This window comes from Nicotiana tabacum, chromosome 16, assembly GCF_000715075.1.
Source record: "Nicotiana tabacum cultivar K326 chromosome 16, ASM71507v2, whole genome shotgun sequence".
NCBI classification, from domain to species: domain Eukaryota; kingdom Viridiplantae; phylum Streptophyta; class Magnoliopsida; order Solanales; family Solanaceae; genus Nicotiana; species Nicotiana tabacum.
Genome location: NC_134095.1, coordinates 154,716,333 through 154,788,421, shown reverse-complemented (window position 1 = coordinate 154,788,421; position 72,089 = coordinate 154,716,333). Strand labels below are relative to the sequence as shown.

The 72,089-nt window shown below is 37.4% G+C and overlaps 3 protein-coding genes across 3 annotated transcripts; 1 reads left to right on the top strand and 2 right to left on the bottom strand.

The window, feature by feature from the left end:
* Positions 1-23,396: 23,396 nt before the first annotated feature.
* LOC107784516 (NAC domain-containing protein 2-like) lies at positions 23,397-25,453 on the bottom strand. The gene is given in 3 exon segments (NM_001325379.1): positions 23,397-24,156; positions 24,254-24,531; positions 25,145-25,453. Coding segments are annotated over 3 exon segments (936 nt in total). The 5' UTR covers positions 25,326-25,453; the 3' UTR covers positions 23,397-23,679.
* A 14,086-nt stretch (positions 25,454-39,539) lies between these two features.
* Positions 39,540-40,969, top strand: LOC107798249 (uncharacterized). The gene is made up of 3 exons (XM_016621222.2): positions 39,540-40,018; positions 40,097-40,174; positions 40,285-40,969. The coding sequence occupies exons 1-3, from the start codon at positions 39,540-39,542 to the stop codon at positions 40,967-40,969; spliced, it is 1,242 nt and encodes a 413-aa protein (XP_016476708.2).
* A 13,003-nt stretch (positions 40,970-53,972) lies between these two features.
* On the bottom strand, positions 53,973-62,358 carry LOC107803331 (NAD-dependent protein deacylase SRT2). The gene is made up of 11 exons (XM_016627023.2): positions 62,068-62,358; positions 61,520-61,562; positions 61,193-61,427; positions 60,821-60,886; positions 59,927-59,972; positions 57,869-58,029; positions 57,665-57,794; positions 56,684-56,845; positions 55,004-55,131; positions 54,538-54,637; positions 53,973-54,284 (listed from the first exon to the last, which is right to left on the bottom strand). The coding sequence occupies exons 1-11, from the start codon at positions 62,113-62,115 to the stop codon at positions 54,234-54,236; spliced, it is 1,170 nt and encodes a 389-aa protein (XP_016482509.2). The 5' UTR covers positions 62,116-62,358; the 3' UTR covers positions 53,973-54,233.
* Positions 62,359-72,089: the final 9,731 nt, after the last annotated feature.

Sequence of the window (72,089 nt, the reverse complement as noted above, 5' to 3'; positions counted from 1 at the left end):
AGAGGTAGATAATACTAACTTCTCAACTGCTCGACGTGCCCCGGTTTCAATTTCAGGGTGAATGGGATTTTATTGTTGGTGTGACTGAACCTCAGGGAAAGGCTGCCTACGTATCCTTTCGGAATCAAGTCAAACGTAGTTCAGGCCTCAATCAATGTTTTTTTTTAAGTGGCTCAAAGGTTTGTAGAGAGAATTGGGTAGTGTTTGGGGAGTAGTGGGGAATAAAACCTTCATCATTTTAAATGCGTCAAGACTAACTGGAGTATAATTCAGACGTAGTATCTCTTGACTGCATCCGCATTTACTGCTGTGTCGGGGTCATTTCCTTCGATATCACCTAAATACAATGCTCATCTCGGCAATATCTTCCTTATGATGTATGGGCCTTTCCAATTTGGAGCAAACTTCCCTTTTGCTTCCTCATGATGCGGCAGAATACGCCTCAGTACCAGCTGACCTACTTCGAAATTCCTAGGTCGGACTTTTTTGTTGTAAGCACGGGCCATCCTTCGTTGGTACAACTGTCCGTGACAAACAGCGGCCATTCGCTTTTCATTAATCAAAGTCAATTGCTCTAACCGAGTCCTGACCCACTCGCTGTCTTCGATTTCCGCTTCGACAATGATTCGAAGTGAAGGAATTTCTACCTCTGCTGGTATTATAGCCTCGGTCCCATAAACCAAAAGATAAGGAGTCGCTCCTACTGATGTGCGTACCGTAGTGCGATACCCCAACAATGCAAAAGGTAACTGCTCATGCCACTGTCGGGAACTTTGGATCGTTTTCCTTAAAATCTTCTTGATGTTTTTGTTTGCCGCTTCCACAGCGCCATTGGCTTTCGGCCGATAAGGAGTAGAATTCCTATGCGTTATCTTGAACTGCTCGCATACATCTCCCATCAAGTGACTGTTCAAGTTTGCTGCATTATCTGTAATGATAGTCGCAGGAATACCGAAACGGCAGATAAGATTTGAGTGTACAAAATCCACTACAGCTTTTTTAGTGACCGACTTGAGAGTGACAGCTTCTACCCATTTTGTGAAGTAATCGATGGCAACCAGTATAAACCTGTGTCCATTTGAAGCCTTCGGTTCGATTGGTCCAATGACGTCCATGCCCCAGGCGACAAATGGCCAAGGTGCAGACATGGGATGCAGCTCCGTGGGAGGGGCATGAATCAAATCACCGTGCACCTGACACTGATGACACTTCCGAACGAAACTAAAGCAATCCTTTTCCATGGTCATCCAGTAATAACCTGCTCGAAGGATTTTCTTTACTAAGACATAACCGTTCATGTGAGGTCCGCACACACCTGCGTGTACTTCGTGCATGATCTTTCTTGCCTCCTCGATATCGACACATCTTAGAAGATTGAGGTCCGGGGTCCTCTTATACAACAATTCACCGCTCAGAAAGAAACCACTTGCGTGTCACCTAATGGTCCTCTTTTGATCTCCAGTAGCGTGCTCGGGGTATTCTTGTGTCTTCAGGAACCTCTTGATGTCATAGTACCAAGGCTGCGTATTTGATCCCGCCTCGATTACATTGCAGTAACCGTGTCTTTCCTTGATTTGGATTTCCAAAGGATCGACGTGGGCATTGCCCGGGTAGGGTAGCATTGAAGCCAAAGTAGCGAGTGCATCTGCCAGTTCATTGTGACACCTCGGGATATACCTGAACTCTATTGAGGTAAAGCGCTTGCTGAGGTCCTCCACATGCTGTCGGTAAGGGATAAGTTTGACATCCCGAGTTTCCCATTCGCCTTGAGCTTGCCGGATAATCAAGTCAGAATCTCCCATAATCAGTAAGTCTTCGACATCCTGATCGATTGCCATATGCATGCCCATGATGCAGGCTTCATACTCAGCTGTATTATTTGTGCAAAAGAAACGAAGTCTAGCTGTGGCGGGATAATGCTGACCAGAAGGTGAGATCAAAATTGCCCCAATCCCTACACCCTTGGCGTTCACGGCTCCATCAAAGAACATCTTCCAAACATGAGCTTCCTCCGAGACCACTTCTATGGTGTTTACTTCTTCATCTGGAAAGTAGGTATCCAATGGCTGGTATTCCTCATCGACCGGATTTTCGGCCAAATGATCTGCTAACGCCTGGGCTTTCATTGCCGTGCGAGTGACATAGACTATGTCGAATTCCGTAAGCAAGATTTGCCATTTAGCCAGTCTCCCAGTAGGCATTGGTTTCTGAAATATATACTTCAAAGGATCCAACCTGCTTATGAGGAGCGTAGTGTGGGCTTGGAGATAATGTCTCAACTTTTGAGCAACCCATGTGAGAGCGCAACATGTCCTTTCCAACAGTGTGTATTTGGCCTCGTAGCCGGTGAATTTCTTGCTCAAGTAGTAGATTGCTTGCTCCTTCTTTCCGATTACGTCGTGTTGCCCGAGGACGCAGCCGAAAGAGTTCTCCAAGACTGTTAGATACAAGAAAAGTGGCCTTCCCAGTTCTGGAGGGACTAAGACCGGGGGATTCGAAAGGTATTCTTTGACTTTATCAAAGGCTTCTTGACACTCAGTTGTCCATTTAATCGCTGCATCTTTCCTTAACAGCTTGAATATGGGCTCACACGTGCTTGTCAGCTGGGCAATAAACCGACTGATGTAGTTCAACCTGCCCAAAAGACTCATCACGTCTTTCTTTGTTCTTGGGGGAGGCAGATCTCTGATGGATTTTATCTTAGTTGGATCTAGCTCGATACTTCTCCTGCTTACGATGAAGCCCAAAAGTTTGCCCGACGGAACTCCGAAAGCACATTTGGCTGGGTTTAGCTTCAAGTCATACTTCCTTAGCCTCTCGAAGAATTTCCTCAAGTCTTGGATGTGATTATCCTGCATCCTGGACTTGACTATCACGTCATCCACGTACACCTCTATTTCCTGATGCATCATGTCATGAAAAATGGCAGTCATGGCCCTCATGTAAGTAGCCCCCGCATTCTTCAAACCGAATGGCATAACCCGATAACAGTAGGTGCCCCAAGGCGTGGTGAAGGCAGTTTTCTCGGCATCCTCTTCATCCATCAGTACTTGATGATACCCAGCGTAACAATCTACAAAAGACTATATCTCGTGTTTGGCGCAATTATCAACGAGGATGTGGATGTTGGGTAGTGGGAAGTTATCTTTAGGACTTGCTCTATTCAGATCTCGGTAATCTACACATACTCGAGTTTTACCGTCCTTTTTCGGTACTGGAACCACATTTGCCAACCAGGTTGTATACTGGACTACCCGAATCACTCCTGTTTTCAGTTGTTTGGTGATCTCTTCCTTGATCTTGTCACTGACCTCAGTTTTGAACTTTCGTTGCTTTTGTTGAACTGGAGGACAATCAGGATGAATCGGTAATTTATGAACCACTAGGTCAACACCTAGTCCCGGCATGTCATCATATGACCAAGCAAACGCGTCTTTAAATTCAAAAAGAAGTTGAATTATCGCCTCTCGCGTTTTCTTGTCCGTGTGAATGCTTATCTTGGTCTCCCGGATTTCTTCCGGGGTTCCTAGATTTACCGGATCAGTATCATTCAGATTCGACTTAGGTTTATTCTCGAAATATTCCAACTCTCGGTTTATCTCCCTAAAAGCTTCTTCTGCATCATATTCTGATTCTGGGTTCATTAATTCGCAGTTAAATAGCCCATTGTGACCTGGGCGTGAAGTCCGCAAGCATGTCATATTTAAAGCCGCATTATTATAACTGAAAAGAAAGGTAAAAGGAAAAATAACAAAAATCAGAACAAAAGGAAGAATGGGAAAGCAATGATGATTTTTTTTATTTTTCTTTGGAAAGTTGGAAGACGACAATGTTTACAACTTAGGAATTCAAAACAACAATTGAAAGGAAGAAAACGCTCAAGTTATGTCCTGGAGATAACTTGTGACACAAGAAAGGTGGCAGGACAGGTCTACCCGGACTTCCGTCTAGTCGGGAATGGCGTGGCCTCCCAGTTTTGAAGTTGGGCGTTCGGCCCCATGTACAGCATTGCAGCAGTGCTTGTGCCTTCACCTGGTTGAACCATATGGACCTCGTAGAGCATTTCCCTCATCGCCCCACATATCTCCTCGATTTCCTCAGCTGTGAAGACCTCATCATCTTCTTCTTCAACGTACCTTGGCCTGATGAAAGTTGCATATAAATCCGGCAGTGGTTGAGGTAACTTCCAAACCTCATTTTTCCTTTTCTTTGCCCACTCTTTGTCTGCTGGAGTAGGTTTGAAACCTAGTCCAAAAGGTTTCTTAGTGACTGGCAAAGTAATGGGTTCTATTATTCCCTGAAGGGTTCGTCCAAGCCCCTTCCCTGGCCTAAATCCATGCCGGATCATCTCTTTGGCCACCATAACCGAGGCGTTAGACAAGAAAGGCTGGGGGCAGGGTATTCCCTCTTCGTGATGCTCTGCCAGTACAATCTCAAAAGCTTGATAGACCGTATGTTTGCTCCCTTCTCTCGGTTCAAGATACGGGATGGATGGGTCCCAACAAATGGCATGCTCATCTTCTCCATGGACCACGATCTCTCGGTCTTCGTACTCGAACTTCACCATCTGGTGAAGAGTGGAAGGCACGGCTCCTGCCGCATGGATCCAAGGTCTGCCAAGGAGAAAATTGTAGGATGTATCCATGTCGAGCACTTGGAAGGTTACTTGAAATTCGACTGGTCCTATGACCAATAACAGGTCTATTTCTCCCATGGTATCCCTCTTGATGCCGTCGAAAGCCCTTACGCAGACATTGTTGGGTCGGATTCTTCCGGTCCCAATTTCCATTCTTTGTAGCGTGGAGAGCGGGCAAATGTCAACGCCTGAGCCCCCATCCAACATTACCCGCTTGACATAATAGTCTTCGCATTTAACTGTTAGATGCAAATCCTTGTTGTGTGCCGCTCCTTCCGGGGGTAGATCGTTCTTGCTGAAAGAGATTTGGTTGACGGCGAAGAATCTTTCTGTCATCCGCTCTAATTGCTCAACCGAGGTTTCAACTGGCACATATGCTTCATTCAAGGTCTTCAGTAAGATCTTTTGATGCTCGGCCGACCTCATCAATAATGATAGCATGGACACTTGCTCGGGGTACTTGCGCAGTTGATCTATTACTTCGTAATCCGGCATTTTCATTTGTTGGAAGAACACTTCTGCTTCTTTAACACTTACGGGCTTCTTTGGCGGGAAGCGCCTTTGTGTGGCGTTGTTCAGTTCTTGGGTGTTTGAATACCTTCCAATGAAAGTATTTTCTGGTAGTTCTCCCATGACCTCTTTACCTTTGTACATTACCAAAGTCTTTTGATAATTCCACGGCACTGTGGACGGGTTGGTCATTGGCTTTTGTGGCACGCGTCCGATAACCACTGGCTCATTCGGCCGAGGTGGTTGAATCGTCCCCGGACCACATAGGCCCCTTTTGGCACGTACATAGGTTTTGTCTTTTTGATTCCGAAGTTCTGCGTCTTCTCAGCTTGACCTCGTGGTATGTAAAGAACTCCATCCTTTGCCGGTACCACTTTCTTCTCCACCTTCTTTTCAGGCACTTTCTTTATAGCTTTGGCCTCTTCCCCCTTTTCTGGTTTTTGGTCCGTTTCGGGCCTCTTTCCCATGTCGACAATGGCAATTATGGCTTTCAGAGCAGGGTTGAACTCTTTGTTTTCACATATCATTCCGATCAGCGGCCCATTATTGTGAGCAGGTAACGGATTGTTAGTTACATTCGGGATCTCCTCGTCCCTTAACACTATTTTCCCTTGCTCTATCAAGTTTTCGACCACTCTTTTCAACGACCAGCAGTCATTTGTGTCATGTCCCTCGGCTCCTGAATGATAGGCGCATCTGACTCCAGCTTTGTAAGAAGGTGACGTCGGGTTTTGCCTTGTTTGAGGGATTGGTTGCAAGAAACCCAACTGGACCAGCTTTGGGAACAAAGTTGAGTATGGCTCACCGATGGGCGTGAAAGTCCGCCTTCTGGGTGGCTCCTGAGGGCGGAAGTTATTCTGCGGGGGTTGTGGGTTATAGTGGTTGCGGTAAGGAGGCTGATTTCTGGGAGGTGGAGCTGGGCCTCGGTTGGCTTGTTGTGGCGGATGGGTATAAGGTTGGGCATTCATGACCATATAAGGTTGATGAGCATATGCCAAATTTGAGTGGGGGTAGTAGTGTTGTGGGGCTCTTTCCGGAAAATGGGGCCTGGGATAACAATACTCCCTTGCTTCCGAGGCTGCCATAGTCGTTTCTTCCTTCTTCTTCCCCCTTGTCGTTCCTCCGGGCCCGCTTTGGATGGCCTGGGAGGTCGCCCTTATGGCTGCTTGACTCAGAATCCTACCTGTTTTCAGGCCATTTTCCACCATCTCTCCAATCTTGATCGCTTCCGCGAATGGCTTACCCATGGCTGACATCATGTTTTGGAAATAGTCAGACTCTTGAGCCTGGAGAAAGGTAGTGACCATTTCCACTTCATCCATGGGAGGCTTCACTCTCGACGCCTGTTCACGCCACTTAATAGCATATTCTCTGAAGCTTTCCGAAGGTTTCTTCTTCAAATTCGACAGAGAGTTTCGGTCTGGCGCAATGTCGATGTTATACTGGAATTGTTTTACAAAATCTCTGGCGAGATCATCCCATATATGCCATCGGGACATTTCCTGATCCATATACCATTCCGAAGCTATCCCTACTAGACTTTCCCCAAAATACGCCATCAGCAGTTCTTCTTTTCCGCCGGCTCCCCGTAATTGGTTGCAGTATTTCTTAAGATGTGCAATGGGGTCACCGTGCCCATCGTATTTCTCGAACTTTGGTGTCTTGAAACCCGTTGGCAGGTGCACGTGAGGGAACATGCACAGGTCGGCGTAAGAGACGCTCTTTTGTCCGCTCAATCCTTGCATATTCTTCAAACTTTGTTCAAGGCTTCTCATTCTCTTGGCAATCTCATTTTGTTCTGCAATTCTGGGGTTCTGATCCTGCCCAGGTGCAAGCTCACACTGAGGCGGTAGAGGATTAGTACTGGTAGCGAACCTAGTTGGTTCCATTGAGAACGATGGTGCTTGGAATGTAAAAGAGGATGAGTCAAAGTTTGGCTTGTACGTGGCTGGCTGTGCCGTGATCGGGCAAGGCGATGCAGTAAAGATGTTCATGCTTGCATCAGTGGATGACATTCGGGGATGAAGCTCAGAAGGCGATCCAGCAGAGAAGGCTGAGGTGGCTGGGTACCCGAATGGGGTAGCAGGATAACTTATGGGAACACTAGAAGTCCCACTTGACCTGGAGAATAATTCAGGGAATCCGGGGACGACACTTGGCGGCTCTTTCCCATTATTCCAGTCGTCCAGCATTTCCAGCATGCGGAGCCGTAAGATTCTATTTTCCTCCGCAGTTGCGGATTCAGGTGTGAGGACGGCTGAGATTGAGCTTTCTTCGGAAACAGGGATTGTTTGCGATGGAATTTCTGAAGACATTTCCACACTTCCTTTTGACCTGGTGAAGTAAGTGTGAGTACTGCTTCTGGTCCTAACAACAGGTAGTTGAACACTTCCCCTTGACCTCGTGAAGTATGAGTGCGAGGCCAGACTTTCACCAAACCAACCGTCTTTCCAAAAACCCTGGAAACTCATCGACAAACGCACGGTTAATTTGCAGCAAATAACAGATAGTTAATCTCACGTTGGGCATGATGCACCTATACAGTTAAGTGGATTACTATATGTTTGCTACGAGAGCATGCGTCATTCCGGCATTTTTCCTCTTATTAGTTTTTCCCCTTCTTTTCTTTTTTTCTTTTTTTCTTTTTTTTTTTGTTTTTCTTTTATGTTTTTTTTATTTTGCAGTAAAAGAAATGCGACCGGATCCGATGAGGATTGCCTACGTATCACGATGCCTACGTGAATCAGATCATTACGTAGTTCGAAAAACACAAATGAGCATAAAAGAAACAACCTCTTTATTGTCGAAATGGTCTATTACAAACTACATTTTGCAAAAGAAAAAGCAAACTTTGAAAATAAACCTAGACTCAAAATAGACTAAAAATCACCCTGATGGGAAAAACAGGCAGAAGATGCTAAGATACAGGCTTGACTTATGAGTGCATTATGGTTTTGAAAATTGGTGTCCGCGGGGCATCGTTCGGCCTCACCGCGGTCCTAGGCGTGAGATCCCTCTCAAGTTGCTCCAGCTCATGCATAGTCTGCTTGACATAACCCATTACTGCCGAGAGGACGGTAACGCTGGACATGTTCTCACATCGTAGACATCGTCTGGTGATGGCATGGGCAATGGCCTTGATCCTATCTCTGGTTTGCTTCTTCTCTATGAGTAGGCGTTTTATCTGATCGCTACATATCTTGAATACTTGAGCATCCTGTATATGCTGGTGCTTCAGTCGCCGTACTTCCAACTTCATCTGGGCTATTGAGTCGTACCAGTATCTGCTCTCAATTTGGAAACCCTTGGCCTGATTAGCTGCTTTGATCTCAAGTGTAGCCATCTCTCTCTTTATTTTAGCAACAGTTTTCTCGTGGTCGCCTTCCAATTGATTCAGGTATCGGCGATGCTTATCTGCTCTTGTATCCCACTGTGCCCTGAGCTCTGCTATGACGTTTTCAGATTTCTCCAAACCATCTTGCCATTCCCTGATTTCACCTTTTAGCCTTTTTATCAGCTGCTCGTCTGATCGATGCCTTGGCTGTTTATCCGCATCCACCCTTATCTGTTTGATCTGGGCTCTGAGTCTTTCGTTGTCCTGAATTAACCTGTTCCGCTCTCCCAGATTGGTAGCATCTTGCATGTTGTGCTCATATTTCAAACTTTCCACTTGTTGCTTTAACCTGCTGATTTCGGCGCAATAGCCTCTTTCCTTTGCTAACCAATCCCACTGCCTTTGCGATGATTCGGTGAAATTCCGGATGTGGGGTCTCTTAGCTGGCCTTTCATGCTCAAGTTCCCTTCTATACCATGCAAGGTAACCTGGCGCCGTCTCTCCTTTGGCTCGATCCCGCACGCAAGTATCTGATTTCAAATATTGACACTCACTCCAGATTTGGCGAATCTTTGCTTCTGGGAATTGTCCGTTAGGACTTATCTCAACTGCTTGAGTGCTAAGATCTTCCTCATGAGGTACTGTCTGGCATCTTTCGAACTGTCTCAAAACTTGGCAGGGTGCGTAAGGTTGAATGCTCTTAAGCCCCATCAGTAAGAAATGAGTTTTAGTTGCCGACGTATATAGGATCTCATCAACAGGCAACCATCCCAACGTCCATTGTATTTGGCTGGCAGTAAGAGCTTGAAAGAACGAGGTCCATGCCAGGACTCCTTTGGGCAAACTGATCTCTTTAGTTCTCATGTAAGATCCTTCTATGCAGGTCTTTTCCGGGGAACCATAGCTCAAAATCTCGGAATGATGGCAGAGGTGCTCGGTCATCCATATCTGTAGGAGCAAGTTACAACCTTCGAAGAAATTTCCCCCAGCTTTACAAGCTGTAAGAGCTCGAAAGATGTCAGATACCACCATTGGCGCGAGAGTACTGTCACTTTGCGTGAGTAAAGTGCTGACGACCCCGGATATCTTCAAATCAATGTTTCCGTCTTTCCTTGGAAATACCAGAAGGCCCAGGAACATCATCATGAACGCTACCCGTCTGTGCTTATCCCACTTCTGACGAATTCCTTTGCTGCACAGTTTGTTGATTGGATTATTGAATCCCCCTCATGACCGTACCTATCATATATGAAGCATGGAGTACAAAATCCGGCTGCCAGATCTGGGTTGTGGACTGTTCTAGGTATCTTCAATGAATCTAGGAACCGATGTACCGTGACGACTCTTGGGGCGACCAAGTATTTTTTCCTCAAGGGAAGTTCAGTATTCCCGATGTATCCGGCCATTTCTTCCAAAGTCGGGGTGAGTTCAAAATCAGAGAAATGGAAAACATTGTGCGTCGGGTCCCAATAGGTAACCAAAGCTCTTATGATATCTCTCCGAGGCTGGATTTCCAACAAACCCACAAGACCTTTCAGATATTTCTTAACCTCATTTTGTCCTTCAACACCTAGATCATTCCACCATAGTCGTAACTTGACAGAGATTTTGGTCATTATTGAAAAATGTTCATTTTGCATCGTGCTCATCCTGCACATTTATTAAGGTGATTTTAACAAAAAATGACTTGACTCAAAATATTTTACAGAGGGGATCAAGTTTTGAACACGGCCTTTAAACACTTCGGGGACGAAGATTTTAAGGCTGTGTGGGTCAACCGGACAAAAATGCTAAACAAGACCCAAAGGTGGCTGTTTATGCAAAGTCAGCCTTCCGGCGTCCCTTTTCGGAATCATTCGGCTATTTACGACAAAACAGCGTCACCTGACTTATTTATGACTCTTTAAAAATTCGACACATCTTTTTTTATTTATTTATTTATTTATTTATTTATTGATTTTGGCTATTTTAGCAAAATGGGGTTGAACCCGACGAGGGTTGCCTACGTATCTCACATCCGGTGAGAATCAAACCGGCGTAGTTCGGGAGATCGTGAATGGAGTAAGTAAACTAACTCTCTTTTTTTTTTTGGAATTTTCAAAAGAAATGCTTTAAAAGAAGAAAGAAGATATTTTTTTTATTTTGATTTTTGTTTTATTTTTTAAAGAAAAACTTCTAAAAACATTATTTGCTTCTAACAAATGTGTTTTGGTTGATTTTTTCATTTGTTTCACCTTTTTCTACGGAAGAAAGAATATATTTTTTTTGTCATGATGTTGCCTCTTAAATTTTGAAAGAGGGACTAAGAAAAATGATTTGGAATTTCTGAGTTTCATTTATTTACAAAAGCACTTCTAAAGAAAAGTCCTAATATTTTGGAATTCAATTTTTCAACTATTTTTTTTTGAACATTTTACAAAAGAGAGACTAAAAGCAAAGAGTATTTTTTGGATTTTTATTGCTGATTTTTAATTCTTATTTCATTATTTCACATGAAAGACTTCAGAAAGAAGGAGACTATTTTTATTTGAGTTTAAAGAAAACTTCTATATTATTTTTTATTTCTTTTTTTTTGTATTTTCTAAAGAAACATTTATAAAGAAAGAACTAAAGAAAAATATATTTTTTTTTATTTTTAAAAATTGGGGCCGGAACCGATGAGGTTTGCCTACGTATCTCACATCCGGTGAGAATCAAACCCGCGTAGTTCGGTAATATCGTGAATGGAGAAAATCAAATAAACCTAGAAAACAAGAATATATTTTTTTTTTTTTTGAAAAGAGATAAAGAAAATTTTTTTTTTTAGAAAATATTTGGACTATTAGTATGATTTTATAAAAGGGGTATTACGAAAGAAAACAACATTTTTTATTTGAATTATGAATTTTCCGTTTTTTTTTTTGATTTTGGGAAGCGATAAAAAAAGAAAAAAATTTTATATTATTATTTTTTTATAACCCAAACTAAGAAGACAAATTTTGTTTTTATTCTCTTTTTTTTAAAAAAAAAAATCCGGCGAGGTTTTGACACTACTTGGACATTGGTTTTATTTTTCCAAAATAAGTAATTATCTCCCTACGCTGCTATTTTCCTTTTTTTTTTTTAGAAACCGGTCAGCATGCGGAACCGAAGCAAATACATGCGCAAAACAAATAGGATGCAGCAGGGTGGTCTTTTCATTTCAGGTTGTCTGTCCTAGACGGACCCAACCCCTGTGTTGAGCCCCCTAAGTCAAATGCAACATGATGCAAATAAACGTTCCTACTAGGGATCCGGCATGAAGTTTTGTTATACTAGGTTTATAGCCTGGGTATTTGTTCTAGACTGTGTACCCGAGCGGACAACTCGAGTCGAGGAGGGGGCTACGTACCGGGGACCCGCGAGATCGTCCGGCTTTGTAACTTGTCCGACCTCTTTCTTATTTCAGGTATCGACACTAACAGAATAGAGAGTCTCGACCAGCGAGCTTCTCCCCGGAGGTAAGAAGAGAAGGGTTTCAGCACAGTTTATATACAGTTCAGATAATATCAAAGCGGTAAAAGACAACATTTAGCACGTTATGCAAAAACATGTAATAAAGATCAGATAATAAAGCCAAATATACCAATTATTCTAAGCTCGAATTCTTGAACCTTGAACCAGAGATTCTGGGTTCGTTCCCCAGCAGAGTCGCCAGAGCTGTCACACCTCCTTTTTGCGCGCCCCGCCCCGAAGGGTTAAATGCGCGAGGGGAGTTTTTTTCAATTTAAGTGACAATACTCGAAATGGGATTATTTATTTAATTCAGAGTCGCCACTTGGGAAAGGTTTGGTTTTTGGTGTCCCAAGTCACCGGTTTATCTTGAATCCCAAATCGAGGAAATTTTCGACTTTTCCAAATGAAGTCTGCGAACCAGAAATTCTAAGTAAGGAATTCTGTTGACCCGAGGGAAGGTGTTAGGCACCCTCGAATCCCGTGGTTCTAGCACGGTCGCTTAAATTGTTATAATGGCTAAATATCTTATTTAAATACATGTTATGACTTACGTGCTTTTATTAAGTTTAAACCGCTTTTATTATTATCATTTATTTTTTATAGAATTGCAACGTCGTGAAAATGCATCTCAAACCACGTCACAATCAATGCACCCGTAATTGTTAACATATTTCGACTCCGTTGAGATTTGAATTTGGGTCACATCAATGTGCACCCGTGTTTAAGAAGGTTAAATCATTAAAGGCGCGCCTAAAGCAACTAGCGTATTGTTATTTTGGGAAGGCCGTAAAATTCGCTAAACGGCCTGTCCCGAATTCTAAGTATTTTAATATATACATTTAGAGGGCCCCGCAGCTTGTGCATTTTTGTTTGTGGAGGCTCGTCTCATTTTATTTAAAAGGATAAACGTGCAGTGACTACATCTTTACTATGTTCAGTCTAAAATAGAAGAAGGAAGATACATGTCAATTCAAGTATATGCTTTGGGCCTAATTCTTATCAATTTCTGATTAATTATTTATAAAGTAAAAAACGTCATACTTTATGAGAAATGTTCTAATTTGACAAAGAAATTACATGACAAAATGCTATGCTTATATCCAAAACATCTCTTGAATTGAATTCAAACTAGACTCATTTAGGCTATATTAAGGGAATTAACCCACTAGGCATTATTACCACTGGGGGTTCGAACGTGCTCCTATATACTGCCTAGCGGGTCCTGATGAAAGAAACTAAAATAAAACAGAACATCATTGTGTAAGGTGGAAGTATTCTATCCTATGCATATCATTATAGCTAAACAGGAATCCGGTCAGTCACTATGTCAAATATTTGTACATTCTACGTACTGTACCATTACTTAACTCATATCAACAAACAACTATAAACTAAGATACAAGAGGCTAAAACTCAGTTAAGTATTTAACTAACTAGATTTTTTTGCTATTGAATTGCACACTAATCAATTTATACAAAGAAATCAATAGACCATGAGCATTACGAACAGACATTTAAACTTCTTCGAACTCCTTTCATTTCATGCTTTCGAACTGTTACAGTTTACACCAACATGGGACTTGAAATGTGTACCTGGAATGCTGAAATGCAAAGAGGAAGAAGAGAATAACAGGGAAGATCAGCAGCAGCAGGAATCAGAGTAACAGCAGCAATCAAAACAACACAACAGAGCAGATTCTATTGCAAGAGGTGGAACTGTAGTTGAAGAGAAAGCAGCCAAATGAAGCAGCACACAGTGTGATGGAAACAAAACTCCAGACAATCCAATTCCGAGATATACCAAATGCAACAAAACACTAACAGTAATCTCGATTGAAACTTAGAAGAAGTAACACTGCCTAACACATTGACAACAGATGAACTTCAGACAAACAAAAACCAAGTTTCTGATTTCCTAATCTGTTTTATCTCTTTCTTGCTCTCTTTCTATTTCTGTATCTATGTGTATCTATGTATGTCTCCAAACCTCTCCTCTCAGATTTCTCTTGATCTCCTCTATCTTTTCCTTAACAATTTTCCTCTGTCTCTCTCTATTATCAGATGTCCTCCCTCCTCTCTATGATCAAAATGTCTATCTGTGTGTGTGTCTATCTGTGTATATGTATGTATTTTTGCTCTCCCCTTTTTAGATCTCCCCCATCTCTCTCGGAAGTCCCCCCTTTTATAAGCCTAAACCTCAGCCCTTTAACAGCCTGTTAGACCAAAAGAATACCCTCCCATGTGCTGCCCTCTTTTCAGTTCCACTTAGCCATTTAAGTATTAAACCCCATGACATTCCCTTGGCAGGCTTAACTTTCCCATTTTATTAACTAAAAGCAGACATGGGCAGCAGGATGTAGTCTGACAGCACATGCTGTCAAACTATTTAATTCAAAAGCACTTAGGCAGGGCACAGGCTGTGCACCAAATGCACATATTGTGCATAAGTGCACATGCTCTCCAATTTCAGAACTGTGACTAAACAGAACATTGATTTTTTTACATTCCTGATTCAAATTACTAATTATAAGCACTAAACTCAGTTCCTAAGTGATTCAAACCATGCTTATCAAAAGTAAATTGATTTGTTATTGTTCAGGCAGCTGAAACTAATTGACGACACATGTCGACTCGACTATATTAATCATAACATGCACAATCGTAGCCAAAAATCAGACATTTAAAAGTATCGACACATGTTTTGAATTATACTGACTAAACAAAGTGGTATTCGAGGAATCAATCAGTTAGTTCAAATTTGAAAATCAGCTAATTGCACAACACTTACATACACATTATCAGAACAAATAGAAAGACTCAATCAAACAACAGAGGTTCAGGCAGAGTGGACAGGGCACAGTCGATAAAATTCAGGGACACAAACAAAACATGAACAGACCTTTAAAACAATCAGATGAACCAAAACAAATAAAGAAAAGAAAGCAAACTTACCTTAAAACCCGAAAAATCAAAAAATCTTAACTTGGATTCGAACAGACCTTTCTTAAGGCTGAACGGACTTTAATCGAAGTGTTTCTCAGATGAGAAACACTTCGATTAAGGTCCATTAGACCTTAATCTTTTGGTTTGAACAAGACACGGACCATCGACGAGGACCTTTAAAGTTTTCAAAAGTTAGATCCGGGATTCGTGCTTCCCTGGTCAGATTCGGACCAAACCAAACATGGTTTGGTCACGAGGGTGGTCCGGGGACTGCCTGGTATGAATTTAGGGCAGATCGGGGTAGATCGTGTTTGAAGATTCGAGAAGGTGGGATGGGATTCGAGGTGTGTGGTTGGTGGATTTGGATTCAGGACGGTGAGGAGCATCTATAGTGTTAAAGGTAGGGTCACCGGCGTCCATGCCGCCGGGTTTCTGGTGAAGGGAGATGGGGGCGGCTAGGGTTTGAAGGGGAAAGGTTTGGTGAGGACGAAGGCTGGGGTATCGGATAGGGGGGGCAGGGTATGGTAAGGGGCTTATATATGGAATGGGTGGGTTGATCTCAGCCGTCGGATCAATCGAAATCAATGGCTTGGATCTGAAGGCTTAGGGGAAACGGTGTCGTTTCATCCAAAGGGGTTTTGGGTTGGTCCGGGTGGAAATGGGTCGGGTTTATCATGGGTTATGAGGAGGTGATCTTGGCCGTTGATCAATCTGAGATCAACGGCCCAGATCAGATTGGATTAAAACGGCGTTGTTTGGATGTTCTGGGTGTCAGCTGGTCACGGACCGGGCAAGCCTGGTTTTGGGCTGAGTTTGTTTGGGCCAATTTGTTTAAAATTGGCCCAAGTCCGAAAAAGAAAGGTTTTTATCATTATTTTATTTTCTTCTTTATTTTTTTTTAAAAAACAAAACCTAAGTAAATCAAATTAAAATTAAATAAACACTTAATACAATTAATTGCACACACATTAGAATATTTTAAAACAGGTAAAATCAAACAAAAACAAAATCACGGACAAAGATGCCTATTTATGATTTTCTATTTTACAACCGTGTTACGGTTCAAATTACGCATGACATATACATTTTTTGTATTTTGTTTTAATAAAATAAAAATGGGCAAAAATCATAAATAATTAACAAAGTGCCATGTAAAAATCCAAAAATTGTACAGCAGGGCCAATTATTATTATTTTTTTATTTCTTTTGGAGCGATTGTCGCGCGAAACAAAAATCACGTGCTCACAGTCACAGGCTAAAATTGTACTATGGAAGACATTTTGAACAACATCCATTGGTTACTTTGATAGACTGATGAATTCTGCAATTAATAAGTCGAGCTTACGACGTTAAACTCAGAACTAAGATACAAAACCCATAGCCATTGAGGGAGAAGCAGTGGAGCCTCATAAGCCTGAAATAGATTTGGGTAATTAAATGCTTAATCAATTGATCTGGTCAATATCCATGTTATTGTACAACCACAACATCTCATGAAGGCCTCTGTAACAACAGAGTCACATGTGCAGGAGTAACTCCATGGTGATCGATATGCCTAAGTAACTGGTTGATTAATCATTTAATGAATCAATTCAAAATGTTGGCACAGGTAAATTTGTTGGTTTATATTTAAACCAGAACCAAATGACTGATAAGGTCTTAAATTAGTCAGTCTATTACATATAAAAACATGTGTTGTCACACACTCTTTCAAGTTTTTTCTTCTCTCTCCCTATATATATATATATATCTCTCTATATATATATATATATATATCCATCTTTTATTTTATTCTTAATTGTTGTTCTTGTACAATATTAAAGTTTCAAAGTAAAGTTTTCATATTTTTCAAACATAATTTTTTTCATTTATGCCATATAACTTCCAAGTTTGTGATTTTATTTTTGTGAAGGCAAGAACGAGTATCTCCAAATTTGAAAAAGTGTTGGAATTGAGAAACATTATGATCTCAACAGGTAGAATCAATAAAATTCTGCTAGAACTTGCCCCAAATGTCTATCAAGGCGAAATTCTAGACAACACTATTTTTAGAATGAAATTAGGCTTTCTTTGACACCTTTTTTAGCCTATCTATTTTTAACCACAAATATTTATATTTTACCTTTTAGCACCCAACTTTGAGCCCCCCCAAAAACCCCAACCCCCAAAAAAAAAAGAAAAGAAAGAAAAAAAAAAGAGGGATAAACTAACTTTTATTGATACACCATATTGGTTTACCTTACAAAAAGATTGATACTACTCTTTCCGGCTATAATTGAGCAAAAATGATTATTAAAGCAAGCGATGAAGGAATACAAGAAGTAAATGTTCTATTTTACTCTTAAAAAAAGAGAAGAAAATAAGGTGTATATACCTGTAAAATAAATTATTGGCTCAAGAAACTTGAATTTAAGAAATCTATTGAGAGAAATGATGAATTAAGTGATGTTAATTATGAAATTGGAGACCGGCACCTTTAGCCCAATCTCTAGAGTTATTTTCTTGTGTTGAGTTGTACATAGTTACTTTGATAAAATAATTGGCTCTCATAATAAAGCTGGATAGAACAAAGTCACTACAAATATATCCTTTTATCTTACCATCATTAAGCCTATCATTACAAGCCTGAAAAAGTCCTAAAATAATTTTAGAAATTAGTGTTGATTCTACATTAGAGGAAACTGACATGAAGGGCAAGCCTATGGACAAAATTTGAGAAACTCGAAATTGTAATCATAATGTTATCAATCTCAAAAGGTTCATCAAAAGAGGAGTTGAAAGTTTTTGGCAAACAAAAGCAGAAGCAGAAACAAGATATAGATTTGGCGACTTGAAAAACTTATAGGTTTTGAATTTTATGTGAAACTTTATTTTTTTACTTTTCTACTCTACAAGAAACAACAATTATTAATAAACTTACTGCCTCGAGGACGAGCAAGGATTCAAGTGCGGGGGAGTTTGATGACTATAAAATATTCATATATTATATACTTAAAAATAAATTATTTTAAATAATATATATATATATATATATATATATATATATATATGTCAATTATCTGTATTTTCTAATAGTATTTTGCAGGAAATAAAAATATCATGATAAAGCAAATAAAGGAATAAAAAGAGAAGCACGAGGCATCATGGCAATAGAAGCACGACGCACCACGGCAATAGAAGCACGACGCATCATGGCAAAAGAACCACGAGGCATCGTGGCACCTTATGAGATTTGATTTCTATAAATAGGATGTTTGTGTTGAAAGGGGAGGGAGATCATACGTGCCTAATTAGCAACTTTTCTCTAGCTTTTGTCTTTACTTCTCTCTTTATCTCTTGCACTTTCCTCTTGTAGTTTTTGAATTTTCTAAAGAGTGTTGATAGTATTTTAAGAATATCTTTCTTTGTGAGATTTAAAGACTCTATAATGGAGTAATCTCTTTTGTTGGGATAGTTGATGAAGCTCAAGATCGTTATAATATTAATCTCAATTTTACTACATGCTTGACCTGAAACGTTCTAATTATATTTCAATATTGTGCTGGAATATTAGTTTTAATTAATTATTATCACTTCTATCTATTTATTCTCCAAAGTTACTTGTATGTCAATTTTGTAATTCTTACGAAGCAAAATTAATATACGATAACTATTGGGTAAAATAATAGAGTGAGAGTAATTCTTTTTAAGCTATCATTCCAAGTCTGTAATCTTGCTTACTTCCATTCTAATTCTCACGGAGGAGTTGTAGTTGGCAAGATTATTGATTTTTAGTAAAAATTAATCGCAAGAGGTTTTTGCTATCTTTTAGCACAATTCAGGCAAGAAAATTCTTTTAGTTTAATCGTCACGAGTCATATATCAATTGATTTACATAACCTCGCGGAGTGTTATTAATTGATTATTTCTTAGTGAGCAAAATATAATTGTATTAGCAATAAATAGTTATTCCTAAGAGAAATACATGTAGAAGATAAGATTTTATTATTATCACGCTATCGAGTGAATTCAATGATTCCCAACTCTTTTTAAATATAAATCTTCCGAAAGTTATTTTGTTTCAACTTAAGCAATTTAAATTTTCAACAAACAAACTTCATCAATCTGATTCTCTTAAATAGTAGTAAGAATATTATAAGTTTGTAGCTAGATTCTCCAATCTATGTGGGACAATATCATAAACTATACTAGAATTTGACAAAGTACGAGTAGCAAAATCTTATACGCATTGGCCTCGTCACCTCACCGAGGGCCTTTTCAAACTGAATGTAATGGTTGTTGAAAATAATAATAAAATTTCAGCTTCGTCTTACTTACTTGAGTCAAATGAATTATGGAATATACGTTTGAGTCATGTCAATTATAAAACCTTGCGAAAAATGATTAATTTGGAAGTATTGCCTAAGTTTGAATGTGACAAATCGAAATGTCAAGTATGTGTGGAATCTAAGTATGTTAAAATATCCTTATAAGTAAGTTGAAAGGAATTCAAATCCTTTAGACTTAATTCACACAGATATTTGTGACATGAAGTCAATACCATCTCGTGGTGGAAAGAAGTATTTCATACCTTTTATTGATGATAGTACTCGATATTGCTATGTTTACTTACTTAATAGTAAAGATGAAGCAATAGACGCATTCAAGCAATACAAAAATGAAGTTGAAACATAATTTAACAAGAAAATCAAAATTATAAGAAGTGATAGGGGTGGTGAATATGAATCTCCTTTTGAACAAATATGTTTAGAATATGGAATTATCCATCAAACAATGGCCCCTTACACGCCCAATCCAATGGGATTGTAGAAAGAAAGAATCGTTCATTAAAGGAGATGATGAGCGCATTATTGATAAGTTCTGATTTGCCACATAACTTGTGGGGAGAAGCCGTTCTTACGGCTAGCCGAATACTAAATCGAGTACCCCATAGCAAAACACAATCCATTCCTTATGAAAAATGAAAAGGAAGGAAGCCCAACTTGAATTATTTTAAAGTGTGTGGGTATTTGGCAAAAGTGCAAGTTCTTAAGCACAAAAGAGTAAAAATATGACCGAAACTGTTGATTGTGTTTTCATAGGATATGCGACTAATAGTAAAACATATCGATTTCTGGTTCATAAATCAGAAAATTCCGACGTTCATAATAATACGGGTTATAGAATCAGATAATGCTGAGTTATTTGAAAATATATATCCGTATAAAAAGGAATGTGAGTCGATTGATGAAGGATCTAAACGACATCGGGAAGAAATAAAAGAAAGTACACTTAATCAAGAGGATCCAAGACGTAGTAAACGTCAAAGAACATCTACTTCATTTGGACCAGATTTTGTGACTTTTAATTGGAAAATGAGCCTCGAACATTTAAAGAAGCTATGTCTTCTTCGGAATCATTATTTTGGAAAGAGGCAATCAATAGTGAAATAGAATCCATACTGAACAACGATACATGAGAATTGGTTGATCTTCCTCCTAGAAATAAGCAGTTGAGTTCTAAATGGATATTTAAGAGGAAAATGAAAGATGATGACACTATTGACAAATTTAAGGCAAGACTTGTGGTCAAAAGGTATAGACAACGAGAAGGTCTTGACTATTTTGATACATACTCTTCAGTTACAAGAATTACGTCCATACGAACGTTAGTAGCGTTAGCCGCAGTTTATAGTCTTGAAATTTATCAAATGGATGTTAAGACAACCTTATTAAATGGAGAGCTGGAGGAAGAAATTTACATGGAACAACCTGAAGGGTTTGTGGTTCCAGGTAAAGAAAAGAAGGTATGTAGACTTGTTAAGTCCCTTTACGGACTAAAACAGGCACCCAAACAATGGCATGCGAAATTTGACCAAACAATGTTGTCAAATAGTTTTAAAATAAATGAATGTGATAAATGTGTGTACATTAAAAAATATTCCAAATCACATAGTCATTATTTGCTTATATGTGGATGATATGCTGATAATGAGCTATGACATTGCCAATATAAATGCGACTAAGCGCATGCCAACTGACAACTTTTATATGAAAGACTTGGGATTTGTTGATTTAATTCCTGGGAATTAAGATCCATAAGACTTCTCAAGCTCTAGCGTTCTCACAATCTCATTATATTAAGACAGTACTTGAAAAATTCAAGCACTTGGGTTTTAAAGTTGCAAAGACTTCAATTGACGTGAATCTTTCATTAGCAAAGAACAAAGGCCAAAGCATATCACAATTGGATTATGCTCGTGTGTTGGGTTGCTTAATGTACATCATGAATTGTACATGACCAGATATAGCTTGTGCTATAAGTAAATTGAGTCGATATACGAGCAATCCAGGTCAATCTCATTGGATGTCCATGAAACGAGTTTTGGGGTATTTAGTACATACCTAGGACTTTGCTTTGCACTACAGTAAATATCATGCGGTCATTGAGGGATACTGTGATGCAAATTGGATCAACGGATCAACTGATTCCAAGTCCACAAGTGGATATGTATTCACTATTGGTGGATGAGCGGTATCTTAGAAGTCGTCCAAACAAACTTGTATTGCCCGCTCTACAATGGAGGCTGAATTCATAGCCATAGATAAAGCCAGTGAAGAAGCTGAATGACTCGAAATTTCTTAGAAGACATTTCATTTTGGCTCAAACCGTTGGCACCAATATGCATACATTGTGATAGTCAAGCGGCAATTGGAAGGGCTGGGAGCATTATATATAATGGTAAATCTCGTCATATATGACGAAGACATAAAACCGTTAGGCAATTACTCTCTAGAGGAATTATCACGATTGATTATGTAAAGTCAAGTGATAATGTGTTGGATCCATTTACAAAAGGCCTAACTAGAGAGGTAGTTGAGAAATCATCAAGGAGAATGAGACTATGGCCGAGAACAAGTCATAGTGGCGGTAACTCTACCTAGAAGACTGGAGATCCCAAGATCTAGGTTCAAGGAGATCAAACAAAGTCATTAATAACGGTTCAATATTGTCAACTAAAATTTTGGTCCATTCTCGTGATGAGACAATGTTCAGTACCAAGGATAAAACATTAAGGCTTTTTAATGATTTCTAAATTTGATATGGGGTATATCAAATAGTGTATCTACGGGATGACACATTTAAGAATCACCTATGTAAGTGTGAAGTGTCAGGCGCTTCAAGGAGAATTTTGCAAGGCCAGTTCTCTATGCACTTATGAAACCAGGCGGTGTTCATGGCTGAAACGAACACAACAATGAGAACTAAAGACGGTTAAGGGTTGGTTGTGTGACTTGTGGTTGTCTAGGTATACACCAAAGTTCGACGGTTTAAAGATATCAAATTTACCGATTGATCAAGTATATCCGACATAAGTTCATTACGAAAAGTTCAAAGGGAAACCTACTTATCCAGATGCAATTAATCCTTGCTTGCAAATTACATAATTTTTCATGCATATTTCCGTGATATAGCCATTCCCCATTCATGTGGGGGATTGTTGGGTTTTTAAGCATTAATGAGGCTTAAAAGAGGGTGAATGAGAAATGGAGGGAAATGAAAATTTTTAAGTGAAATTTTAAGTTTCCTCTTCCTTGGCAAATGGACATTGTCCCATATTAGAAGAGGAATAGGTTTTTATGGGTATATAAGCAATTTCTCTTCTTTTAGATCTTAAAGAGTTGAGAAGAAGGCAAGCCTCGCGTCGTCGTCGCTCGCTCGCTCACTCGCTCGGCTCAGCTTTGGCTTCGGTTTCAGATTTGAATTTGGTCAAATGATCGATCGATTGATTAATTTTTTGGACCAAATTTATTTGTTAATAGTAAAATATTAATATTAAATCCAAGAATATTAATATTAAAATCCAGCCGTTTCCGTTTTTCCGTTTTCTATTTTGGTAACAGAAAATTAACTACCCTCTTCAATTTTCCCTCTTTATTGTTGAGTAAATAGTCATTTATGTTATGACATTTATGTTGTGGCCGTTTTGCATAAACAGTCATTCTGAAGAATTGCACCTTTTCAGATTTCAGCCCAATATTGGTGATAAATACAAGGTTATTCTGCTCAGAATTTCCATACGATTTTCTGAGTTTCTCCTCCTTCTTCTGCATAGTTTAAACATCAAACAAAGCAACAGTAAGTATGATTTGCTACCGAACTTTGTGTTCGCTGAAATACTGGGGTTTGAAGTACCACTACACCAGTGTGTAATTCGTTCTATCCTGGGAGAAAATAATCCATAGCATTGGGTACTAGGAGGGGATTAAATTCCTTAAGGAAACACTATGAATTCAGTGGACTCAAATTGGTTTTTTGTTATTTCGTTTATGTTTCTGTTTATGTTCATTTATATTTTCCAGAATTATTTTACAAATACAGTTTACTAACCATATGTTCACTTTATTACAATACATGTGTTATATTCCTATATAATTAATTTTTTAATCATACAGCCCTTAATAATCTGAGATAAACTTGTGCAGAAATCGTAATCACTGGATTTGAAGAATGATAACTTTGATATTAACAAATTTTCATTTGTTTTACATGTACCTACCATAAGCCTTCAACATAGTCCTCTGGCTATGCTTGTCAAGGCTCACTTGAGCTATAGCCCATCAAATTTGACTTGCATTTTCTATAATTCACCCCACCTCCCCTCAGCCCCCACCCCCCAAAAAAACAAATTGACCTACACCAAAGAATAAAGTTGAAAGAACTAAGAGGAGGCCTTGGATCACAATCAGTTAAATCCAATTGCCATGATTATACAATTAGTAGGGGAGATATTCGCGCCGGATTAGTAAGGTTTCTGCATGTATACGAACATGTCTTGGAAAGAATTGAACTGATCAATGTTGCAATTTTGCTGCTGCATTTGGGGCTCAAAAGGGTCATATTGGAAGCTGTCCAAATAATTTAGCTGGAAATCAAGGGCATTGTCGAGGTCGTCCCATTTGGGAGCACTTTGGACCTCCTTATTACACGACGACAAAACATGCTCTGACCCAGAGCTCGAGTTTGTTGTATGCATCCTAGTCATCGACTCGGACGTTTCAAAGTGAAAGTAGCCCGGCATCGATTGTGGCCGCGGTGGCATCGGCGCTGGTGCTAATTGTGCTATCAACTCATTACTTTGTGAAAATGGTAAAATTTTTGGTTTTTCCTCTTCTTCCTCAACTTCATCGAAGCCCAAATGTTCCTTGTTATCCACATTGTAATACTTCTCAAGTGTGCCCTTCTTGTTGTATATTCGACACAATACCCAATCGTCAAGCTGCAAAAAGTTCACTAAATAAGTACAAATAACAAAATTTCGATTATAATAATAAAATTTGGATTCAGGTTTAAATCCAGAATCTGAGAGCGCTTACCCTCAAGTTATTATTGCTCTTGCCAGCAGACCGGTCCACATTAGCGAGTCGATATTCGTGCATTATCCAATTGGTTTTGATTCCTCTGGGTGCTTTTCCAGCGTAAAACACTAACGCCTTCTTTATCCCTAAAGTCTTGGGCTTTCCCACTGGCTTATCAGCTCCGGTGGCCTTCCAGTAACCGGCTCCGGCCGCTCTGTTTGGCCGTGAGCCGTTCGGATATTTTCTATCTCTTGGTGAGAAAAAATACCATTCCTTTTCACCGTGCAAAGCCTTCTCTGCATTTATCAAACACAAATTATTTAGGATAGAAAAATTAATCTAAATAGCCGGACAGCTGCTAAAATTTAAAATAGCTAACAGATATAATAAAAACATTGTTTAGCTTTTATAATAAATGAATGTTATATAAAGATAGTTGTTATAGAGAGATTTAATTGTATAAAATATTATATAATCTATATAATATGTATATAATCATGAAAAATTAATATAAATTTATGCATACCCGCTCGAAAAAGTAAATAGAGAATTTACCAGCTATTTGTGTAAAGAACTCCATTGGCAGTCAAAAAAATTATTATTACTAATATAATTCGGTAAAAGAAATGAATTTTCCTTTAAAATAATTAAAATACCAGAACAAATTTTGAAAGAAAACGATTTTATTCACAAATAACAACCACTAGAAATTCTTACAGAAGGTCACTCAACTTACTAGTATATAATCATCCTACTAACCCAAAACCCAAATCGGAAGATTGAAAAACTCAACCCTGTTAAAAGCTCTAAAAATTATAGTTAAAACCTAAAATAAGTCAATTAATCTGTTCTATTTTTTTTAACCTAGAATTTGAAAGCATGAAAAAAAAAATGAGAGGACAAAATTACCAGGTAATTGCCAAGGATCAAACTTGTAAAGATCAATTTCAGCTATAATTGAAACAGATATAGGCTGCCCAGCGCATTTACGGCAGAGATAATGTTGAACTAATTCCTCATCCGTTGGATGGAATCTAAATCCCGCTGGTAATTCCAATTGCTGCTGATTTCTGTGTACGCCTTTGATCATTTCCTTCAAAATTTCACTCTTCTAATTTCCTTTTTCTTTATCCTTTCCCTTCGATCTCCTTTTCTCTTAATTTTCTGCTTCTCTGCTGTATATGGCTTTGTTTGTTTTAGTTGTTTTGATTTGACCGCAGAGTATTTGGGGGTGAGAGTGTATATATATATAGATAAAAAAGAGGGGACCAAATTGCACGTGGTGGATTGAAACTGGTCGTATGTGTAATAATAATAATAATAATAAAACTAAAACGTGCTGTAGAGCGGGACATATTCATGTCGACAGATATTTTTTATTTGTTTCTTATTTTATAAGTAAAAAAAAATATTTGAAAATATCTTAGCCTTTTCATAAGTTATTTTTGTTACTTATTTGAGAATGTTCGTTAAAATTAAAGAAATAAGTCTGTGTGTAAGTTATATTTTATTCTGCAGTAATTCTTATAATGTACTAATAAGGTATTTAGACCCTTATTTAGATGTAATCTTTTTTCTTTTACCTAGTGAACTCAAATTTTATTCAGTCAGTAAATTTTGAACATAAGATGGTAAAAAAGAACTATTTTAAGTTTGAACATGAAAATACTTTGACGTTTTATATTCAAATTTCTTGGTTAATTATGTGACAAAAAATCGAATACTAACCTTTCACTGTATCCAAGGGCGAATGCAGAATAATAGGAACATGTTCAATTGAACTTATAATTTTCGACGTGAATTATAAATTTGTATGTAAAAATTTATTGAAATGCAAAAATTGGTATATATGAACGTGGGTTGAATATTATAAAACTTAAAGGCTGAATTCATTGAATTTAAATCCCGAATCCGCCTCAGTTGTTACTTATCTACATAAATTATTACTCCCTCCGGTCCACAATAATCGACCAATTTACTTTGGGCACACTCATTAAGGAAATACTAAATTCTAGACAAAAATAGTTAGTGTGACTAGATTACTCTTAATTAAATGTTGCAGTATTGTTATAGTAGCACTTACTTCTCTTCTCAAATGTGTTGAGTAAATGACTTTTTAGGGATACGTACATAAAGGTAATTTTAAAAAAATAAAATAAATTTTTTATTGATTATAAAAATGGACATTTATTTTAGACTAAAATAAAAAATAAATTAATCACTTATTACGGAGCGGAAGAATTAAGTCATAAGGATTGTTTGGGTGCGGGGTTCAGAAAGTTGCTTGGTGAGCAAGAGTCGTCTAGTGGGGTGTGAGGTTATAGGCTGACCGCAGCCATAGACCAGAAGAAAGAATACTGTCCAATGAGAAGATTTAACGTGGAGTGTTGTCCCCCACGTGACACTATGTTTTTGTCACTGCTCTCGTCACCCTCTATGAACGGATTCTCCTCTTTTTCAAGTATTTATTTATGGCGTCTTCGTATATTTGTATTAAATCAATAAATAAATATCATATGTTTGAACATGCAGTTTTATTACTTAATCATCATTAATTAGTACGCATTATTTCATTTTATTAAATCACTTAATTTATAGTAAGTTAATACGATTTACTTTAAATATCTAGTATGAATAAGTATTTATCATGTTCGGATGTGTTTTGGATCCAGTTAAAAGGAGTATTTTTTCAAAATATTTTATAGGCTCGAACTTGAATTCTTTAATTAAAGAATGAAGGGATTCTACCCACAAGCAGCGGAGAACCACATTTAACAAAGTGGTGTAAGTTATTGATAGTCCTTCGCCGAAAAATTATATTATATTGCTAGATAAATTCTTATGTTTTGCGTATATTTACTATATGTTGACTCCCCTTAACTTTTTGATGTTTGTAACTTTTTATATTTTGACACTCTTTGATATTTTGACACTCTTTGATAAGTGATAAGAAAGTGTCATCGTTACTAAAAGGTAAGTTTTATAGAGCAGTGGTTAGGCCTGCCATGTTGTATGGGACTGAGTGTTGGCCGGTTAAGAACTCACACATCCAGAAGATGAAAGTAGCAGAGATGAGGATGTTGAGGTGGATGTGCGAGCATACAAAGATGGATAAGATTAGGAATGAAGAAATTCGAGAGAAGGTGGGCGTGGCCCCCATGGAGGACAAAATGCGGGAAGCAACACTCCGATGGTTCGAGCACATTCACAGGAGGAGCACTGATGCACAGGTGAGGAGGTGTGAGCAACTGGCTGTGGTGGGTACGAGGAGAGGTAGAGGGCGACCTAAGAAGAATTGGGAAGAGGTGATCAGGCAGGACATGGCGCGACTTAGAATTGCTGAGGACATGGCCCTTGACAGGGAATTGTGGAGGCCAAGCATTAAGGTTATAGGCTAGGGGGAAGTTGTGAATATTTCTACAGCGCACTAGAGTGAGATTAGCCAGTTAGGAGTTAGTTTTAGGATTCTAGTGGTCATCTACTGATGCAGGGCTTTAGCTGCTGGTTATTATTATACCTTCCATCTAATTCGTATTTCTTATATTGCTGTTATTTTATTATGATTCTATTGATGGTACTAATATATCGTCTCTTGTTGTTTTCTTGAGCCGAAGGTCTCCTGGAAACAACTTCTCTGCCCCTCGGAGTAGGGGTAAGGTCTGTGTATATATTACCCTCCCCAGACCCCACTTGTGAGATTATACTGGGCCGTTATTGTTGTTGTTGACACTCTTTGATAAAAAATTTGGCTCGGCTACTGTCCATAAGGATTGATGGAGCTTTGCAGTATCAATTCATCTGAACCAAATACTTTTGATGTAAAAATACAAAGTTATATATAAAAATTTAACAAAAACTACAACAAATCATAAATATAAAAATCTACAGTAAATTATAAATATAAATCTATAAATTTAAAACTATAATACGTTTAAGACTTATAACCTTAAAAATTGAACGGTAAATTTTGAATTCTAAATCCAATCACTTTTCATCATCTCATGGGATTCAATAGTCGGCTGTTAAAAGGTGTTAAAGAGAAAGAAAAAGGTCGGCTGTTACAACAAAAGTAATACAATAATAGTGCAATAAAGAAAAAAGAAGGATTCAACGGCAGCTGGAGTAACGACAAACAAGACCCACTCGTGTGCTGCGCCCACCACCAATACAGTCAAAAGGATATTCTTAGGATAATAATTAATTAACTTGCTTGTTCATGGCTCAAAATCTTAACTATGTTCTTTTTACTCAAAACTTTTACTTATTTCTACTAATAATTCATGTCAGACGCACATTTAGGATTTAAATTATAATATTCAATCTTGAACATTTTTAGTATTGAACTATTATACTTTAAAATTTATGGGCTCATATCTACTATTTATTATAATTTTAATTTAATTTCCTTCGAAGTTATGAGTTTAATTAAACCGGTACCATTGTATTGGATCCGTCCTTGTTCCGTGCGTCCGAGTTCTTCTTATTTTCTTACTCTAATGCATGTACTATCTCTTTAATATGCCATGACTTCTTACGATTCGAGTCACATATAATCATCTATTATAATCTTTACCTCCAATTTATGTGTTTAGTCAGTAAATACAGAGTTTAAAAAAGAATTTTTTTTTGAAATATATAGTCGAACCTATGCTGATATTTTTGTATATATAAATTATATCATTAAGAATAAATTATAAAAATAAACAGATTAATTGAAGAGAAAATGTGCCACATGAAATGAAGCAAAAATTATAATGGCAATTGTTATATACTAGCTCTTAGCCACTTACCAAATGTGAATACAAGTCAATACCTCCAAAGCACAAATATTGACATCTCTAGATAAAACTAAAGTCAGTCACCAAATATACCCTACCCATAAAAAAGCAAATTCAACAACCAGTAAAATAAAATGAATTTGGTCATTATATTTGAAAAAGGACAAACAAGACCACTCGTGCGCTGCCAACCTCAATACAGTCAAAGGATATTAGAAGAATAATGCTCCCTCCCTTTCAATTTATGTGAACCTATTTGATTGGGCATAGAGTTTAAAAAAAAGTTTTTTGAAATTTGTGGTCCTAAATAAGTCAAAAAAAAGCCCGAAATATTTGTGTGGTTATAAAAGCTTCTTACTAAAGTAGAATTATAAATTTGAACTAAATTATTACCAAATTTAGAAATGGGTCATTCTTTTTGGAACTGACCAAAAAGGATATTAGGAGTATTATTTTTTATTAAGAGGTCGTTTGGTTTAAAGATAAGTTATACAAAAATTAATTATGTTAGAATTAATTATATTGGAATTAATTATGTTGAGATTAGTAAATATTAGGAGTACTATTTTTTATTGATTATTCGGTATGTTGTATTAATTTTGAAACCGTCAATTTTACCGCTTTATCGTAGGATAACTTATCTTGGGATTACTATTACACCATCTGACAAGTATAGTTATCCTGATAATATTTTTTAATCCTAAGATAGTTTATCCCGGAATTAGTAATAACCAAATCAAGAGATAAGGCGACACTAAATTTTTAATCCAGAATTATTTTTTACCTATCCATCATATTTAAAGACCCTTAAGTGTGATCTGTTTTTATTTTTGTTCATTTTTTACTTTCTCCGTATTCTTTTTTTTGGTAATTACAAAATATTATTTACCAATTGCAAAATATGTACAAGTTATAGCCAACTAAACTTGGATATAGTCCCAAGTAGTAGAAGATATTCAAACTACAACTCCTTATCAACTATACACCCAAGACATTATGGATAAAAAATTGAAATTCTTAGCCCAAGAATAGTTAATTTTGGCTTCAAACTTCCTCTAAAAACTGCTTCTTGTTATGAAACAAAGACTATAAAGTAAAGACAAGTATAGAGAGAAACTGATATATTATTCGAATTCAAACTGATGTACATAATGAACTGAAATCTCTTCTATTTATAGAAGAAAGAAAGCTGCTCTGTAAGTTGCTACTACAAGCTGCTGTGTAAGCTGCTACTACAAGCTGCAGTGTAAGCTACTATAAGCTGCTGTGTAAGCTGCTACTACAAGCTGTTGTGTAAGCTGTTGTTGTACCAGATATGGATAATCTTCTACTGAGAGCAATATTTATCCATAACGGAGTACTGAATGGATAATCTTATTATACCCGGTATGGATAATCTTCTACCGGGGGTAATGTTTATCCATAACTGGGTACTGAAAAGATAAGCTTATTATACCAAATATGGATAAACTTCTACTGGGGGTAATGTTTATCTATAACCGGGTACCGAAGTGATAAGCCTCTTCAGGAAGCTTATTTCCAATATAGTACTAAATAGATAAACATATTTACGGTGGAGTCCCATATGGATAAGCTTCTTCAGGAAGCTTATTTACAATGGAGTACTAAATGAACATCCATAATATAATATATTTATGACACTCCCCCTTGGATGTTCATTAAAAGATAATGTGCCTCATTAAAACCTTACTAGGAAAAACCACGTGGGAAAAAAATCCCAGTGAAGGAAAAAGAGTACACATATTTAGTAAGACGCATTGCTAGGTGCCTCATTAAAAACTTTATAAGGAAAACCCTATGGGAAAAACCTTAGTAAGGGAAAAAGAGTGCATCGCGTATTTTACTCCCCCTAATGAAAACCTTGTTTTAAATATTTGAGTCTCCGCATTCCAATCTTGTATACCATCTTCTCAAAAGTTATTTGGCAAAGATTTAGTGAATAAATCTGCTGGATTATTACTTGAACGGATTTGTTGCACATAAATGTCACCACTTTTCTGAAGATCGTATGTGTCGAACAATTTTGGTGAAATGTGCTTCGTTCTATCTCCTTTTATAAATCCTCCCTTTAATAGTGCTATGCATGAAACATTGTCTTCGTATAATATTGTGGGTCTTTTATCATATTCCAACCCACATGTTTCTCGAATGAATCACTGATATCAATCATATGCATTCCCTGCTTGCCGGTTTGAAATCGAACTTTATGGGTATCGGATAAATAACCTGCATTACCAATATGATCTGCACCACTTTTGTTAGCATTAGCAAGATAAATAAGTGCACCATCTACACCGAGATAGAGTATTTCAGGACCAAGGAGTTCCTCGTCCTCTTCTGGAGGTCGGAACAAATCCTTATTTACTTCAAGTGATCGAACAACCATTGGTGTACTCAATGGGTGCGCTTTGTCCATGTAAAAGCGTTTTAAGACCCTTTCTGTATAGGCAGATTGATGGATAAAGATCTCATATGCTAAATATTCAATTTGCAGACCAAGACAAAGTTTTGTCTTTCCAAGATCTTTCATCTCAAATTCTTTCTTAAGATATTCAATTGCCTTTTGAAGCTCTTCTGGAGTTCCAACAAGATTTATGTCATCAACATAAACAACAAATATAACAAATTCTGATGTCATTTTCTTTATAAAAATACATGGACAAATAACATCATTTATGTAACCTTCTTTCAGCAAATATTCACTAAGGCGATTATACCACATGCGCCCAGATTGCTTTAAACTGTACAAAGATCTTTATAATTTGATCGAGTACATTTCTCAAGACTTTGAATTATATGCTTCGGGCATTTTCAATCCTTCAAGGATCTTCATATAGATTTAGCCAAATAAATCATATAAGTTAAGACTTGTATCTAAATGGTACGACATCTTCAAGTGTCTGGACTGCTAGTCCGATCCTCACAATCGTTTACAATATTGTGCACTATATTGTATTAAATGTATCGTCGACGATCATTTTGTGTCAGTTCCGAAGCGACATAACTTGTGGAGATCTCATCACTTTCTTTATTTTCAGGTACCTGAACTTTTTCGGGAGTTTCATGAAATGTTATGTCGTGGGCTCTTCTAGAGCATATTTCCTCCTCATTATGATCATTTTGATCATTAGCTCCTACTATTTTTCAAGGATTGTTACCTTTGGAACCGATTGGTCTACCACACTTCATGCGTACAGTAAACTCTATCCTTCAGGGACTTTAATTTTAATAGGAGCATTTGTAGCTGAAATATGATATTTAATTTTAGATCAGCAAATGCTTCTGACATTCGACTTGAATTATCTTCTAAGTGAGGATCATGATAATTCGATTCATATAGCATATTTTTTAACTGCTTATTCCATCCCCCAAATGTTAGAAAAACTAACATATATCCCCAATCATCTTTGGGAAACATATCTTTGTGTATTATGGTAGAGAAATTAATCATATACCACGCAACAAAAGATAGTAAAAATATTTGGTTTCTGATCCTAAACCAATTGTGAAGGGAGGACTTATCATATATTGTTGATCTGATGCATACAAGTGCTGCTATATGCAATTTAGAAAATCTTAGACCAACACATGAAGCTTTGTTCTCATAAGCAATGGTTTAGACATTAATAGGAGGTATTCAATGCTAAACCAGCTTGGATATAAACCAGCATTATCAAGATGAACTGTCTTGATTTCATAATCTGAAAATTATGCTCTTAATCGAGAAAAGCAATTCCAAATGCCAAACTGCAGGTTGACAATAATTACACATGTAACCATCTCATATATGCACCTATAAGTGGTTCACATGATAGGTGAACGGTCCCATATTCACCTTTTATATATTTCAGAATCAGGGGTCTTAGTCCCAACTTTAGCTGGTATAATCAATTCATTATGAGAACAAGCAACACATGAGAATTCCTGAAGAATCTTCTAGTTCTTTAGTATATGCTTATCTGAATTCTCAAATAGCTCATTTAAAAATGGCAAATGAAAACTTCAAGTTTATCATGTCATGTGCTATCTCTTAGTAAACTTCTGGTTTACTATGGCATAAACTTTTGCTTTAGTAAACTTCTGGTTTACTGTGATACATGATATAGTACAAATTAAAGAATAAGGCAAGTAACTTCTCACATACATATTATTTTACCCCCTATGATTGTGGAAACATGAAGATAATCAATCTTCCAATCATTTGTAGTCTCAAAATGATAGCAATTTGTATTAGTAAACTTCAGGTTTACTACAACATATGTTTTGACCATAATCATATAATATGAATGACATATTTGTATATAAGCTCTTCGAGAGCCTTAATTTATTATCCACAATCTAATATTTATCTGGCACTACTGGTGTCATGTATTCTTTAGGCAAACATTTAGCTCTTCAGGAGTTATTGATACATTTTGTACTATCAAATATTGCTCAGACACTGCTGGTGTCATGAGAGAAAATCACAATCAAATAAACAATGTAAAACAATTGTTTAAGCACACGAAAACTCTTCTTCATAATATTTTTCCACTTCAGGAGGCAATTTCAACTGTGTTACTTCTTCAGGAGCAAATTTAAAATACGAAATATTGAGTATATATTCTCTCAATTATATTAACTCTTCTGGAGGTGAATTGTAATGTATTCACATCAAGAGCGCGTTCATATTTATCCAACTTATTAGTATTGTCACATTCACTTCAGGGAATGGATTAATATTATCAAAAGTTCTCATCCTTCAGGAAATCAAACATAATTATCTGAATGCGCATTAATCACATCAAATTGTGATGCCTCAACCTCTTTTAAAATATTTACTACTTCAGGAGCAAATCGAGACGTGCATTTAATATAGAGAATATTTATGTAGCTTATCTTCAATTGTAACTATAGAAAGCCTAAATTATCACTTCTGGTGATCATAGACATATACCACTTCTGGTGGTTAACAAAATATAATTACAATGAGATATATGAAATATAACTACTTCTGGTGGTTGTATATTTCTTGCAAACTCTGCTAGAGTTTAAGTTGATCTAATAATATTATCCATATTCTTTAAAATGACATAAATAAGATATATTATAGTAAACATCATTATCAAATCATAATTTTTCTTTATGTACAACAATTACATAACCATACTATCTATTACAAATAACAAAAATTAAAATATTTACATTTCTACAGATTTACCACCGATTACATGACTTGTTTCTCCTTCTGGGAGTGCAAAGTAATCAGCTAATTCCAAATGCATGAAGTCTAAATTATCTTCAGAAATAAAATTTGCTTCAGCATTTTTCTCTGTCTTCTTCAGGGAGGCTTGATAAAGCTCAACCAGGTGCTTTGGCGTACGACAAGTACGTGACCAGTGCCCTTTTCCTCCACATCTATAGCATGCATTCTCTACATTTGGCACTTGCACCGCTTCATGCTTTTGTTCTTTCCTTTTCCACTGCTGGTGGTGAGGAGACTTCTTTGGTGCATTATTATTACCATGATTGGGGTTTCTTCCCCGACCACGGCCATGGCCACGACTGGGGCCACGACCTCTTCCACGTTTAGCTTGGTGGAAGTTCCTCTCATTCACTTCAGGGAATGGACAAGAACCAATAGGTCGGCTTTCATGATTTTTCATTAATAGCCCATTATGTTGCTCTGCTATAAGAAGATGTGAGATAAGTTCAGAATACTTTTTAAATCCCATCTCTCGATATTGCTGCTGCAGGAGCATATTCGAGGCATGAAAAGTGGTGAAAGTTTTCTCCAACATATCATGATCAGCAATATTATCACCACATAACTTCAATTGGAAAATAATTCTGAACATAGCAGAATTATACTCACTGATGGATTTAAAATCTTGTAGCCTTAGATGAGTCCAATCATATCGTGCTTGTGGAAGAACGACCATCTTCAAGTGGTCATATCTATATTTCAAATTATTCCACAGTATGACTGGATATTTAACAGTAAGATATTCCATTTTCAGGCCCTCATCAAGGTGATGGCGTAGGAATATCATTTCTTTGGCACGGTCTTGGTTTGATGCCTGATTTTTGTCTTTGATGGTATCTGCCAGACCCATCGCATCAAGATGAATTTCAGCATCAAGCACCCAAGACATGTAGCTTTTGCCCGATATATCCAGGGCTACAAATTCAAGTTTAGAAAAATTTGACATTATTTAGGAAAAGAAAGTTCTTACCTCAGATACTTTCAAAATATTTGCTCGAGATGGTAGAGCTTCGTGCTGATAACGTGTTATGAAACAAAGACTATAAAGTAAAGACAAGTATAGAGAGAAACTGATATATTATTCGAATTCAAACTGATGTACATAATGAACTGAAATCTCTTCTATTTATAGAAGAAAGGAAGCTGCTCTGTAAGCTGCTACTACAAGCTGTTGTGTAAGCTGCTACAAGCTGCTGTGTAAGCTGCTACAAGCTGCTGTGTAAGCTGCTGCTGTACCAGATATGGATAATCTTCTACTGAGAGCAATATTTATCCATAACGGAGTACTGAATGGATAAGCTTATTATACCCGGTATGGATAATCTTCTACCGGGGGTAATGTTTATCCATAACTGGGTACTGAAAAGATAAGCTTATTATACTCAATATGGATAAACTTCTACTGGGGGTAATATTTATCTATAACCGGGTACCGAAGTGATAAGCTTCTTCAGGAAGCTTATTTCCAATACAGTACTAAATAGATAAACATATTTACGGTGGAGTCCCATATGGATAAGCTTCTTCAGAAAGCTTATTTACAACGGAGTACTAAATGAACATCCATAATATAATATATTTATAACACTTCTTGAATTATCAAACGTACGAGTATTTCAGGACGTCTCTGTTTAGCTTGGAAAACTCTCAAATTTCGTTCTTGCCAGGTAATATATATAGCTTGAAAAACTCTCAATATAGAAGTGTCGGACCACAAGGATCTATTGCGGTGGCGGAGCCACATACACCCACGGGATGTCAACCTACCCCCTTCATTGGAGAATTGCACTGTTTAGCTCGATAATGTTTTTAAAAATACACACACACACACACACACACACACACACACACATATATACTATACAATGACACCCCTTGACTTCTTACAGAGTTTATATCTTTATATTTTGACTCCCCTTAATGAAAATCTTGACTCCGCCACTGGTTTGTTGTACACAACTTTACTTTGCATTTCTACAAGAGGCTATTTCCATGGCTCGAAGCCGTAACCTCCAGGTCGCACGACAACAACTTTACCACTTTGAGAGAACACACACAAAAAAAAAATAATCAACAGTTTTATCACAGACTCCACAAATCTACGTATTTATGTGAAGTTATTTGATTAAATATAAAGTTATAAAAAAAAAAAACTTTGATACCAGTGATTTTAGAAACGCTATGACATTTCGTTGGCTATACATTCATGTCACTAATGAAAAGTTTAAACTTGGAATTATTTTGGATTATAAAAATATAATATATTTTTAAAACTATATTAAAAATAAAATAATATTGCTACTAAAATGGAACAGATGGAGTAGTAACAAGAGTTATACAACTCTTGCCAACTGTGAATACAAGTCAATACTTCCGAAGCATGAGAATTGATTTTCTCTAAATAAAGCCAGTCACCAGATAAAACAAACCCAGAAAAAGCAAAATTAATAGCCAATAAAATTAAATGAAATTGGTCAAAATCTTAAAAAAGGACAAGCAGGTGCTAAAACCTGGCAAAGGACAATGAATTCAAAAGGCTAATAACCCTTTGACTAGAAATTAAAGCACTTTAGGCCACCAAGCAAGAAATTTAAAATAAAATAAAAAAACTAAAAACTGCTGAATTTTTCCATTTTCATAAGACAGCTCAGATGATGTGAAGTGTTGACCACATTATTACGTGCTCCATGAGATTATGTTTGTGGACCCCACCCCTCGAAGCTTCTTATTGCTAAAATGGTTTGGGTAATATGTTTATAAACTCCTAAACTTGCAAACAACCAACTCTTAGCTCGTTTGGATATAAGAATTTTTTCCTTCAAAATCGGTGTTTGGCCATAAAATTTTTAATTTTCACTTGAACATGAATTTTGAAAATTTTCAAAAACTTGAAAAACTCCAAAAAACTGTTTTCAAAATTTTCACTCAGATCACTCACAAAAAAAAAAGAACAATCCAAAATTATATTCATGTCAAAACACAACTTTAATTTTCAAATATCATTTCCACTTGAAAAAAAATTCACTTTTTTTTTTTTAAATTTTACAATTCTTATGTCCAAACACCCACTAAATATATGTTTTTTATAAAAGAAATCCAGATATCTCGAATTCTAACTCTAAATAAAGAAATCTCCGGTATCTTTTCCTTTTAATAAGTCATACGTGGCCATCTGAAATAATCGACTTAGTAGTTTTTATTGGAATATTGTTTTAATTATATGTGTAAACACTATTAAGTATGTTAGTGAGCTTAGTTAGCTTCTAGGGGGATTTAAATTTATAGGACTTTTGAACACTTAAAGCAATTTATAAGACAAAAGTATTAAGATTGGTGTAAAAAGGACACTTTTATAATTAGTGTTTAATTTTTATAACTAGGTTTACAAAAAACCCCAAACTTTTACAATTATCACAACTGCCCCAAATGGGGCCCACCCTCTCTAAAAAACGGAAACCCTCCCCAGCTCCCATTCCCACTCCCAGCCCCATTCCTCATTCTTAATTCACAAAAACCTACATTTTTTCTCTTGTTCTTCTTCTGCTTCTTCTTTCTTCTGCTGTGTTCAATCTATTCTTCTTCTTTCTTTAATCCCGACATTATTTTTCACAGGTCTTCTTCTTTGAGGTTCTTGTTCTTTGTTGAGAAAGATTAGTGAAAAAAGAACAAGAACAATTGAAGATTGACCCTTGCACCATTGATAAACACTTGATCCTGATTTGCTACATTGACTGGTGCATTATTTCAAGGGAGATATTCAGTCTATTCGTCACTATTGGTAAGTAAAGATTGATGTTTAATCTTATTTTTTTCGTCTACAGATATCAGGTTTTTGTGATTCTTTAAACATCCTGTGAGATGTTTAAAATATTTTGTGAGATGTTTAAAACATTCTGTGAGATGTTTAAAACATCCTTATATAATTGTAGGTAATTGTTTCAAACATCCTGAAGGTCCATTCAGGATGTTTCAAACATCCTGAAAGTCCATTCAGGATGTTTTAAACATCCTAAGTATATTCTCAAGATGTTTTAAACATATTCTTAGAAAGTTTGAAACATTATTCAGATGTTTGCAAAAAAAATGATTCTTTATACCAATTCTTTATATACTTGTGATATTTGCAGGTATTCCATTACAAAATGGTTGATTATATTGTATTGGGAGTTGATTGTTATGGTGAATGGGTGGAGTCTTTTACACGTTTTACTTGGCGTTCGAAGAGTAAAGAGACGGTTCTAATAAAGGTGCATAGAGATGTTACGTATGATGAGTTTGTTGACAAGATTATTGCTGGTTGTGAATTAACTTGTTATCCGAGTGATATGTCCATAACTTACATGCATAGCATTGGTGAAAAGCACACTAAAGTAGCTCCCTTTAAAATAAAGAATTATGATTGTTTGAGCTATTATTTGGAAGATGAAAATAAGCCCATTCTAAGGGTATCTGTGGTTGAAAGATTGGTAGAATTTCCAAATTCACCTCTAATGGAACAACATGATAGCCATGGATTGGATGATATTGAAGAAGATCTTTTGAATAGCGATATTCCAAAAATGGATCCTTTGGATATGGATATACCAGAAACCGAAGAAGAAGAATATGCAAACTTTCCTGGAGTTGAAAGCAACTCACAAGAGGTAGAACCGACAACACAAAGCAGCCACAATTATGAAGATGGCACGAAGTTTTATAAGGGTTTAAGTTTCTAAAACAAGCGCGAGCTAGTTGTGTCATTGAAGCTTGCTTCCTTAAAGGCTCCTTTCAGTTTCAAATCAGTGAAGAGTACTAAATTTGTGTACTGCGTCAAATGTGTAGACAATAATTGCAAGTGGTGGTTGCGAGCCGTCAAATATATAAGTACTGACAGGTTTTATATTACGAGGTACAAGAATGAGCACACATGCGGGTCACAACATCTTACAGAAAAGCATCCACACGCCTCAGCGGATGTCATTGGTGAATATATCTATTCTAAGTTTGAAGAGGGCAAGGGTCCATCTAACAAAGAAATTATGGAAACAGTTCGTTTGGATTTGGATTGTAATGTTAGTTATTGGAAGTGTATGAAGGGAGGTCATATTGCAAAGGCTATGGTAAGGGGGACTCCAGAGCACGAGTATGAAATTTTAGATGCGTACCGCTACGTGCTTAAGAAGGCAAATGAAGGAAGCAAGATGTCACTGAAGCTTGATAACAAATGGAAGTTTCAGTATTTTTTTATAGCTTATGAAACTTAGATTCAGGGATTTTGTTTATGAGGAAAGTCATAGCTGTTGATGGGACATTTTTAACGGGAAAGTATCGTGGAGTGTTGTTGTCTTCCGTGGCACAAGATTCAGAGAACCATATTTTTCCTGTGGCATTTTGTGTAGTAGACAAGGAGTGTAATGCCGCATATGAATATTTTTTTGAACAATTGTCTAGCATACACCCCGACAGTGTTGAGTTGTGTATAATTTCTGATAGGCACATAAGCATAGAAAATGGGATCTCAAAATTTTACCCTCAGGCTCATCACGGATTTTGCATGAGGCACCTTGCTGAAAATCTTCGCAAAAATTTTCATTGCGGATATTTGCTTCACCATTATTATTCTGCATCTAAAGCATATAGGATTGATGAGTTCAACGATCATTTTCAACAAATCAAAGATAACGATGTAAGAGTTGCCAAATATCTTGAGGAGGATGTTGGGTTTCACAAATGGAGCAGAGCGCACTTCCCTGGTAACAAGTACGTTAATGTGAACTCCCCTGGTAAAACATCTTTGAAACATCTCTTAAGATGTTTGACATATCTCTTATGAAACAGGTTACTGGACTTTCCAGTTCAAACATCTAAGAAGGTGTTTCACACATCTGTTAAGATGTTTCAAACATCTCTTAAGATGTTTCATACTTGACATGAAACATGTTACTGCATTCCCATTTCTGCAAGATGTTTGACCCTTATTGCTTATATTCCAAATTCTCAAAAAGTCTTATATGTCCTTATTTCAGGTATGATGTATTGACCACAAATATTGTTGAGTCTGTTAACTCAATGTTTCTACTCGAAAGAGAATTCCCCATCACTGCCCTATTCGATGCTATTAATAGGAGGTTTGCTCAAAAATTCCATGAGAGGCGTATGCAGTTCCTCGACACTCCAACCATTTGTGTCCCTTCAGTTGAAAAGAAGATTAATAAAAATGCAATATTTGGCAACAAGCTATTGGTCCATCCAATAAGGCAACAAGTGTTCAGCATCACCGGTCATGATGCGGTTGCAAAGGTTGATCTACACAACAGAACATGTTCTTGCAGAGAGTTCGACCTAGACAAAATACCTTGCCCACATGCTATGGCAGCCTTTAGAGTTGAGTTTGGTGATCAATACGTAACAAGCATTTATGATTATGCTTCTGACTTTTATTATATAGACACATACGTGAATGCATATGTCATAGAAATTAATCCAATGCCTTCTGAAGAATGTTGGGATGTTCCTCCGGAGCTTGTTGAGAGAAAAATACCTCCACCTTCATGTGAAATTCAACTGGGAAGAAGGAAGACAAATCATATTCCAGCAAGCGGGGAAGTAAAAAAGAAGCAAAACAGATGCTCCATATGCAAAAGGACTGGCCACAAAAGAACTACTTGCAAGAAGAGAACTGAAGGAATAAGCAACTCCGTTGTGGCTTAATGACATTGTTGTTGTACTTGTTTTGATAATTTGATGTTGATTTTATTGGAGAACTAAATGATATCTAGATCTGTATAATTAACGTTTAATTAATCACAAGATCATTAGGTTGACGATCAACTATTTGAAGTATTAAGTAGGTTGATATTTAATGGTAGTTTGATGTTGATGTTACTACCGTCTAATTTCTTCAAATATCCTGAGAGATGTTTGAAACATCTGCATTAGATGTTTCAAACATCCTAAGGATGTTTCAAACATCTAACGCAGATGTTTCAAACATCTATTAGGATGTTTGATATTGATTGTCGTTAAATCTACGAGATCAATAGGTTGACGATCAATCATTTGAAGTATTCAATAGGTTGATATTTACTTTTTCATAATATCAATAGGTTGATTATCAATTATCAAACCTATTTACTAATCAATTTAATAGGTCGATGTATAATTATCCAAAAGATCAATAAGTGGATGATCAATTATTCGAAGTATTAAATAGGTTGATATTCGCAAGGTCAATAGGTTCACAATCAACTATTTGATGTATTCAATTATTCTATATTTAATTATCCATAATATCAATAAGTGGACGATCAGTTATTCAAAGTATTAAATAGGTTGATGTTCACAAGGTTAATAGGTTCACGGTCAATTATTTGAAGTATTCAATTATTCTATGTTTAATTATTCATAAAGTCAATAGGTTGATGATAAATTATTTGAAGTATTCAATAGGTTGACATATAATTATCCACAAGATCAATAGACCGACGATCGATCCTTTGAGTATTTAATTATTCCATGTTTAATTAATCACAAGATCATTAGGTTGACGATCAACTATTTGAAGTATTAAGTAGGTTGATATTTAATGGTAGTTTGATGTTGATGTTATTATGTCCTTGTATTTTTTTTTCACCTTCAACTATCGTCTAATTTCTTCAAACATCCTGATAGATGTTTGATATCGATTGTCGTTAAATCTATAAGACCAATAGGTTGAATATCAATCATTTGAAGTATTCAATAGGTTGATATTTACTTTTTCATAATGTCAATAGGTTGATTATCAATTATCAAACCTATTTACTAATCAATTTAATAGGTCGATGTATAATTATCCAAAAGATCAATAAGTGGATGATCAATTATTCGAAGTATTAAATAGGTTGATGTTCGCAAGGTCAATAGGTTCACGGTCAACTATTTGATGTATTCAATTATTCTATGTTTAATTATCCACAATATCAATAAGTGGACGATCAGTTATTCAAAGTATTAAATAGGTTGATGTTCGCAAGGTCAATAGGTTCACGGTCAATTATTTGAAGTATTCAATTATTCTATGTTTAATTATTCATAAAGTCAATAGGTTGATGATAAATTATTTGAAGTATTCAATAGGTTGACATATAATTATCCACAAGATCAATAGACCGACGATCGATCCTTTGAGTATTTAATTATTCCATGTTTAATTAATCACAAGATCATTAGGTTGACGATCAACTATTTGAAGTATTAAGTAGGTTGATATTTAATGGTAGTTTGATGTTGATGTTATTATGTCCTTGTATTTTTTTTCACCTTCAACCACCGTCTAATTTCTTCAAACATCCTGATAGATGTTTGAAACATCTGCGTTAGATGTTTCAAACATCTATGGATGTTTCAAACATCTAACGCCAGATGTTTCAAACATCTATTAGGATGTTTGATATCGATTGTCGTTAAATCTACGAGATGACTCGATTAAACATAACTTATTAATTTAACAATAATCGGGAGAAAACATCGTGATAGATGTTTAAAACATCTATTGAGATATGTTCAATGTTAATGCCAAACATCCATAAAGATATGTTGCAAATATCCATTAAAACCATTCAAAAAATCAGATAATATCTGTAAATCATATCATGGTTCCATATTCTTGTGAAAGATATCCACGACCATTTTCTCCCTGAACTCGCTAACAATGTTGTCATTCATCTTGTCCATCGGAGTGTTGGTGATGAGGTGCTTAATAAACATTAAGGACCATGCTCCACAACTACTAGATGTGTCATCTCGTGGAAGATCAAAGACCCTTTCAGGTATCCAATCATCGTTCAAGGATTCTTTAGGCAAGTGCATGAAAAGGCCACATGATCGAAGGTATCTTGGAAACATTGTGCCAATGTGATACATAAATTCACCCAACTTTTCATCAGTGTACCCATAGGTATTGTAGTCATAAATAAGCATCTTTGAATCTTCAACAAGAAATACAACTGTAACATAATGGTTCTTCTCAATGTTCTATACACAGAAGATCCTCTTCGCACCATTCCAAGGTCGGCCACCACAGAAAGGCAACTCTCCTAGAGCATACTTTAGATCATCTTTATGAAATTGGTACTCATTCAAGATCATGGGAAGAGATAAAGCAGCATTCACCTTATCCACCCCATCACACAATCTACTGTAGCGTTCCTTTAAGATACAAAGAGAATTACAATCCAGGATGATATCTGCTTGATGATAGTGCTTGGGATACCTTCTATGTCTAATACGCATAAGGGCCAAGAAATCCTCCATGTGCTGTAGAATCAAAATAACTAAATTAATAATCCACATACTAGTATTAAATATCAAACATCCATAAAAATCAGTCACGGATCCATTAGGATATTTCAAACATCTCACAGGATGTTTCTAACATCTTACAGGATGTTTCAAACTTCTCACAGAACATCTTACACTGGAGCAAGTAGAGATACAGGAAATTTTGAACATTGAACTTACAAAGACTAATCTTATTGTGGATCAAACAATTCAGCAAACTATACACAATTAATCCTAGAGGATGTTTCAAACTGGGAAGTAAAAATCAAATCAAGATGAAAGGGTTACGATTATGTACCTTATCCTCCAACCAAAATTGAGAATCTTGAATATTCTTAAAGTCTTCATAATTGAACATCCCCCACGTGAATTGTATCTGAGGCCCCCTATTTTTGATAAATGTCATCATGACATTTCTCCTCTCCCAGTCAATCGGTTTATAAATATCAACTTTCAGCCTCTCCTCACTGACTGCTTTGGAGGTTTCTTCCTTTCCAGTTTTCTTTCTCTTTTTGTTCCTTTTTTTCCTTCAGTGTAAGGAGATTGAATAGCTCGGGAAAGAACCACAGGTCTCTTTTCTAGCTTTTTAACCAAATCATCCATTGTCGTCTGCAAATAGTTCAACTAACTCTGCATCGCTTCCCTCCACTTTGTTTGCTCTTCTTCCTTTTTCTTTTCCTTTTCCTGACAATCAGAGCATGTGCAAGGACAATGGATACTAGATGTACCCGTAACAATACGATCTTTTATTTTATCACCCATTTTTTCCATAGAAGCATCTCCTCTGCTATCATCATAATTAGAACCATCCCCCTGTCATTATCATCATTAAAGAGCATTCCACCATCACCACCATCATCATCAACAACTTATTCTCCCATTTTACCATCTATACCAATAGATATTTCTGCTCTATCATCATATCCTCGAACCACATGGCTATCTCCAACTTGCGGGGTTTGCAAACTACCCTTCTCTATCTTAAGGGCACCACCCAAATGCCTTAAGACTGTCACTCCATCCAACTCTTTACTTAGGTTATCTATCATCATGTCCTCTTTGTCAGATAAGATAACAAGATTTTGGATGTAATGCTTCATCTTTTCAGCTTTTGTAGGGTAAAGAAAAGGGTGTACCACCTGGGTAGATAACAAAAAATATTAGAGGCATGCTTAATGTTCAAACATCCTGTGGAGATGTTTCAAACATCATGTGGAGGATGTTTCAAACATCCTGTGGATGTTTCAAAGATGTTTCAAACATCTAAATATTTCAAACATTAAACATCTGTCAAAATGAGCCTTACCGGATGATCTTTGATTTGAAATGGGTCAGGCCTGTCTTTTTCTACTTTTTCAAATAGCCATCTCTTCATCCTCGGCAATGTCCTCTCTTTTGGATAGTCTTTTGGCCGCAATTGAGGTATAGCTTCAAATGCCCAAGCCTACATTGTGTGATAAAAAATTAAATAGAAAATTATATAAATAACACTAAAATAGAAGTAATGAACAAGATTTATTTAGTTACCATGAAAGCCCAAGGAAATCCCTAGAGATTATACCAGTCACCCTTATATTGTCGATGCTCTTTCATATCTTTCATAAGATAATCAACAGTCAACCGGAAACTATTTCGGCCCTATGGATAATTGTAAAAAGCCTCTTCTGTGGAGGTCAATCTAACTGTAGTTTCAGATACACCACAATTCGAATCCTTTGCCAATAAAATACAGTGGACAAACCAAATCAAGCATAATACATACTTGTATTCTTGTATTTTTTTGGATTTAGATTTGATCAACTCAAGCACCATTTTACCAGTCACAGACCTTTTTCCTTTGGCAATAAGTTTCCACAACTCTTCACCATCAAGAAGGTACTTTTGAAGCTTCGAATTCGTGTAAGAATGTCCACAATTGAGTCCAGTCATTATGGCAAACTCACGAAGGCCGAAGCAAACTGGTAATCTTTTATAATAAAACCATAACTCCTGGGTCTTCTCAGACAATACTCTACGGAGTAGAAGGCCATGCACTATAGATGCTTGAAATAGTGGCCTCTCAGGCAAATCCAAAAAATGCCCGAAAGGACTATTCCTAAACTGTGTTTTCGAGGCCTTCATCCTGCAACAACTTTCGGAACTCACCCATACCTGCTAATCCTAATGAGGATCTCACAGTGATCTTTTTTTTGAATGTCTCATTATCATCTAAAAATGTCTTGTACTTTAAGGGTGGAAGTTCCGATCGAAGCTTTACAATTTCAACCTCGCAATTGCCAGACTCATCCTCAGGCATCTCATCCTGTACCTTGCAATGCGAACAGTCATGTTTAGTGAAACATCCTAGGAAATATTTCAAATATCTAGACATAAACTTCAAACATCCAGAGAGATGTTTGAAACGTATTAAGTTTACCTCAATAGATTGAGAAGGTGCATTATCATTCTTTTTTTTTTCTTCTTTCTGTCGCTGCCTCTTCTTCTTCTTCTTCTTCTTCTTCTTCTTCTTCTTCTTCTTCTTCTTCTTCTTCTTCTTCTTCTTCTTCTTCTTCTTCTTCTTCTTCTTCTTCTTCTTCTTCTTCTTCTTCTTCAGTATTTGCTACTGATGCTTCATCATCAATATCTGTCTCCTCTTTTGATTCCTCTTCCTCAACATTTGTCCTTTCTTCTCTTACTTTCCTTTCTTCCTTTTTTTCTTCCTTTTCTATTTCCTGTTCTTTTTCCTTCTCAATTTCCTCTTCATTTTCGTTCTCTTTTTCTTCTTCTCCAGCATTTCCTCCTTCTACTACCTGAAGAGGTTTGGTTCCATTTCAGCTACAATTGATTTTTGTAGCTCATCCTCTTGAGATGTCTTAATTCTTTTGCTAGAGCTTTTTGAAGGAGATTTATCTCTTCCTCTTCCACCTGTCTTTGACACACGTCCCTCCCTACGCCCCTTTGCCATTTTATCTACGCAAAAAAAAAAGTAACGACCACCAATAAAATTAATAAATAATTTGTTCCTATACATAAAAAAATAAAACTATAAATATTTAAGTATTCTTTGGTGAAACATCTCAGTGAGATGTTTGAAACCTCATATAAGATGTTTCAAACATCTCATTAGGATGTTTTAAGATGTTTGAAACATCTTAATGAGGTGTTTGAAACATCTCTAAAGGTGTTGCATTGAATGGTCATACAAGATTGAGCTTAAGAGGCAAAATTAATTTTCTGCCATCTATAAATGCTAAGCAAGATAGTAATTTAAGTTTCTAGCTAGTTAGATGGAATTTGAAAACAAGCTAGCAATATTCATATTATAGTTCTCCAAACTTCTTTATTTATACATCTCTTTCAATAATTTTTTTAATCGCTAAAATAATCAACCATCTCGTTGTGATTATCAGGTATCTTTTGGTGAAACATCTCATGGATTATTAAACATCCTTACAAATGTTTCAAACATCTTAATAAGATGTTTCAAACACTCAGCTCAAAATATCATTAACCAAACCCAGATAAACATTGCAATAAGTTCACAACACACAGGAACAACAATAACAACACGAATATTTAACAATATCTTAAGATGTTTCAAACACTCAACTGGCATGTCTGAAACATCTGGACAAAAAAGCGTTCCACAAGAGCAATATAACTATTTCAACATCACAATAACTAATTTTGTGGGCACGTGGAACAACCATATCAACGACTACAATTAAAAAATATAAAAATACCAAATTTCCGCTCAAAAATATCAACTACACAACAGCTCTAGAATTTATGCACAAAAACTACACAACAACAACAAGAAGATACAAAAACACCTCAAAAAATTAATTTAGGGTTGAAATAACAAGTTTAGGGTTTATCAATATGGTAGAAAAAAAGAAAGAAAAAAACTTAACTTGATAATGGAATCTCTACTTCAAAGCAAATCTGAATGGAATGAAGCCGATTTTTGAAGCCCTATAGTACTCTTGAATTTGGAGATTGAATTTGAGAGAAAAATTGAAGAAGTTTGGGGGAAAATCACATGAATAATAACGTCTGGTTTTGAAAAAGGAAGAGAGAGAAAGGTTTGAAAAGTGAGATTAAAAGATGGGTTTTGTTATTTTGTAATATTTTAAATTTTACCCCAAACTTATTTTATTTCTAATTTGACCCAAATCACCCATAATCCTGGTTAACTAGTCAGCCCTTTTGTTAATGATAAAGGGTGTCCCAAATACTTTCACAACACTTCAAACGTCTTTTAGAACACATTTTTCCTAGCTTCTTTGTTTTGTTAGTTAGTGCACTCACATGTGGGTCACGTGTAGGGTATGTATATGTATATCTTGTACATATAACATTTCAGTTTTATCAATTCATTTTACTCTCATCCTTTTCTCATTCTCTCTCTCTCTTTCGAGAAGCTTTTAGGGTTCCACCATTGGAGCTCAAGCTTGAGCTCTACCATTGCTGTTCACCTCTCAATCTTTACATGGTATCAGAGCGAGGTATTCTACTCGTTATTCCCTTCTCAAATTTTGGATTCTAAAGATGCAGTCACCGTCTCCATTTTTGCCCCAATTTTCTCGATCCTACATTTTTTTCTTCTTACTTCATTTTTGACAAATTGATAATGTTTCTCATGGCTATCCTTGATCCAAACAATGAAATTGAAGTTGAGCCGGGCAATTCTACTCCTGTCGCCGGCGTCGACTCTGGGGTCAATTTGAGTTGCCCTTCCTACATGCACCCATCGGATAACCCTGGTGCAATGTTAGTCACAGCTCCGTTCAACGACATTGGCTAAAAAATCCTTGAGGAGAAGTGTTCTTAGGGCTATATCGGTCAAAAATAAAATAGGATTTATTACTGGAGAATAAAAACGCCCAGACCTATATTCCCCACAATTCCGTCAATGGGTGAGGTGCGATGATGTGGTAACCTCTTGGATTCTGAATTCTCTGTGCAAAGACATTGTTGATAGTGTCGAATATGCTAGTAATGCCTTCGAGTTATGGAGAGAGTTAGAGGACAGGTACGACTAGACGAATGGTACTAAATTGTACCAAATCCAAAAGGAAATCAACAATTTAACTCAAGGTGTCCTTGATATTACTGGATATTATACGAAAATGAAGAAACTTCGGGAGGAATTGAACATGATAAGTTCCAAATCACAGTGCACTTGCCAATGTACATGTGGGGCTAAGGAAAATATGCACAAATCTGAGCAAGACAGAAGATTCATCCAATTTCTTATGGTATTGAACGAGGTATACACAACAGTGCGGGGTAGTATACTTATGATGAATCCCTTACCCTCCATGGCACATGCCTTTTCTTTGCTCATTCAGGAGGAAAAACAAAGAGAAGTGAAACCGCAGAATCAGCTCGTGATGGAATCTGTCTCTTTAAATGCCAATGTCCCTACACATAGTAGCCTGAACAGGGCACCTATGCATAACAATAATTTCAGAACTAATTACTCTCCAAATAACTACTCCTCTACTAGTAGACCTCGTCCTTTTTGTGATTACTGCAAGCGTGTTGGTCATACCAAAGACAAATGCTTCAAGCTTCACGGTTATCCTCAAGACTTCAATCACAACCCTAAGTATAATAAAGGCAAGAGCACTGCAGCAAATGTACATAGCACTCCAGTTGGAACTTTTCCTATGAATTGTGAGGAAATGCAGCCCCAAAGCAACAACTCTAATGTCAGTCTTACTAAAGAGCAATATGGACAATTGGTGACTCTACTCCAGCATTTTCAGACTGGCTCTGTTGGAGATAACTAAGATAACAACACTAATGGTGGAAATGTGAATTTTACAGGTATTTTAGCTTGTTCAGTATCTGTTCTCTCTGTTGGTTTTGGACTGTTGTCATGTAAATGCTTTAAGTCAAGAGCTGACATTTGGATTCTAGACTCAGGGGCTTCTAATCATATAACCTTCAATAAATCCTTACTTACTCACATTAAAACCTTAGTGTATCCTATGTTAATCACTTTACCAAATGGCTATAGAGTTAAAGTCACTGAAATTGGAACAGTTACTCTTGCACCAAACGCTATCTTGCAGAGAGTCCTTTACGTTCCTGCTTTCAAATACAATATTTTTTAATACACTCTTTAGCTTCTCAGTTCAAAGGTTTAGTAGTTTTTTCTAACTTTCTATGTCTACTGTAGGCCCCTTCAATGAAAAGGCCTCTAGAGATTGGTAAGGTCAAGGAAGTCTTATACCTCTTGTGTTCAAGTTGTTTGAAGAACTCCTGCTCAATTTCACCTGTCTCTTGGTCTCTTCCAGATTCTGCTTTGTCTAAGACCTCTGATGTAAATAGCTTGCACTGCCATCATTCTGATTCACCTGTAAATATTTCCACTTGCTATTCACACTCAATTGTAAATAGTTCCATTGGTAATAAAACTCAGTGCATTTCATCACATTCTTTCATGTCTAATATGAATCAAGTTGACTTACTGTGATATTATAGATTGGGACATGTCCCTTTTGTCAAGATGAGGGAGATATCCTCCATTCCTATTCAATTCTCAACTAAACAACCTTTTCTCTGCTTTATTTGTCCCATGTCCAGGCAACCTAGACTTGCTTTCCCCCACAGAACCAATACCACAACTTCTCCTTTTGAACTTCTTCATGTGGACCTCTGGGGACCCTACCATGTGGCCACCCATGACAACTATAAATACTTTCTCACCCTAGTAGATGAATATAGTAGGGCCACCTGGACTGACCTCTTAACCAATAAGAGCAATACATTACAAGTTATCAAAGTGTTCATATCATTAGTTGAAACTCACTTCAAAACAAATATAAGGTACCTTAGGTCAGACAATGGTTCAGAGTTTATGAATCCAGAAACCTCATCCTTCTTTCAGTCAAAAGGGATTATTCATCAAAGAACATGTCCCTACACTCCTCAATAAAATGGGGTCGTAGAAAGAAAACATAGGTACCTTTTGGAAACTGCCAGGGCACTCCTCTTCCAGTTCAAATTACCCTTACAGTATTGGGGTGAGTGTGTTTTGGCTGCCACTCATATTATCTGAAAAAAAAACTACTTATCTGAAAAACAAATTCCCAATTGAAGTCCTTTACAATAAAAAACCAACCTATTCCTACCTCAGAAGTTTTTGTTGCCTATGTTTTCCCACTATACCCAAGATTCATAGAGATAAATTTGAACCTAGAACCACTCCCCATGTCTTTGTGGGATATCCTTATGAGACAAAAGGGTACAAAGTTCTCAATTTGGCCACTAAGAAGATTCATGTTTTCAGGGATGTGACCTTTCATGAGCATGTTTTCCCTTTTGCTACTGTATCTGATTCCCCTCCTCACTTTCCTCCGGTTCTTGATTCTAACTCTCTTACACAGGATGTACCACTCACTGAGGTACATTCTGATATTCATACCTATTCTAATACTCACACTTCTCAACCATCAACAGGTACTACTGATGTCTCCTCTATAGCCTCACCTATAGACAACTCAACTGTACATTCACCCAGTAATCCATCACAAGTTATTCCTTCGCCTTCACCATCTTTAACTGAAGTCTAACCACATACCTAGAAGATCTACTAGAGCACATCACCTACCAGTGCATTTGAAAGATTATGTATGTTCCATGCTAACCTACACCCTGATACACATCATGCATCTGTCTCAACATCTTCTGCACCCACATCCACTCTAGATTCCCCTTTTCCCCTTAGTGCTCTTTTTCTAAACACCACTATGTTTCCTTCACCTCTCTGGTTCATAATAGTCAGCATCTTGTGCAAATTATTTGCCATGACAATGAGCCAAATTGTTATAAAGTTGTAGTTTTAGATCCTGCTTGGCAAGCATCCATGACATTAGAGTTTGAGGCACTTCATGCTAATCAGACCTGAGACTTAGTTCCCTTGCCTATAAGCAAGAGACCAATAGGCTGTAGGTGGGTATATAAAATCAAGCACAAAGCTGATGGTAGTGTTGAGAGTTTCAAGGCCAGGTTGGTGGTGAAAGGGTATACTCAACAAGCTGATATTGACTATATTGAGACATTCTCACCAGTTGTGAAAATGACCACCATCATGGCACTCATAGCAACTGCAATAAAGAAACATTGGGGATTTTTTCAACTTGATGTAAATAATACCTTCCTTCATGGAGATCTCCATGAGGAAGTGTATATGGATCTACCTCCTGGCCTATTAGTTGATAAACCTGGGCTAGTGTGTAAACTGAACAAATCACTATATGGCTTGAAACAGGCCAGTCGAAAGTGGTATACTAAACTAGCTGAGGCTCTGTGTTCCAAAGGATATGTTCACTCCCTTAATGACTGTTCTTTGTTTTACAAGAAGACCGACTCCTCTGTTATCTTTGTTGTTGTTTATGTTGATGATGTATTCATTACATGTAACAATTCAAAGGAAATTACTTTGTTGAAAGCTTTTCTACATGCTCAGTTTAGGATCAAGGATTTGGGAAGATTACACTATTTCCTAGGCTTAGAAGTTCTCTACAAGGATGATGGTGCTATAATCTCCCAAAGGAAATTTGCACTTGATCTACTGAAGGAGTATGAGTGTCTCCATTGTAGTTCTTTCAGTTCACCATTAGATCCTAATATTAAACTAAAAGCTAAGGAAGGTATGCCTCTGACAGATCCTTCTATCTATAGGATTATGATAGGTAAATTGAATTTCCTCACAAATACGAGACTAGACATTGCATATAGTGTGCAACACCTTAGTCAATTCATGCAAGATCGCAGGGATCCTCACTTGAAGGTTGCTTACCATTTGCTTAGATATTTGAAGATTGATTCTACCCTTGGGGTTTTCATGTCTGCTAGTTCTGATTGTACTGTTAAAGGGTATTGTGATTCTGATTGGGCAACTTGCCCAGATTCTAGGAAATCTGTTACTGGATATCTAGTGCTCCTTGGTGATAGTCCTATCAGCTGGAAGTCTAAGAAACAGGCCACCATATCCCTCTCCTCTGCTGAAGCTGAATATAGAGCCCTAAGAAATGTTGTTGGTGAGCTTACTTGGTTGTGCAGGTTGTTTGATGAGCTGACAGTCCATTTTCCTAAACCTGTCCCAGTGTTTTGTGATAGCCAATCAGCTTTACACATTGCTCGCAATCCTGTGTTTCATGAACGCACCAAATATATTGAGGTCGATTGCCACTTTGTGAGAGACAAGCTACAAGAAGGACTAGTATCTCTTCATCATGTTGGAACTGATTGCCAGCTAGCTGATGTCCTAACCAAGGCCCTTACTGGGGTCAAGCATGCCACAATTATGAGCAAGTTGGCAATGACAACCTCACTTCCAACTTGAGGGGAAGAGGTATTGAAATATTATTTTAATTATATGTGTAAACACTGTTAAGTATGTTAGTGAGCTTAGTTAGCTTCTTTGTTTTGTTAGTTAGTGCACTCAAATGTGGGTCACACGTAGGGTATGTATATGTATATCTTGTACAGAAAATATTTCAGTTTTATCAATTCATTTTACTCCCATCCTTCTCTCATTCTCTCTCTTTTTCGAGAAGCTTCTAGGGTTCCACCATTGGAGCTCAAGCTTGAGTTCCACCATTGTTGTTCACCTCTCAATCTTTACAGTTCTGGATACCAATTAGTTAAAAAATATACTTATAAAAGAAATCTGATATTCGACTTGGTAAATAAAACTTATACAAGTTTTAGGGCTTGTTTGGTACGAGAAATAAGGGATAATTAATCGCGAAATTAAATTTGAAATAAGTTTATCTCATGTTTGGTTGATATAAAATTGCAGTATAGCTAATCCCGAAATTAGTTATCCCGGAATTGTCGTATTTTTTTATCCCCTATGAGAGGTTAAGATAACAATATCAGGTAACTAATCACGGAACAATTAATCATGAGATAACTTGTTTCCCAACTGAACGACTACTTAAAGTGCAAGGGACCATCAAATGTTCAGCCAATTCCAAGCAGTATAAGAAAAAGCATGGTAAAGGTGGAGACGATGACTCAATGTTCTAATGGTTAGTTTTCCTTGCGATCTTCAAAAGGTATAGTAGTTGTTTAGTAAATAAAAATTACGTCTTGCAAAAATTAATTTTCTTGTTTTTCTTCTCGGTAGCTTTTTTCCAAAAAGCAGAAGAAGTACTTCAGCAGAACCTTTTCTTTTCGCCAAACACGTCAAATCTCCAAAAAACATGAATTGATAATTTGGATAAAAAAGAATTGCTTTTAGCATTCCAAAAGCTTGGCCAAACATCTATGAGTTTATCTTATCAAAGAAATCGGCATTCAACTTGGTTCATATAGATCCTAACACGCAGAAGACTTTAAAGATTTGCCAATTCCAAGCAATATCGTTTGTGCTCTTGACTTTCAGCTTCAATTCACTAATAAGAAAAGCCCAATATTCATTTCTAAATAGTCGAACTGTATTGAAATACAGAGATCTATACGTAAAGGTGTCGATAGAGTATGTGGGGTACTTGAGCAGTTCATTTTTAAGAGTTACAACAACATCAAGGTGGTAGTGAGTTTGCGACACGTTAAATGCAGCAAAGTTGCACGTTCCAGCCAGGTGTACAATCCGTTGCAGCAACTGATGAAAAAGAATCCGGATGCTAATAACACTGTTCTGTATCTGGAACTAGAGAGCAGGGATACTCAAGGATCCAACATCGAGCAATCTTGGGAGTATCTGCACCATAATTGTATAAGCTACATTTCCAGTGACATTGCAGCAAGAGAAACTGCAAATAGATGCCAGGATGGCTACGAGGAAACTAGAACTTCCAATATTCCATATTGAGGGAATTCACTTGCCCACTTTTCTTTTGATTTAGCAATATGTAGACTATATTTTGTATATCAGAATACTATAATTCCCACAGTATGGTATTTGGAAGTTTGAGTTCCCCATCTTGTTATTCTCGTACTATACAAAAACTAACCTCTCCAACTCGAGCACTAATTTTCAAAGGTACAAGAGCGTCAGCTCGTGTAACTCCAATATTTACAATTGCAGTAGCAGCACCTGCCTCATGCGCAGCTCTGTGCAAAGTAATTTAATGGTTATTGTCCTGATGCTGATTTTATCCAAAAGCGGGGAAAGGAAAAGAAGGAAATTATGATGTCGAAAATCCAACAGTTTATGCAAAGCGATAATCTTATAACTCCCTAAACCATTAGAAACTCTTTTCAAAAGGAAAAAGAAGGTAAACCAAAAGGGACCACTCTCACAAATGAAACCTCAGATCGTGCATTTCTAATCCCAGCTGAAAAACTTATGCTTGCTCTGAGATCAATTCATCAATGATGCACTAATAGAAGAATCAAATGAGCAAACATGGTAAAGCTTTCCAAGTAGACCAGAGTTTCTTTAAAAAGAATGGAAGACAGAACCAATGCATTTCTTACTTGATAAGCCGGAAAGCAGACATGGTCATCATAGATGAACCAAGTACAAGGAAGGCATCACATCCCTTTGCAGCTTCCATGGCAGCATCCGCTCTAGCTTTAGGGACATTATCCCCAAAGAAGACAACCTGCAATTATACCAGATCAATGACAATACCAATATACTACTGCCGTTACAGCCATAAATTTAATGGAGAAATAATTAATCAAATAACCATTATATAAAATTGCTAGGCAAAGGTGGACTGATGTTTTTCTTCCCTTTCTTAATGCAGTTTTAGAGGTCAACTATTCCATTGACTAGATATTGTAATAAGTAGCAGAAACTTTAAACAAACTATTAAAAGATAACAACGAAATTATAGCATTCTGGTAATCCTAAAGCGCAATTGAGATTGAAGTTTCCTAAGGGTGAACAGCAAGATCAAACCTACCTTCTGACATGCAGAGCTATAATCAGCATGGAGCAAGAACTGATATATGTTATAAGTCGGACTAACATTGGTACAACTTAATATCAATTTCTTGTGACAGTTCAAGATAACTCTTCAAGTAGCTTTTGGGATTCTTTAAGTATGTTTTACGGTATCTTGAAGTCCTGGTACGTTTTTATTAACCAATAGGATCCCGTGACATAAAACAGGGGAGTTCGTATATCTAACATTCATCTTATGCATCTGCATTGAGATATATAATCTGGTCAGACCTGAAGCTTCTGCTCTCTCAAACTTTTGTATTTGTCTCCCCCTAACGGACCTCTGATTTACTGTCACCCCAATAATCTTTCTATTTAGATTTCTGATTCCTGCCATTCCTCTCATACTTTTAACAGACAGTGGGAAGATACCATCGGACTTTATCCTTAGAGATGGCACCTTGAAACTGGCTGAACCATAACGATGGTAGGGAAATTTTTACATAGTAGGCTGTCAATGAAGGAGATTAACCTTTTAAATGTTACTATAACAATTAGTTGTATTATAAGCAAGTTGTAATACGGAGAGGATGTTCAGAGGTTGCCGAGGAAGGGGCAATGGTACATCAATTCCTTAAGCAGTTGCTTAAATGCACATTGGGCTTCTGTCCAAACAATACCTCTCTCTAGTTATATTGAGCTTCTGGGACTTCCATCTCACTTATGGAGAAATGAAGTATGTTCACTGATGTTCAGCAACTGAAGCACCGTAGATGATGTATAATGTGGCAACTAAAGTTTTTCAAAAATCAACTTTTGGCGGTTGTGAGGATATCTCCTTTCTATACATATGATTTTTATTTAAAATCAGCAGACTAATTACTTGACTTCTTCCTTTCGAGATTTTTCCCAAGTAAGAATGGGAAAACTCTTATTATTTGAACTTCTTTACTAGGTATTCTGTACTTATTGGCACTTATCAGAATTTTGAAATCTCTACCTATAGGCTATTCTTGTTCTCCGTGGTGCAACGCTAGTTTTTCAATCGAGAATATTCTTCAGCATATTCGTAATAACAAGGGACTTTTTCATCTTATGCAATTTCTGCACAATCTAGCATTTACTGTAAATCACTCTTCCTGGAAATCCACAAGACCTATTTTAAGCTCCAGTAGAAGAAAAAAAAAACATAAAGAAGGAGAAAAAAGAGGCTGCTCCAAGTTTATACAGACTAGCTCATCTAATACATAGAAAAAAAGACTTACATCAGGTTTCAGAACTCCTCGGCACCTCTCACAATTAGGAATGTAGAAATCCTCCTCCCAGAATTTCTCATCGATCTCAATATCCCCATCAGGCCTTTGCTTCATTCCAAAGCTCTTGTCTGATCGGCTGTCATAGTCCAAATTTTCGATAGCTTCTGCCCACTGCAGTACTACAACTTCTCCAATTCAATTTATGCCAACGGACCAAACCAGTGAATAGATTATGCCCAATCAATTGAAGTATGAATAACACAGATAGAAATACCTAAGAAAGCTTAGAAAATGAGCACTAAATCAGGTCTAGGTTCACCAACGTGCCTTGATACATGAAAAAATTAGTGGAAAAGTCGCTGTGACAATGAAATCAATAACATTCTACATGCCAAAGTATCCATCATTTTCTTTTTTCCAGACAAGTATAAGCAGTGTTATTACAAGCCATCCCTTTGTCACTTAAAGCGAGGAAGATATGCAAAGTAAGGGGATATTGCTTCATTGATGAGCACTTCAAACAATGACGGACAAAGTGATCTCAACGAGAAATGAGCGGCATTTTGAATTTCAACTTTGGGATTTATATCAGCATCATTTTATATAGGATGTTGAAATTAATTATATTAATTTCCATATGATCACGGTACTGCTAAATTCATATATGTTCGGTTCCATAAACTGTGCGCTTCACTCACACTTTTTGCTTCAAGCCCCATGGACCTTGTTCCCCTGTCTTTTTTTTGTGTGTGCTTTTTGCTTTTAACAACACCAAGTATATGAAAAGCATATCGATGTCTACAGGACTTATAGGACCTGTGCCTATTAGCATAAGTGCCCCGTGGAACAGTGCTGAAACCAATTTTCTCTCTCATATTTCATGAAGTCAAATTCATATAACTCAAATCAATAATTAGTAAGTGATTTCAATGTCGTGTATGGGGTTATATGAACATTACTAGATCAATAGAATAGTTGAACAAAGATAACCTTGGGATTATGAGCCTTCACTTGATCTTGAAACAGTTCTCGAGGTAGAGTAAAACCACAATTTGTACAGGCGACAATGTAGACAGTCCCATGCAATTCAAGTGGGCTGCTGCCAGCCCGATGATGCAGCCTGAGAGGAAGTGTAACAAGTTGGTGTTAAAAGGCTCATAAAATCAAAGTTAAATGAAAAGACGAGCCAACCACCTGTCCACATTCTGTGTAATCATAAAACTTATATGGCCTGCTTTCTCAAGAGATGATAGAGCTATATGACCTGTACTAGGTTGAGCAGCAGTGAAACGTCTCCAGCCAGCATAACTCCGTGCCCAATAACGCCTTCGAGCCTTGACTGATCTGAGAAACTCCTGCAATAAAAAACAATGAAAACTTCAATCAGAAAATATGAATGTATGCACAGTAGATAAACAAGTGCAATGAGAAGCCTTATTTGAAGGAAGACCAAATAGAAGCTAACACTGCAAATTTCGAAGAAAGCTGACAACTTTTCTAGCACCAAGATGTGTCCTACCAGTAAATAAACTGGGATAATCATGGAAGACCAGAGCTCAAATACCATAGTTACCCGGTACATGTGCTGGTGGGAGGTAGCACTTACCGGGTTGAATAGCTAAGGGAGCACATGCTGACCTAGACACCACTGCTAATTTAAAAAAACAAGCTGAAACTTTTTCTAAATCCTGTCAGGAAGATGAAGACTTAAACTTTTGAATATCCTGTGAAGAACAGGAGGATTAAAGAAAACACTGATTTTGGAGGGATAACTGGTATTATACGAGACGAAGCATCTTTTGACTGCACCTATTAAGTAGATGCCGACACAAGAAAGTTATAAACTACAAATGAATGTAAAACTTTAACTTTAGAAAATCCAGCGACAACTCAGCTCATATACTATCTAACAAATTTTCTTTTGAAGCTATTTTTTTTTACCAAGTCTATGATTGCACACCCGCATCTTTAGGAAAATTATGTATGCATAGGTTAACTTAAGGAACAAAATATATAAGCTGCATGAATAAAATAAGAAAAAGGAGAGGAGCAGTTGAGGAAGGATGCTCTAAAAGGTACAGTGATTATGGCAGTGAAGAAGAATGATTAGATTTAGGAAGGAGATGAGATCAAACTACTGTTCAGTGGTTCCTCGATTGAACAAATAGAAGAAGCCATGCTAGTTCAATAACAGATTGGAAAATTAGTGAGAGGCATCACATAAATAGGGGTACTGAGATGGGCAACTAAATCTATCCAAAAAAAATCATCGGAAGCGGGGTAAAATGGAAGAAGATCATGAACTGTAGAAGCTTGAAGAATCAGCATATTACCTAGCCAGATAAAAAGAATTTAAACAGTTCGAATGATAGCGGCTCCAAATTTTTGATTCTTTGGGCATAAGTTGGATTTATTTTTTATCCTTTTCGGTTTCACGAGAAAAAAAGATGAAATGCATAGAATTACAATAAGATAGGTTAAAAGGGAGGAGTGCTGCTATGGTAATATTATGCTGAAGTCATGTTCCATAAAAAAATAGGAATCTTTATACAAATAGCCGGTCGGGTTCATTGTTTTCTTTTTCTAGGCAGTGTACATAGATTATACACTAATTATACACATAGTATATATTGATTATACATATATTATACATCTGTCGGCTATTTTTAGTTTAAGTGGTTGGATGAGCTGCTATTTGGGTTAATTCTTCAAAAAAAATATTATTATATAGGAGTGAATATTGGGGATGCAAAGGCCTCCAAAGAAGTATATGCAAGGTTAGATGATCTGCTTTTTTGTAGGAAAAATATCTTATTACCAAGTAGATTGTCAGTTCCCATCCAGTTCAGTTCATGCAATTCTTAAATTGAAGACTTACTGTCCTCTACCAACTCCTTATAACTCTAGCAGACAAATCTCTTAAACAAGAAAAAGTATATGCATACATGTTTAGAGATGACCAAAACCTAAATTCATGTAGGATTTGTTGTGGAGAAGGAATATATATATATGGCAAGATATGAACAGAACAACACAGTAGAATTTATTGCCTGATCATGCTAAATTATTTTCAAGCTTTTCGTGTAAACATATTAATTGCGCAGCTTCTCTTATGCAACTGTAGCAGCTTTTTTTCTACCTTCAGGATCAGACTGTTAAATTTTTTTCCTCTGTAAGATGGGAGAAATGATATTTATGATACTCATGATACTTTAATGGAACCAAGAATCAAAACACATGCCTTCAGGTCACCTGATGGGTAATTGGTTTGAAACCAGTACTATAAGCTCCATTCGGGCTGCCAAGAAAAGAAGGAAAAGAATTACCATTTGCCTAAATTATGTTACTTAATCATACAAAAATTTCAGGGCCCAATATAAAATCTAGAAGTAGCAGAAAACTGTAATACCAAATTCTCTACTCCATCTTTAAACTCAATCAAGACGTACCACCCTGGCGCCCTATAGAAACAGGCCAAGGGTGCAGGCAATACTCAAAACAAAGTATATTAAAAAAAAATTCTGTTTCACAATACCTTCATGCATTTTTTCGAACAGGATATCTAGCTTGCACTTTCAGATTTAATCTTCACTTCATGCAAATTAGCTAAATGCTCAATACCAGAAAAATCGGCTTTTAATATTGATAGCAATCTGGACGTGTGTCTCTTTTTGTTTTTCTCTTTAATACACCCAGATTTGAGTAATTCAGATACGATGATAACCAAGAGAGCGTAATATTTGTTACATAGCTCCTAAAAAGAATTTCTCTCAGGGTGTTCACTTCTACTAGTTTCGCCTACAACGGATTCAATAGCAGTGGATCTTGTGTTGACCGTGTCACGTTATGAAAATTAGAGCCTGTGAACCTAAGCAGGACATCATATTGACAAAGAAAATCAATTTAAAGTTTTACTGCAGCAAATAGCATACAAACTAAAAATTGAAAACTTTCTTCTCTTTACAGCAAAATGTGTCTCTTTTTTAAGGAAATGTAACTCGGATAGCATAAAAGTCAAACATTGACAACCTTATTTTCTTTAAAGAAAATGTGTTCCCTTTTTTAGAAATGTAACTCAGATACCAACTTCAGAGAATGATCAAATGTTTGAGCACATTGAACCTGCTCATCTAATTTTAAACCAACCTCCTGTAGTCCGGAATTCCACTCTCTGTGCTCATGCCAGCTCCCGTCAATACAACAAGCTTGGTACTACACAAACAATGGAATAAAACTTGTCAGCAATTGATGCCATGGTGTAGTAGACGTTATCTTCTGTAGAAGAAAACACATAAGAATGACAGCCCGGTGCATAAAACATCTTGCGTTCACGTAGGGTCCGGAGAAGACCTCACCCTAAGGCCTAAGGGGTGTAACGCAAGCAGCGTGAAACAAAAGCTAAAATCAAGATTAAACTTTAAAACTATTTAAATACTAAAAAAACAGTAAATAATCAATTATGATAAAAAATTAAGTGCTCAAAATCCCCCCCCAAAAAACGAGAAGTACAATTCCTACCTCCTATCAAAGAATTCATACAAACTGTCCACATCTTTCATGCTAGGGGGATCCGAATAAGGAACCTTCTTTTTGTGACTCAAAAAATTCGATGGGGAATTATCTTTACAATCTGATGAGATCTTTGGAAATGTTATTCTTGCTGTTGTTTGCACAAACTTAACATATCCCTCAAAGGGAGTGAACTTTGTTACACCACTAAACCATTTACCCATTGGGATATTCAAATGATTAGCTGTAAACAAGAAAAAAAAATTGTTCGCAAATCAGCGCCAGCTAATCAAGTACAATATATTACAAACTTGCTATTCATGATCACCGACTTACCTGCCAAATCTAAGGCCAGCAAATCTCTTTTATTCTTTAAGCCCTGCCCATTCAGTTCACACACATTATCACCATAATTTTATAAGAAACAACAACAACAACGCCTCAATCCCAAATAAGTTTGGGTCAGCTATATGTATCCTCACTAACCAAGTTACTACATTTAAGCTCATCTCATTACAATACTACGCAGAAAAACAAATAAAAAGTAATAGAAGTTTGGTATAATTATAAATCACTGAAAGGCAATACTTTTATCAGTATCACTAAAAACTTATCATCTTAAAGGCAATCACAATACATTATATTGGGTCCTAGCATTTGATTAGATAATTCTTCAAAAAACAAAAAATCTAAAACTTGTGCGCGTTTCGCATAATAAAATCAACAAAGTCAACGATCAGATAAAATTAGCTACTGATATTCACAAACTGTGTTGCAATTTCAGCATCGTCAAGGATAATTGAAATTACCGGAAAATAAGATAAACATAAATTTCACGAAAATGACAGAGAGATTTGAGTATGAAGATTACAATAATAACTTACAGAAAAAGAGGGTCGGCAACAAAGTCGCAGAGACATGGACATGGCCATTTCTGGACTAGAGTTTCTCCAGGTTTAATTTGAAATGTGCTCTTCTCAATTCCCTTTTTTTAAACCACGTAAGATTATTGAATGTATCGTCTTCCACGTCGCACAATTTTCCACCGCTCAGAACTGAAATTTAAGGAAGATTTGCAATAGCTTCAAAAGCTAATCACTAACAGCTTGTTTGGATGGGTGTTACGGACTGGACTGGATGGCTAATTGGCTACAATTTTGTATGGTCTTGTTACTTTAAAGGAAAAGGTTCAAATTTATACTTTTATTTTTGAATATTGTTTACATTTTACTATGTTATATTATTTGACCAAACCATCAACAAACTTTTATAAAATTACCTTTTAATTCATTTAGGTGACCCATAATCTCTACAATCATTTTAATTAAGTCACTTATTCTCCTTCTTGATTCAAAATTTTGAAATAGTTAGCATTTACTTGCTTTTTTAGTCGAAAAAATAAGAGAAATAAATATTAAAATTGTGTACAACAGTTAGTAAATAAAAGTAGCTTGTCTAAATTCAAGAAGTATTTACAACACCCCAATTTTAATGAATTCGTTGCACCAAACCTATGGAGACTTTACAAGTATTAGCGATAGAAGTTAAAGTTCCCTAGAGACTTTACATTGTCGAATTCAACTTTGCTTTAATTAAATGCATACGCATTGTGCACCCTTAAGTTAGCCGATGGAACTCTATACTAACCAGACAATAACAAAATATATTCAATATACATGTATATACATGATAAGCAACTGCACGTAATACGCAATAAATAGACCCATTGAATTATATGATATGTATATGGTTAAAAAATAAATAAAATTTTAAACCAATTCCAAACCCATTATCATAATAATAGAAGTGGTGCACTTTTAATTAAAAATCTCCATGAATAATTTGTATAGTCTAGTATCTTTAGTATTCACATCAATAGTAATTTCTAAAAATAGTAGAGCAAGAAGAGCAAAACGTGATTAAAATAAAAGGAAATTGAGATATTTTGGATTACCTAACATACCAAAGGGTAATTTTTAAAAGTTTGCTGATAGTAGGGATAATTTAACCGGATAATATAACGATAGGGGTACATTCAACTGGATAGTATAACAGAGGTTAAATGTAGACAATATCCGAAAGTAGAGGGGGTATATTGGCCCTTTTCCCTACTTTAAATATGGGATTTTTACCTTCCTATACTACATACGAAACTTTATTACTCTTCCTAATCATGTTTTAACTTACTTACATGACCATATATAATTTACCAATTATATACAAATTAGTTTTAAATGAGTATCCGTTTAAATTAGGAATTGAATAAGGAATCAATTATTTCTCATCCATGTTCTCTCTCCTCTCCCGCTCTCTCTCTCTCTTCGTCTCTCTCCCCTGCGCTCTCTCTCTCTCCCCGTCTCTCTCTCAGTCTCTCGATGTCTCTCTCTCCGTCTCTCTCTATTTCTCATTCTCTGTTCTTTCCCCAATTTTCTTCCTCTAAATGTTGTGTACTTTTTATCCTTTCATGTTGTATATATTTTTAATGGAATTCATCAATGGATTTCAATCGTTTTACGATAGAGTTTTAATTTAACAATTTTCTTTCATGTTGCACAATTGGTGTTCAAATTGACATTGTCAATCAATAAATTTTGAAGGTGTTTGACTCTCCACCATTAGCAGCTATTAAAAAGCTTTGAAGTTTTAAAATCGAATTTGGGTTTTCAAAAATTATTATTTGTTTGGATTATGTCACGACCCGGATTTCCCACCCTCGGGAGTCATGATGGCGTCTACTCGTGAAAGCTAGGCAAACCGCATATTGTAGAATTACTAACTCATTTATTAGCCCTTTTTAATAATTTAAACTAACATGTGATCAACAGTGAAACATTAACGATAAATAAAACAAGCAGAAGACTTAATCTGATAAAATAACCAAAGCCTACATGACAATGCCAACATATCTCTCTACCCGGAATTCAGTATCACAATATCACGGACTATCTATGAATACTACATACAAGTGTCTGAAAAGAAAAGTACAATCTGTCTCGGAAGTAAATGAAAACACAATACAGAAAAAGATAGAAGAGAGCACCGGGCCTGCGGACGTCTACATGGCTACCTCGGGATCTCTAGCTGGACTGAAGGCAGCTACCCAAAGCTATGGTCCAAAAGTTGCTCCAAAATCTGCACATAGTGCCGAGTGTAGCATTAGCACAACCGATCCCATGTGCCGATAAGTGCCTAGCCTAACCTCGGCGAAGTAGTGACGAGGCTAGGACCAGTCTACCAAATAAACCTGTGCAGTTATATAATATACAACGGAAAATAAAACAGGCATAAACAAGTAAAGATGGGAGGGAGTACATGTTGCAGAAGAATATTCATGCCAACAGTAAATTAAGAGAAAAGCATAAGGAACAGTTTAGAATCTACAACAAACTAATGAAGAACTCGCAGCCAATCTATAAACAATTCATATTTTCTATTGTTACGACGCGCAACCCGATCCAAAACATAATAACCTTGTTGCGGCGTGCAACCCGATCCATATCATTTATCACTGTTGCAGCGTGCAACCCGATCCATATCATTTATCACTGTTGCGGCGTGCAACCTGATCCATATCATTTATCACTGTTGCGGCGTGCAACCCGATCCAATTATATTATTGTTGCGGCGTGCAACCCGATCCACATATACAGTTCAATATCAATTCACAAGTAGAGTCCCGACAAGGGATCAATAAAGAAACAACGCTATCCCGGCAGGGGAATCAACAATATAAGTAAATATATCCTGGCAAGGGAGAAACAGCTATAACCAAACTTGTTCCAACATCTAACTACCTCAGCTAACACTAATACTCAATCATAAGTAATTTCTACAAGAATAATCATAATCCTTGCTCAATACAGAGAATCATCAACTTAAGCATCCGTAGTATTATTCAAGAACACAATAAATTTCAATTTAAGACTCATGGTCATGCTCGACACCAACGTATAGATACTCGTCACCATGCCTATACGTCGTACTCAACAAGAAACAAGTAGCAAATAGGACACAACTCCTAATCTCTCAAGCTAAGGTTAGACCAAACACTTACCTCGAACTTCCACGACCAGCTCAAGCCTCAAACACCGCTTTTCCTATTGAATTTGGCTCCAAATCAATTGTATCTAGACATAATTGACTTCATAACATCAATAAACGCTAAACAATCCAATTCCAATGCTTAATTATAGCTTTCCCATCATTCTTCCCCAAAAGTCAAAAATCGACCCCGGGCCCGCTTGGTCAAAATACGAGGTTCGGACCAAAACCCGATCACACATTCACCCACGAGCCCGAATATATTATTCATTCCAAAATTCAACCCCAAAACGAGGTCTAAATCCCAAATATACAAAAAGCCCCAACTCTACCCATATCCCTAATTTTCTACCCTCAAGAGCATGATTTAAGCCTAGAAATCTAATGGGTGTTAATGAAAATTGAAAAAAATGAGTCTAAGATTACATACCTATGAATTGGTGGTGAAATTCCCTTTCAAAAATCGCCCAATTTGGAGTTTAGAAGGAAAAGTTATGAAATTTTGGTTAACTCTCGTTTTTCTTCTCTTTTAAAATCACTGGACAAACCTTCATCGCGTTCGCGATAGGCCTGTTGCGTTTGCGATGAGTTAGGCCTAGGTGACCTTCGCGTTCGTGACCATAGGCTCGCGTTCTTGGAGCTTTGAATCCTCGAGCCTTCGCGTTCGCGGGCCAGTGGCAGCTTTCACATATAACAAGTGAGAACCCCCTCCCCCAGGCCAATTGCCTTATGCGTTCGCGAGCGCCTCGACGCGTTCGCGAAGGGTACTCCCCCCTCAGCCTCACGTTCGCGTCTCAGGCTTCGCATTAGTGAAGAAGAAAACTGGCACCTGGGAAATTTGCCTTACGCGTTCGTGAGTGGGACCACGTGAACGCGAAGAACAAAATCCCTGTGCATTGAACAGCAAAACCTGCAACTTTCATAAGTTCAAAAACTTTTCGAAACCCATCTGAAACTCACCCGAGCCCTCTGGGATCCAAACCAAACATAAGTACTAACTCAAAAACATCGTATGAACTTACCCGTGTGATCAAATCGCCAAAATAACCTCTTAAACAACGAATTTAGCGTAGAAATCCAAGAAAAATCTCAACACTTTCAAAATATGAATTTTCACAACTACGGGTCCGAATGACCTCAAACAACTTCCGTTTCTTACCAAATTTCACAGACTCATCTTATTTCACATATAAGACCTGTACCGGGTTCCGAACCAGAATACGGGCCCGATACCATCAAATTCTAAATGCATTTCATTTCCAAAACTCATAAAATTTTCCAGAAAACAATTTTCTTTAAAAATTCATTTCTCGGGATTGGGACCTCGGAATTCGATTCCGGGCATACGCCCAAGTCCCATATTGTTTCATGAACCCTCCGGGACCATCAAATCATGGGTCCGGGCTCGTTTACCTAAAATGTTGACCGAAGTCATCTTAAATGTATTTTAAGTCAAAATTTCAATATTTTTCATAGATTTTCACATGATAGCTTTCCGGCTACGCGCTCGGACTGCACACGCAAATCGAGGTAATGCTAAAAGAGGTTTTTAAATCCTTGGAATACAAAATTCATTTTAAAAATAAGTGATGACCTTTTGGGTCATTACATTCTCCACCTTTAAAACAATCGTTCGTCCTCGAATAGACATAAGAAGGAAGTACCTGAGTCGGGGAAAAGATGGGGATAACGGCTCCCCATATGGGCTCGTACTCCCAGGTCGATGCCTCAACAGGCTGACCTCTCCACTGAACACGAACAAAAGGAAAATTCTTCGATCTCAACTGATGAACCTGCCGGTCTAGAATAGCTACCGGCTCATCCTCATAAGACAAATCCTTGTCTAACTAGACAGTGCTGAAATCTAACATGTGGGATGGATCGCCGTGATATCTCTAAAGCATGGACACATGAAACACTGGATGCACGACTGATAAGCTCGGCGGCAATGCAAGTCTATAAGCCACCTCTCCCACTCGATCAAGAATCTCAAACGGGCCAATGAACCTAGGACTAAGCTTGGCCTTCTTCCCAAATCTCACCACGCCCTTCATAGGCGACACTCGAAGCAATACCCGTTCACCGACCATGAAAGCCAAATCTCGAACCTTGCGGTCGGCATAGCTTTTTTTCCTGGACTGAGCTGTATGAAGCCTATCCTGAATAATCCTGACCTTGTCCAAGGCATTCTGAACTAGATCCGTACCCAACAACCGAGCCTCTCCCGGCTTAAACCATCCAATCGGAGACCGACACCGCCTACCATATAAAGCCTCATAAGGAGCCATCTAGATACTCGACTGGTAGCTGTTGTTGTAGGCAAACTCTGCTAAAGGCAAAAACTGATCCCATGAGCCTCCAAAGTTATTGACACAAGCTCGGAGCATATCCTCCGAAATCTAAATAGTTCTCTCGGACTGCTCGTCCGTCTGAGGATGAAATGCTATGCTCAACTCAACCCGTGTGCCCAACTCTCACTGAACTGCTCTCCAGAAATGCGAGGTAAACTGTGTACCTCGGTCCAAAATGATAGACACGGGCACACCATGAAGACAAACAATCTCCTGGATATAGATCTCAGCTAACCTCTCGGAAGAATAGGAGACTGCCACAGGAATGAAATGTGCTGACTTGGTCAGCCTATAAACAATAACCCACACTGCATCGAACTGCCTCTGAGTTTGTGGGAGTCCAACAACGAAGTCCATAGTGATACGCTCCCACTTTCACTCAGGAATCTCAATCTTCTGGAACAAACCACCAGGCCTCTGATGCTCGTACTTAACCTGCTGACAATTTAAACACCGAGCCACATATGCAATGATATCCTTCTTCATTCTCCGTCACCAATAATACTGCCGTAAATCCTGATACATCTTCGTGGCGCCCGGATGAATAGAGTACCGAGAGCTATAGGCCTCCTCTAAAATCAACTCTCGGAGTCCATCCACATTAGGCACACAAACTCGACCCTGCAATCTCAAAACTCCATCATCACCTAAGGTAACCTGATTGACACCTCCGTGCTGCACTGTGTCTCTAAGGATACACAAATGGGGATCATTATACTGCCGATCACAGATACGCTCCAACAAAGAAGAACGAACGATCATGCAAGCTAACACACGACTAGGCTCAAAAACATCCAACCTCACGAACTGATTGGCCAAAGCCTGAACATCCAAAGTAAGTGGCCTCTCACCGACCGGAATATAAGCAAGATTGCCCATAATGGATGACTTCCTACTCAAAGCATCGGCCACCACAATGGCCTTTCCCGGATGATATAAGATGGTGATATCATAGTCCTTTAATAGCTCCAACCACCTTCTCTGCCTCAAATTCAACTCCTTCTGCTTGAACAAATACTACAGACTCTTGTGATCCGTGAACACCTCACATGCCACGCCATACAGATAATGCCTCAAAATCTTCAACGCGTGAACAATGGCTGCTAACTCCAAATCATGAACCAGATAATTCTTCTCATGAATCTTCAACTTTTGCGAAGCATAAGCAATGACCTTGCCATCTTGCATCAACTCCGCACCAAGCCCAATACGAGATGCATCACAATAAACTGTATATGGCCCTGAACCTATGGGCATAACCAACACCGGTGCCGTAGTCAAAACTATATTGAGCTTCTGAAAGCTCGCCTCACACTCGTCCGACCACCTGAATTAGGCACCCTTCTGGGTTAACCTAGTCATCGGGGGTACAATGGACGAAAACCCCCTCCACAAACCGACGATAGTAGCCTGACAACCCCAAGAAACTCTAGATCTCAATAGCTGATGCTGGTCTAGGCCAGTTCTTGACTGCCTCAATCTTCTTCGAATCAACCTGAATACCCTATGCTAACACAACATGACCCAGGAATGCAACTGAACTCAACCAGAACTCACACTTCGAAAACTTAACATATAACTGACTATCCCTCAAAGTCTGAAGAACCACTCTAAGATACTTCTCGTGCTCCTCCCAACTGCGGGAATATATCAAAATATCATCAATGAAGACTATCACGAACGAATCCAAGTAAGGCCTGAACACTTGGTTCATCAAATCCATAAAAGCTATTGGGGCATTTGTCAACCCGAATGACATCACCAAGAACTTATAATGCTCGTACCGAGTGCGGAAAGTTATCTTAGGGACATCGGATGACCTAATCCTTAACTGATGGTAGCCAGATCTTAAGTCAATCTTTGAAAATAACTTGGCACCCTGAAGCTAATCAAACAAATCATCAATCCTCGGCAATGGATACTTATTCTTGATTGTAACCTTGTTCAACTGCCGGTAATCAATACACATTCTCATCGATCCATCCTTCTTCTTAACGAACAACATCGGCGCACCCCAAGGAGAAATACTAGGTCTAATGAAACCCTTCTCAAGAAAGTCTTGCAACTGCTCCTTCAACTCTTTCAACTCAGGCGGGGCCATACGATACGACGGAATAGAAATGGGTTGAGTGCCCAGAGCCAAATCAATACAGAAATCAATATCCCTGTCGGGTGGCATACCCGGTAGGTCTGAAGTAAATACCTCAGGGAATTCACGAACAACAGGCACAGAATCAATAGAAGGAACCTCGACACTAGAATCACAAACATATGCCAAATAGGCCAAACACCCCTTCTCAACCATACGCCGAGCTTTCACATAAGAGATAACACCACGGGTAGAATGACCAGGAGTCCCTCTCCACTCTAAACGAGGTAAACCCGGCAAGGCTAAGGTCACAGTCTTGGCATGGTAGTCCAAGATAGCGTGGTAATGTGATAACAAGTCCATCCCCAATATGATATCGAAATCAACAATGTCCAGAAGCAACATATCTACACGAGTCTCAAGACCCCCAATCACAAGTAGACAAGAGCGATGGACTCGATTTACCACAATAGAATCACCCACCGGTGTAGACACATATACAGGGGCACTCAAGGAATCACTAGACATGACCAGATACGGTGTAAAATAAGATGACACGTAGGAGTAAGTAGACCCTAGATCAAATAAAACTGAAGCATCTCTGCCACAAACCAGAACAATACCTATGATAACTGCATCAGAAGCCTCAGCCTCAAGCCTGGCTGGTGGAGCATAACATCGGGGTTGGGCCCCACCACCCTGAACTGCATCTCTGGGACGGCCTACAACAGGCTGGCCTCCACCTCTAGCGGTCTGAGCTCCACCTCTAACACATTTACCTCTACCTCTAGCACCACTACCCCCACCCCTAGCTGGCGGAGCGGGCAGTAGATCACCTGGTGCCTGAACCATAGCTCGGGGACCCTGCTGCTGCGACTGAGTACCCACCAATCTCGGACAAGCCCTCCGGATATGACCATACTTACCGTACTTAAAATATCCACCTGAATGCTGCAACCGAGGAAACTAAAACTAACCCTGGCGACCTGAATGACCACCCCGAAAACTCTGGAGCGGCGGTGCACTAATAGGAGCTAGTAGTGCACTGTAGGGCTGCTGATCAGAATACTGCATATGAGAACCTTGACCACCTGAAACGTTGTGAGAAACCTGAAGTGCTGAATGAAAGGGCCTAGGAGGATAGCCTCTACCGTACGAATCCCTGCCTCCAGACGAGGCACCACTGAATCTACCCGAATAACGAGGCCTCTTGTCCGACCCATGACCACCTCCCTACGACAGAACCATCTCCACTTTCCTGGCCACATTGGCCGCCTCCTGGAAGGAAATCCACTCTCTGTACTAGCCATCTGAAGACGAATCGGCTAAATAAGTCCCTCAATAAACCTCTTCACCCTCTCTCTCTCTCGGTGGGAAGTATGTGTCACACCTCCTTTTTACTGCCTACACCCCCGCAAAGGGCGTAAAGGAGTTTTTCCAATTAAAGGACAGTCGGACGGGATTTGATTATTAATTATTCAGAGTCGCCACTTGGGAGATTAATGGTGTCCCAAGTCACCGATTGCATCCTGAACCGAGGAAATTTATGACTCTGTTACAGTCTGCGAACCAGAAATCCAGGTAAGGAATTCTGTTAACCCGGGAGAAGGTGTTAGGCATTCCCGGATTCCGTGGTTCTAGCACGGTCGCTTAACTGTTGTATTTAATTTTATCTGATTTTAGTACATGCTAGCTCATGTGCCTTTTATTAATCTTCCACCGCTTTTATTATCATTATTTTTAAGAATTGCGACGTCATGAAAATGCATTTCGAACCATGTCGCAATCAATGCACCCGTAATTGTCAATACATTTCGATTTCGTCGAGATTTGGATTTGAGTCGCATCAATGCGCACTCTAATTTTAAGAAGGTTATTTAATTAAATCGTGCCTAAAGATACTAACGTAGTGTTATTTTGGGGAAGAGCCATGAAGTTCGCTAAATGGCTCTCCTAAATTCTGATCATTTTTAATAACCATTTATTGAGGGCCCCACATTTATTTATTATTTTTTCCGCAGTGAGGCTCGTCTCAATTTGTGAACCTCTTTTCTATCATTATTTATTTATAAGGATTACGATGTCGCGAAAACGCGTTTCGAACCACGTCGCAATCAATGCACCTGTGATTGTTGACACATCTTGGCTTCATCGAGATTTGGATTTGGGTCGCATCAATGCGCACCCGAGTTTAAGAAAGTTAACTTTATTAAGAGCGTGCTTAAAGATTCTAACGTATTGTTATTTTGGGAAAGGCGGTGAAATTCGCTAAACACCATTTCCTAGCCTACGCAATAGAATAATTGTGTCATTAACTACTTGAGGATTCTAATTGATTAAGCCTACAATTTGTTGAATTTGAAGTTGAAAATCTGGACAAAAATACCAAACGAATGGGCCCTGAGCTCACAAAGCCCCACCAGGC

Coding starts and splice junctions, on each gene's coding strand:
- LOC107798249 (XM_016621222.2), top strand. CDS start 39,540: ATGAGGAAAGTCATAGCTGTTGATGGGACATTTTTAACGGGAAAGTAT. Junction 40,019..40,096: donor GCGCACTTCCCTGGTAACAA/GTACGTTAATGT, acceptor CTTATGAAACAG/GTTACTGGACTTTCCAGTTC. Junction 40,175..40,284: donor TTTCAAACATCTCTTAAGAT/GTTTCATACTTG, acceptor TCCTTATTTCAG/GTATGATGTATTGACCACAA.
- LOC107803331 (XM_016627023.2), bottom strand. CDS start 62,115: ATGGCCATGTCCATGTCTCTGCGACTTTGTTGCCGACCCTCTTTTTCT. Junction 61,563..62,067: donor GTTGCCGACCCTCTTTTTCT/GTAAGTTATTAT, acceptor CTGAATGGGCAG/GGCTTAAAGAATAAAAGAGA. Junction 54,638..55,003: donor TCTGCTTTCCGGCTTATCAA/GTAAGAAATGCA, acceptor TACTTTGCACAG/AGCTGCGCATGAGGCAGGTG.